General features: G+C 35.2%; 1 long non-coding RNA gene across 1 annotated transcript; it reads left to right on the plus strand.

The window, feature by feature from the left end:
* The first annotated feature begins 16899 nt into the window (after positions 1–16899).
* On the plus strand, positions 16900–35980 carry LOC123582268. Its single transcript, XR_006704295.1, has 3 exons — positions 16900–16947; positions 33316–33487; positions 35752–35980. It is a non-coding gene; the product is annotated as an uncharacterized LOC123582268 (long non-coding RNA).
* The last annotated feature ends 36109 nt before the right edge of the window (positions 35981–72089 follow it).

Below are 72089 nucleotides of genomic sequence, written 5' to 3' on the forward strand. Positions count from 1 at the left end.
TGGCCCCCACAACTGCCACATCCACAAACCGAGGAAGATTCAAATATACAGTAAGAATAACCACTTCGGAAGGACCCCCTATCTTCTTGATAAAAAGATTTATTTTTCATATGCTCAGTACTGATCAATATTGGAGACATAAGGTAAGCTTAACCCATGTTCCATGTTTATTACTTTCCAATACTGAATTCTATCTTGGAAAATTAATAGGGGGAACAACACGTAATAGACACCAATTATATTTAAAATATTAAATTTGTGATTATAGTGAACAACAGTTCATTTCTGCCCTCAGCTAGTTTAAAGAGGAAAACCCTAACCCAAATGCAGAACTCAATACCTACTCAGACTTTATAATTTAGTATATGGGAAATAGAGACAACGGACAAAATAAATAAAGTACATAATATACTAGGTAATAAGTGTAATGGGAAAATAAATTTCATCTAAGTGAAGCAGATAGATACAAGGTAAAATGGTTGTTAGGTGGGTACCTAAGAAAAACTTCAGTTACATGAAGACCTAAACGCTATGACAGAGTGAGCCATTTAGTGAGCAGGAGGGATAGTGGCCCAAGCAGAGGGAAAAGAAATGGTAGAGACCAGGGATGAATTTGTGTGATTTGAGTGTTTAAAGAATAGCAAAAAGAGGCAGTGAAAATCACTGCTTAAAGAAAACAAATAAAAACTTAAAAACATCAGAAATGTGCAGAAAGAGAAGAAGGGAGAAAGAAATAAAAGCAATAGATAAAGCGAGAATCTAGACAACTGCGTGGCAGTTTCAGGTAAAGGCTCTGTTAAGAAAAGAGACATTTAATATTGAATTATGTTATCTATATCAATGATATAGATCCACTTGTTGTTACCGTTATTATTAAACCGTAGCTTCATATACCTGGCACCTATGACCAATATTAGGGGATGGGATCAAGGAAGAAAAAGCTTCTCCTAAATGGGCAGATGTCCTAGTATAGGAAAAGGAGAAATATGGGACACACTGGAGAATGACAATTTAAGAAAAGACAGAAATCACAAATAGAGTTAACCATTTATTTATATTCACATATAAGTCCTTGAAAATACAGAAATCTTTGGCACATAGGAGATGAAGATTTAACCCCTATGAATCTATGAATCCTAATGCAAAGAATGATAACAGTATGCATTTAGGTTACACAAGCCATCAACATACTATTCTGAGTATGTTATAAAAAATAGTCTATCAAATATCATTGCCACCTAACTTGAATTTTCTATTCTATCACTTTATATTCTCTTTTTGTCTTTTTTTTTTTTTTTTTTCGCTTGATATCTTCCCTTTAGACATCTGGAATTCTTTTTTGTTTGAAAACAGTGAAGGATAAAATGTACTCACACATCTTAGACTGAGGGAACTGTAATTCAGAGTTGTGAACAGACACTTTGGATTTTCAGGAACCATATTCTACAGGCCCTTCTGAAAGTGCATGTTTTTATTTATTTTTTTTTTAATTTTTTTTTCAACGTTTATTTATTTTTGGGACAGAGAGAGACAGAGCATGAACGGGGGAGGGGCAGAGAGAGAGGGAGACACAGAATCGGAAACAGGCTCCAGGCTCTGAGCCATCAGCCCAGAGCCTGACGCGGGGCTCGAACTCCCGGACCGCGAGATCGTGACCTGGCTGAAGTCGGACGCTCAACCGACTGCACCACCCAGGCGCCCCTGAAAGTGCATGTTTTTATACACAAGCATATACTGATATCAGTGGAAATACATAAACTCTCATCAGTCTCAGCTATTGTGAAGGTCAGTCAAGTGTCAATCACTAGGTTTTTTATCAGTTATATGTTTGGAAAATATTTTTCCTAGTCTATGGCTTTTTCTTTCGTTTTCTTAACAATTTCTTTTGCAGAGCAGATACTTTTAATTTTCATGTCCAATTTGCCATTTGCTGCATGTAGATTGTGGTTTTCACCAACAAATGTCATAAATATATATTATTTTTGGAAACACATGATCAGGATGAAGTATTCCCTTCCTGTTCCTAAATTGCTGTTTTAAAAATCACATATCGATATTGAATGCTGCCAAATATTTTATATCTCTATCAAACATTATTATATAAATTTTCTTTGGTGTTTTAATGTGATGCATCTCATTGATTAATTTTTGAATGTTGAATGTGTCTTATACATCCAACATAAGTCTCACTTGTTCTTGGATGAGCTACCTTTTAAATATTGGTAAATTTGCATTGCTTTATGTTACTGAAGATTATTGCATCCTATATTCATGAAGTATATTGGTCTTTAGCTTAGATTTTCATTTTGTTTATTTTGTCTTTCACCGACACCAATAGTAATCCTAGCTTCATCAAATATTGGGAAGTATTCTCTCCTCCTCTGTTTTCTAAAGACTTTATGTAGAATTGATATCATTTCTGTACTAAACAGCTTCCAAGTCTGACTTCCAATGATCCCTACATCCTGTTATTCATGGACTTTATTATCCTGTCCCCTTGATATGGGCTAGACCTGGTGACTTGCCTCTAATAAACAGAACATGGCAAAGTTGATAGGATGTCACTTTTGAGATTAGGTTATAATAGACTATAGCTTAGTCTTGCTAGCTTTTTTTTTTTTTTTTTTTTCATGTCCTCTCTCTTGCTTGCTCTCAGGAATCAAGATGCCATGTTGTTAGATGATTTATAAAGCAGTCCAAAGGGCAAAGAATCTGGGGAGTCCTCCAGGCAAGTGCTCATGAGGAACTGAGGCCTCAATCCAACAGTGTACAGAAACTAAATCCTGCCAATAACAACATGTGTGAGCAAGAGCACAGAAACTTCCAGCCAAGCCATAATTGACTGTGGAAATGTGAGAGACCCAGAACCAGAGGAGCTGGCAAAGCCACAACTTCTCAAGTGAGCACTGGAAGTTTGCATTTTTCATGAAATTTATTTGTCAAATTTATTGGCATAAAATTGTACTTAAGGTATCCTAATTTCCATTTTTCCTAAATATCATTTTAATCTTTAGGATTTGTATTAATGTCTTCTCTCTCATTTCTGATTTTGGTAATAGGTGTCTATCTTGCTCTGACTAGCTGGAAGTCCATCAATTTTATTGATCATTTCAAAGAACCAACTTCCATTTATTTCCTGAAATGTTTTTCTGGTTTCATTGTCATTATCACCTTCTCTAATCATTATTATCCCCTTCCTTCCACTTGCTTTGTATGTAATTTTAATTTCTTTCAATAGTTTCTTAAGATAGAGGTATAGTCATTATTTTAAGACCTTTTCTCTCCTCTCTTATGAGGACTTGATACTATTTATTTTTCTGTGAGAATAGTTTTAGTTGCATCCTACAAGTTTTGGTTTGTTGTGTTTTCATTTGTATTTAATTCAAAATATTTGGAATTTTCATTTTAACTTTCTTTTGACTATATGTTTTTTTGTAATTTTAATTTCCCAACATTTGGGAAATTTTAAGGTATATTTTATAATTGATTTCTAGGTTAATTCTGCTTTAATCTGAGAATGTACTTTGAATGATTGTAATCCTTTAAATTTGTTAAGGTGGGTTTTTTGTTTTTGTTTTTGTTTTTGGAGAGAGGGGAAGAGTGGGGACTATTTGGGAAATATCCCATGTGCATTTGAAAAGAATGTGTATTGTGTTGTTTGCATGGATTGTAAATAATCAGGTCAGATTGGTTGATAATGTTCCGATCTTCTCTACACATAATAATTTTGTTTACTTTTTATTTTTTAAAATTTTTTCCGCATATTTTAAAAAATTGATTACTAAAAAAGTCTGAAACTTCAAATGTGTTTATCTTCTTAACTATTCTTAGTGTTTTTTCCTCAGCATTAGATGTCCAGTTGCCTGGACCCAGTACATCTACTTACCCTTTCCCACATGTAGTGTTTTTTGTTTGTTTTGTTTGCTCATGTTTCTCTGTTCTTTTCCCCCAGTTGCAATGGATCTTCATCTGTCATTGGGATCTCAGTCTTTACTCTCACCAAGGGGATTAAGCTTTTTTTTGTCCTTAGGGCATCAAGTTCTGGACAGTTTTTTGTTGCTCCAATCATAGTGGCTTCTACCCCACCCAGGTCTAATACTATTTCTCTGGCCCTAATCCTCAGATGCACATAATGGGATCTGTGAAGAGCCTACAAGTTGGAACAAATTTGTCTCATTTCTGTAACTCCCAGGAATTCTATACTCTCACATTAACTTAAATTGTCACCAGCTAGACCCCAAGACCTGGTCTTTACTGAATATCTATTTGTATTCACTAACCCTTATCCTAAAGTTTCCCTTAAGCTCTTCTTTCCATCTTTCTTCTTAACTCAGAAAATGAGACCTGAAACCACTTCCAAGGAGATGGCAACTACCATCACAAAATCTACCCAACCACAACCTGCCCAAACCACCCAAACAGGTTGAGCTAAATCTGACTCTTTCCTGAGCAGATGGACCAGGGAATGACCTCTGGAATGACCTGTAATTACCTTTACCTCATTATAATATTAACATATCTGCCCCAGGAGGGGATTTGGCCCCACTTACATAACATACAATGTGACCTTATGCTCACCTCTACAAAGGATGACAAGGCTTTGCTATCTAAATATTTATCCTGAACCTAAACAAAAGGAACCCATTCGCCCTCTCTAGGAAAGTCATGGTTTTGGAAGCCATTCCCTGAGATATCTCCTTATTTGCTGCAAATAAAAGTTTTCTTTATGTAACAACTCAACCTGTATGGTGTCTGACTCAGCAAGGAACGAACTCATGTTGGTTCACCTACATCATTATCTTAGCAATTGTTTAAAATTTTAGCTGAAATCTTACCTATGCTGCTCTGTGCCCTAGGTTATCTACAATTTGCAAGTCATATCTCTTTGGCGGTGCCTTTTTCCATGGGTTTCTGGCTAGTTGTTTACACTGCAACCTTCACCTTCTGATGGTTACAAGAAGAGTTATGGATTTACACTTTATCTTTTTCTTGTTGGTAGGTTGGGAGATAAACTTTTCATCTTCTGCATCATAAGTGGAAGCAGAAAGTGGAAGAAAATCACCTTCACAAGAGATAGCATTAAGAGGTGGAAATTCAACAACTTTGTTGAAAGATTTAATAATAAATGGAAGGAAGTAATGGAGCTAGAATTTCTTTATATACTTTAAATCATAACAAACATGAAATACCCTACACACAAGCTAAGTCCTTAAAAAAGCAAATTTCGTGTATACTACATTGCTTATGCAAATTAATTTATTCTACATTACTCATCAGATTAGGTATTTTGAAGTTTGTCAGAGACTGTGCTCCTAGGTAATTCACTACTGGGTGTTTTTACATTTATCAACTATCTGACTTGTGGGAGTTCTTTATAATATCAAAGGATTCACCTGAAGCAAGTAGCTACCTGACTTGTTTTGTAATATTGCACGTTTCTCACTCATTTTGATGCAAAGTTTTAAACATACCTCAATCCTTCTAAGTTAATGAGCTCCAAACAGCTGCATTCATAATAAATCTACTCCTCCTCGGTATTGGTATTGTGCCTTTGAAAGATGCACCTACATTAAATTCCTTTAAATTATGATTCAGTCAGATGATATTATAACCACAGAGTTTATACACACAATTAATAAGGTAAAACCCAAACAATAACTCATACTAGGTTAGTTCTAGGCAGCATCATGAGATTTCTTTTTTTGTAACCTCATTTCACCTTTTTACTCCTCTAATGTCAGTTCAGTACTTGAAATCTATCCTTCAAATGTATAAGATATTCTCCAACTATGCTCCTTTGTTTAAAAGTTCCCTCAATTTCTTAAAATATTTTTGTTTTTCTCTACCTCATTTTCTCAGGCTTTCTCCTCTTTGGTTTTTAATTTCTATTTATCGCCAGAATGGATGAATTATAACAAAAGTAGTCTTGACAATCAAGCTATTTAAAAGGAAATCAGTTAATGGAATGTATTTCAAAACTGACAAATTCTCTCACCTTTGCTTCTTACTCCCATTCTGTTCTAGAAATGGGTTTCTTTCAAAAGCAAAGCTCAATAGACTTATGAATACATTTGGTATGAGAAAGAATGAATAGAATAATATGCATTCACTTTAGAAAAATTCTAGCAATGGAACTTGTATTAAGAACCCATAATTATGAGCCCCCAAAAAAACCCCAAAAAACAAAAAACAAAAAACCCCCAGCAAAGTCTTAAGTTTGAGTCTTAGAGAATGTACCTATAATATTCTATAAAGTTGTTTTTTGTGTGAGTCTCAGCACACTATTTTTTATCTTTTTAAAAATTTTAATGCCAGTATGGTTAACATAGAGAATTTTATTAGTTTCATTTTTTTCTAAATCTTTTTAAAAAAATTAATGCCAGTATAATTAACATAGAGCATTTTATTAGTTTCAGGTGTACAATATCCTGATTCAACAATTCTATATATTGCTCACTGCTCATCAAGGTAAGTGTACTCTTAAAAAAAAAAATAATGTTTATGTATTTTTGAGAGAGAGAGGAGAGAGAGAGGGAGACACAGAATCCCAAGCAGGCTCCAGACTCCATGCTCCAAGCTATCAGCACAGAGCCCAACGTGAGAATTGCCACATCATGACCTGAGCAGAAGTCAGAGGCTTAACTGACTGAGCCACCCAGGTGCCCCAAGGTAAGTGTACCTTGATGACCTTCACCTGTTTCACCCATTTCCCTACCCACCTCCCTTGTGGCAACCACCAGTTTGTTCTCTGTAAGAGTATGCCTTTTTTAAAATTATTTTCTTCATTTGTTTTTTTTCTTAAATTCCACAAAACAATGATATCATATGGTATTTGTCTTTCTCTGACTTATTAATGTAGCATTATATTCTATAGTTCCATCCATGTTGTTGCAAATGGCAAGATTTCATTCTTTTTTTACAGCTGAGTAATATTCCAATTGTATATATGTATGTTGTGTATATATATATATATAATAATCAAGTTATATATATGCATATATATATAATCCAATTATATATGTATATAATAATCCAATTATATATGTATATAATAATCCAGTTATATATATATGCATATATATGTATATATATATATCACTAATATTCCAATTATATATGTGTGTTATAATATTCCAATTGTATGTGTGGGCATATATCTTTTAGAATTAGTTTCTTTGTATTCTTTGGGTAAATATTCAGTAATGGAATTAGTATAACATATGGTAATACTGTTTTTTTTAATTTTTTTTATTTTTTATGTTTTTAAATTTACATCCAAATTAGTTAGCACATAGTACAACAATGATTTCAGGAGTAGATTCCTTAATGCCTCTTACCCATTTAGCCCATCCCCCCTCCCATAACCCCTCCAGTAACCCTCAATTTGTTCTCCCTGTTTATGAGTCTCATGTTTTGTCCCCCTCCCTGTTTTTATATTATTTTTATTTCCCTTATGTTCATTTGTTTGGTCTCTTAAAGTGCTCATATGAGTTGTCATGATTTTTGTCCTTCTCTAATTTCCCGTAGCATAATACCCTCCAGTTCCATCTATTTTTAATTTTTAGAGGAACCTCCATAATGTTTTACAATGGCTGCATCAGTTTGCATTCCTACCAATACAGAAAGTGGTTTCCTTTTTCTCCACATGCTCACCAAAAATTGTTGTTTCTTGTGTTATTGATTTAAGCCATTGTGACAGGTGTGAAGCGGTATCTCATTATACTTTTGATTTTCATTTCTGTGATAATGAGTGATGTTGAATATCTTTTCATGTATCTGTTGGCCATCTATATTTCTTCCTTGGACAAATCTCTGTTCATGTCTTCTGTGCATTTTTTAATTGGATTCTTTGTTTTTGTTTTTTTGCTTTTTTTTTGGTGTTGAGTTGTATTGCTTTTTTTTAATATGAAATTTATTGTCCAATTGGTTTCCATACAATACCCAGTACTCATCCCAACAGATGCCCTTCTCAATGCCCATCACCCACTTTCCCCTCCCTCCCACCCCCCATCAACCCTCAGTTTATTCTCAGTTTTTAAGAGTCTCTTATGATTTGGCTCCCTCCCTCTCTAACTTGTTTTTTGCTTCCCCTCACCCATGGTCTTCTGTTAAGTTTCTCAGGATCCACATAAGAGTGAAAACAATGGTAACTGTCTTTCTCTGTATGACTTATTTCACTTAGCATAACACTCTCCAGTTCCATCCATGTTGCTACAAAAGGCCATATTTCATTCTTTCTCATTGCCAAGTAGTATTCCATTGTGTATATAAACCACAATTTCTTTATCCATTCATCAGTTGATGGACATTTAGGCTCTTTCCATAATTTGGCTACTGTTGAAAGTGCTGCTATAAAAATTGGGGTACAAGTGCCCCTATGCATCAGCACTCCTGTATCCCTTGGGTAAATTCCTAGCAGTGCTATTGCTGGGTCATAAGGTAGATCTATTTTTAATTTTTTGAGGAACCTCCATACAGTTTTCCAGAGTGGCTGCACCAGTTTGCATTCCCACCAGTAGTGCATTCCCACCAACAGTTCCCGTTTCTCCACATCCTCTCCAGCATCTATAGTCTCCTGATTTGTTCATTTTCGCCACTCTGACTGTTGCACCAGTCGCCACTCTGACTGGTTCATTTCGCCACTCTGACATTTTCGCCACATCTCAATGTGGTTTTGATTTGTATTTTCCTGATGAGGAGTGACGTTGAGCATCTTTTCATGTGCCTGTTGGCCATCTGGATGTCTTCTTTAGAGAAGTGTCTGTTCATGTCTTCTGCCCATTTCTTCACTGGATTATTTGTGGCATTTGGTGAGTTCTTTATAGATTTTGGATACTAGCCCTTTGTCCGATATGCCATTTGCAAATATCTTTTCCCATTCTGTTGGTTTCCTTTTAGTTTTGTTGATTGTTTCCTTTGCAGTGCAGAAGCTTTTTATCTTCATGAGGTCCCAATAGTTCATTTTTACTTTTAATGCCCTTGACTTTGGAGATGTGTCAAGTAAGAAATTGCTGAGGCTGAGGTCAGAGAGGTCTTTTCCTGCTTTCTCCTCTAGAGTTTTGATGGTTTCCTGTCTCACATTCAGGTCCTTTATCCATTTTGAGTTTGTTTTTGTGAATGTTGTAAGAAAGTGGTCTAGTTTCAATCTTCTGCATGTTGCTCTCCAATTTTCCCAGCACCATTTTTTAAAGAGACTGTTTTTTTCCATTGGATATTCTTTCCTGTTTTGTCAAAGATTAGTTGGCCATACTTTCGTGGGTCCAATCCTGGAGTCTCTATTCAATTCCATTGGTCTATGTGTCTGTTTTTGTCCCCATACCATGCTGTCTTGATGACTACAGCTTTGTAGTAGAGGCTAAAGTCTGGGATTGTGATGCCTCCTGCTTTGGTCTTCTTCTTTAATATTACTCTGGCTATTCAGGGTCTTTTGTGGTGACATACAAATCTTAGGATTGCTTGTTCTAGCTTTGAGAAGAATGCTGGTGCAATTTTGATTGGGATTGCATTGAATTTGTAGATTGCTTTGGGTAGTATTGACATGTTAACAATATTTATTCTTCCAATCCATGAGCACAGAATGTTTTTCCATTTCTTTGTATATTCTTCAATTTCCTTCATAAGTTTTCTATAGTTTTTAGCATTCAGATCTTTTACATTTTTGGTTAGGTTTATTTCTAGGTATTTTGGTGTTGAGTTGTATTGGTTCTTTATATATTTTGGATACTAACCCTTTATTGGATATGTCATTTCCAAATATCTTCTCCCATACAGTAAGTTGCCTGTTAGTTTAGATTTGTTTTTGTTTTTTGTATTTTTTTGTTTTTTGCAATGCTGAAACTTTATTTATTTTATTGTAGTCCCAATAGTTTATTTTGCTATTTTTTATGTTTGTTTTTTTATGAAAGACAGAGAGTGTGAGCGGGGCAGGGGCAGAGAGAGAGGAGGACACAGAATCCAAAACAGCTCCAAACTCTGAATGGTCAGCTCAGAGCCCAATGCAGCTATCTGGGAAATAAATAGCCTGACTGATCGCTTAATAAAATAAGTTGAATAAATATTTTTTTAACCCCAGATTCCATGTTTGTATTTTTTCTCTGTTCAGCCATCACAGAATGTGTTGAAGTAAAAAAAAAAAAAAAAAAAAAAAAAAAAAAAAAAAAAAAAAACTTGGTGACTTTTTACTCAAGTATGATAAGTAAAATACTTGATTTCATATGGGCTATATGATATTCCTAAACTTTATACATTTCTATATGAATTAAGTCAATATATTTTACTTGAGATTTTACAATGTCAGGCACTATGTTAAATGTCCTGCAAACTTTCCTAATTTTATTGGGTGCTCACATTTCCCTCCATTTTTCTGAATATTTTTAATTCAGTAAACTCTATACCAAATGTTGGGCTCACACAACCCCAAGATCAAGAGTTGCATGCTCTATTGACTTAGCCAACCAGGTGTCCCTCTCTCCCTCTTTACTCAGGAAAACAGGATATGGATCTGTATCAAGAACAAAATGGGGAGCGCCTGAAAAGCTCAGTTGATTAAGTGTCTGACTCTTGATTTTGTTCAGGTCATTATCTCATGGTTCATGAATTTGAGCTCCATGTCTGGCTCTGCTGTGATAGCTGGGAGCTTGCTTGGGATTCTCTCTCTTCCTCTCTTTGCGTCTCCATTTTCGTTCTCTCTCTCTCTCTCTCTCTCTCTCTCTCAAAATAAGTAAATATATTTAAAAAAGAACAAAATGGAAACTTCAGAATAAGGAAGCTACTTCCCAGTGGGATAATTAAACTGGAAAAAGTTCAGTTCTTCCATATAATCTCTTCTTTGTTATATTTCATTCAGTCGGTGTGGAAAGACTCTAGGGCTGTATAAAAACAGGAAATTTTGCCTTTCTGATGGGTAGAAACAAAATTGAGGCAGGATCTACACAGAGAAAAGTATATGGTGGATGCTCTTCAAATCTGCTTATGACCATAATGATAATACTAGTCATTAACATTTATTTTTTGTAGCACAGTGTTAACACTTCATGTATTGCTTCATTTAATTCTCATATATATCTTGTAACTACTTTTATAGATCACTAAAGGAAAAACTGAGGCTGAGTATAGGACTCAAATCCACTTTTTAAAATTAAATGTAATTAAAGGTATCCATGAATTTACACATTACCCCATCTAGTATTCTTGTGAAGAAGACCAGTTATGAATATGAAGCTGAAGGCCTTTAAAGCAAGGATTTATCTGTAATAGGAGGTTGGTGAATGTGGTGGTTTAAAATACATCCACTAATCTTTTTAAAAAAATTTTTTTTTCAACATTTATTTATTTTTGGGACAGAGAGAGACAGAGCATGAACGGGGGAGGGGCAGAGAGAGAGGGAGACACAGAATCGGAAACAGGCTCCAGGCTCTGAGCCATCAGCCCAGAGCCCGACGCGGGGCTCGAACTCACGGACCGCGAGATCGTGACCTGGCTGAAGTCGGACGCTTAACCGACTGCGCCACCCAGGCGCCCCGACATCCACTAATCTTTTGACACGCCTATGACAATTAATTTTATGTGTCCACTTGACTGGGCTAAATGATAAGAGAAAGCTTGTAAAACATTTCTGGATATGTCTGTGAGGGGGTTTCTGGAAGAGATTAGCATTTGAATCTGCATACTGAGTAAAGATCATCCTGGCTCTTTCAGGTGGATGTCATCCAATCTGTTGAAAGCCTGAACAGAACAAAGATGGCAGATGAAGGGTGAATTGCTCTCTGCTTGAGCCAGGACATCCATTTTCTGCCCTCAGATATTGACACTCCTGGCTCTTGGACCTTTAAAGGACCTGGAGTGAATTATACCACCAGCTTTCCTAGTTCTTCAGCTTGAAGACAACAGATCATGGGACTTCTGAGTCTCCATACTTACGTGAGTCAATTCTTATCATAAACCTCTCTCTCTACTATACATATGCACACACACACACACGAGAGAGAGAGAGAGAGAGAGAGAGAGAGAGACACTCCTATTCGTATTGTTTCTCTGAAAAATTCTAATACAATTCCCTACAAAGTTAGAGCCAAATCCACCACTAATCTACTTCATTTAAGTATGTGAGCTGGACTGAATGACAGACTTCTAATGCAAGCAATATGGTGTCTCTGGCATTAGATAATAAGTCACCATTGCTTCCTCCTTCTTTTATATCATTCATTTTGGGGAAAGCAGGCTGCCATGTCATGAAGACACTCTTGCAGTCCTGTTGGCAGAGCTACATAATTAAGACCTGAGGCATTCTGCCAAGGCCCTGTAAATGAACCACCTTGGAAACTTCTGATGGCCACATTCCAGACACCTGTTTATTTCAGCCTTCTTAGAGACCTAGAATGCAAATCATGAATTACTGGTCCAAAGAAAACATGGTAAGATAATAAATATTCCTGTTTAAGTTGCTATGTTTTAGAATGATTTGTTATGCAGCAATAATTAGCCTAGCCAGTACTGTGGGGGTTATCAATCTTGAACCCATCTTTAAAAAATTACAAGCAGAAGAAGCTTTTAAAATATAATAAATAATGATCAAACTTTCCCTTTTAAGAGTTCATGGTATAAAAGAGCATAAATAAAACACTAGATATAATCCAATGTGACAGGTTGTCTTCTAGGAAAATGTAAGGCACAGTAGTAAAACATAGCCATGTGCAAGATAGTTACCTAGGAAGATTAGGAAAGGTTTCTTCAGAAAAGTAAAATGAGAACTGAGATTTAAATCAACTATTTAACTTCTCTGAGCAAGTTATTAGACTATGAAATAAAATGATGTGTTTAACATTTAAATAAGTCCCACAATTGATGGACCTTCTCAAGATCTGTGAGATGAAGAAGATTTATATCTGCTTCATAGAAAAAAAAAATATGAGAGCTGGTTCTATTAAATGCCTGAAATGAAATTTAAAGTAGAAATTGTCAGAGGCAAACATTTGTTTCCACTAAATGAAACTCAAGTGAAATTTAGCATACCTCATAAGAAAAGCTGGTTAATGTGCAATAAATCTGCATTTTAATAATTCTTGTGTAAATAACATTCCTCTTGGGGCAATCATTCTAAATTAACTTTTTTTTTGTCTTGAGTTACATATAAAATAATATTTCTCTCAAAAATATTTCAAGTTAGCCTGTCAATTTGCCTATCTAAAATTATATTAAAGATACTGAGTCCCATTTGGACTAGGATTTTTAGTATTCATGAATGTAAGTCTTCTCTACTTTTGAGTGGAACAATTCCTATGATTGGACATTAGTAATAATGTGACTAGAAGTAGTCTAATGTTAAAGTGTTCTTTACTCAATTTCATAGAATTTTTCTGACTTATGGATTCAAAAGTAATTATATCTGCCCAGAATACTGTAATTTCTATATAGGGTATACTTTATTTATGTGTTTATGTATTTATTTATTTATCTATTTATTTATTAGAGAATGAGTGAGTGGGAGCAGGGGAGGGTTAGAGGGAGAGGGAGGCAGAGAATCTCACGTAGGCTCCTCAGTACCAGCATGGAGCCTGTCGAGGGCTCGATTTCACCAACCGTGACATCATGACTTGAGTCAAAATCAAAAGTCAGACACCCAACCAACTGAGCCACCCAGGCACCCCCATAGGGTATCATTTTAAAGTTGAGCAAAATGAACAGACTAAACATCAAACACTCTCTCTCTCTCTTATGGACATACCTAGGATGCGATCCTGATTCTGCCTGGATTCACTGTAGCCAGTAGCTGATAAGAAAATTGATCCAAACAAAACATTATTTTTACCAAAAATAACAATAGGAAGGAATAACAGAGTATATCAAATTCTCTGAGGACTGGAATAACCCACACCATTTAGAAGGTATCTGTGGAACCCATATGGTCTTGTTTTTGTTTATTTACTTGATTTAGAGGAAAAACTGTGGGGTTTAGTCATGACCAAGTTTTACTTTTACTAAATTTGTGAACTAGTTTAAGACACTTCTCAGTCTCCATTTCTTCATAAATGAAAAGAATAACAATTTATCATAATTTCGTCATATTATTGAGTTGAATTACATGAAGGTGTGAGTAGAATGTCAGGCACTATACAAATGTTAATTTTTATTCCTCTAGTCTGTGAGGCTTTTGGGTTCATGTCTGATGACAAACATATTTATTCCCAGCACTTATGAGAATGACTGCCAAACAGGACTGTGACCTTAAATCTGATTAAAAGCAAGCAACAGTTTCATTTTTAAACCCTTTCATGTAAGTGCATGAATTTAACTTTTCAACTCATGGTACTAAGAGATAAATTATTTCTTATATAAATTGTGGATGTAAATTCAACACTAGAAAATTTCAGATGGTATGTTTTATAGTTATAATTTTCTCATCCAGTTCCCTTGAGAAGTACTATTCTGTATTTTTTTTCTTACAGTTTATTTATTTTTAGAGGGAGAGAGCCCATGTGGGGTAGGGACAGAAAGAAGGAGACAGAACCCCAAGCAGACTCCACTCTGTCGATGCAGAACGCAACACAGAGCTTTAACTCATGAACCATGAGATCATGACCTGAGCCGAAACCAAGAATTGGATGGTTAACCAATTGAGCCACCCAGGTACTCCACACCATATATTCTGAGATTGTTAAAAATAAACTATAAAAGTAAGCAGCATGACTATAAAGCTAGCATAGTATGTAACAACATGGAGGTGTAAATTAATCTACCTGTAGACCAGTAAAGGAAAAAGATTATACAGAGATTAGGGTAGACACAATAGGTCAAGCCAGCAATAAGTACAAGGTAGTTAGGAGCAGTACCATTGTTGGTACATGGGACATAGCAACAAGAATTCTAGGATTAGCAATACATGTAAATACAAATAAGCATGCATTAGTACTTATTGGGAGGACCTATTAACAAGACCTGGAATAAAGTATATATTATAAGCCAAAACATTCTAGAAATTTAAGGTATAATTAAAGCTATCACTAATCACTTCATTTAATGAAGTCCCAATTTTCAAGAACCACTTTAGATATTTTGAATGAAAAGCATCTGAACCTACTTTTCCTAACTTATTGATTTATTGTGAAGATTCTGATGTCTAAAAGGATAAAAGATTTAAAACAAAGAAAAGCATTTGAATAATAGTGTCATTTGGTATATTTTACATCAGTATCTCTTTACAATGTCTGTATATTGTTGTTTATATTTATAGAAGGATCTTTGATGGGGTTCTTCCCAACCCTATGTTTTACAGTATAAATGATATTTTCTATATAGAACACAGACAACAAAAGTAAACAAACTTTAGAAGATCAGGGTTACACAAAAGTTATTTTAATAAATCCTGAAAATTGCATATTTAAGACCTATCACAATTTCTGAGATATATACCATGATGTTTTCATGATATACCATGAAATATATACCATCATATATCATGATATTTAACTTTAAATCTAGTGATTTTTTTTAAAACTAATGGTCTTAATAATAAATAAGACAGCATAAGCATATCTTTTCAACATATGTCCTCATTTAGGGTGCATTATGGGCATTATTTACACTATGCTGTGGCAAATATTTGTCACATAGTCTTATGATAGAGTAGGCAGTATTGTCTCCTAATACTCATATATTTGCTTCATGACAAAAGACAACCCTAGTATGGGGTGACTTCAAGGATATGTCTGGTTAGTGTCTTTTAACTATATGCCCAAATAATCATTTGGACCCCATGAGCTACTAGATTTCAAGAGTGAAGAAAGTTTTGCAATACATGTTAGATATTCTCGAAAGAAAAGTCACAGTGTTCAATTTTTCTTGCAAAAAAACAGAAATATTGCTTTATTGTGTGGTGATAATAGAATGAGTACAAAATAACTAAATGTCTCTAAATGTCATAAAATGTACATTCATTATAGACAAAATTAGAAACTACCAAATGACAGAGGTGTTTTAGCTACTCAGTAAAGTTTATACAGCAATGAACATCAACACCTATAGACAGGGGTAAAGAGGGCCAAAAGATACAAAATTCAATAATAAGTCATGGAAATATAATATATAGCATAGTTACTATAGTTAATTCTATAATGCATACTTGAAAGTTGCTAAGATACTAAATCTTAAAAGTTCGGATCACAAGACAAAACAATTCTATAACAATGTGTAGTATGTTTGGCATCTAGATTTATTGCAGTGATGGTTTCACAATACATACAAATTCAAATCATGAATGAACAAAGCAGACATGACGGAGTACATAGTATATGATTTTTTTTCACTTAATATTTTAAGTACAAAAAATAAGCAATTTATGCTGTTATATTTCAGGATAGTGGTTATACTTGGTGGGGGAAAGGTGGAAGGAAGGGGGTTTCAGAGATGCTGGTAATGTTCATTTCTTGACCTGCCAGTTACATGGTAGTGTTCAGTATGGAAACAAAATGAACTGTAACTTATAGTTGTGAGACAATTCTTTGTGAATCCTTTGCATTTCTCCACGTTGTGTGAGGAGAGACACTGGCTACCTTTTTTTTTTTTTTTCCAGTCTTTTCAGAGATGGTAATACAGAAATGGCTTTGAAAGGACAGAAATAGCTCCCTTCAGGGTAGAGAGATACCTTTCCTGATTAGTTTAATAAAGGTAATGCTTCCATCTAGAAAAAAGTTTTAATAGGTTTGCTTGCAGCCTTTTACAAAAGGTTGGGATTCTCAAAGTTCAGAGTTCCTCTCCGCTAACACAACCCATTGCATGTGCAGATGTCACTGGGTCTTGTTGCATAGTCTTGGAGAAAATGAGGCTAACAAAATATTGTAAATGACCATATTTTAGCTACTACTACTGCTGTCAACGATAAAATGACCTTTGTTTCTTCCTCAGGGGCCTCACAAAAACCTTGGCATGCTAACTTGCTAGCTTGAGCATATGGTAAGATCTCAGACCCTCCACATTATTTTTTAAATTTTAATTCCCTTATATTTAACATGCATCATTATAATAGTTTCAGATGTATAATAGAGTGACACAACAATCCCAGATATTAGTGTTCGTCCAGATAAGTGTACTCTTTAATCCCTATCACCTATTTTACCCATTCCCTAACCAACCTTCCATCTGGTAATCATTAGTTGGTTCTCTATAGTTGAGCCTTTTTGGCTCAACCAAACCTCTTTTGGTTTGTCTTTTTTTTTTTTTTCCATTTGGTCATTTGTTTTGTTTCTTAAATTACAGAAAATAATGATATCATATGGTATTTGTCTTTCTCACTTAGCATTGTACTCTCTAGATCCATCCACATTGTTGTAAATGGCAAGATTTCATTCTTATTATGGCTGAATCATATTCCATTGTGTGTATGTGTGTGTGAGCATATAACGTGTATATATCTTTTTTAAGGAGTGTTTTCATATTCTTTGGTAAGTACCCAGTAGTGCGATCACTGGATCATATGTGGGTAGTTCTATTTTAGTTTTTTGAGGAACCTCCATAGTGTTTTCTACAGTGGCTACACTAGTTTTCATTCCCATCAACAGTGCGTGAGGTTTCCTTTTTCTCTGCATATTCACTGACACTTGTTTCTCAGCCATTCTGACAGGTCTGAGGTGATACCTTATTGTGATTTTGATTTGCATTTCCTCAGTGATGGTGAGCATCTTTTCATGTGTTTGTTGGCCATCTGCATGTCTTCTTTGGAGAAATGTCTGTTCATATCCTCTGCCCATTTTTAATTGGATTTTTATTTTTTTGGTTGTTGAGTTGTATCAGTTCTTTATATATTTTAGATACTATCCCTTTATCGGATATGTCTTTTATAAATACATTTTCCCATTCAGTATGTTGACTTCTAGTTTGTTGATTATTTCCTTTGCTATGCAGAAGCCTTTTATTTGATGTAGTACCAATAGTTTACTTTTGCTTTTATTTCCCTTGCCTCAGTAGACATATCTAGAAAAATGTTCTTATAAACTCTTCACATTTCTTGACATTAAAATAGCCACATAAGATATGTAGTAAATGTCGCATATTTTAGATAAAAAGTTCTTGACACATGATAATGTATACTTTTATACTTTAATAGAAATTTAAAAATTACCTGGATCAGTCTTGATTCTTTATAACTAACCAACCACAACAGGAAGCAAATGTAGAAACTAAAGATTTCTTCTAGAATACATACACCTGCAGAATTAAAACACACAGAAACACTTGTCAGCATTCATGGGATACAGAAAGTAACTCTAATACATTAGTTATTCTTCTTGAGAAGAGAGTATTACTAAAGAGCATGGGTGTGTTAAATCTCTTTTTAATTTTATAAAATTTTGGTTAAATTTCCATTTAAAAAATTGCCCTGGAATATTTATTATTCAGTTTCTGTGTCACATATCATTCTATGTTTTCCTTCAAATCAATAATATTTAAATACTATTCCAAAAATTTTTAAATTATAGCTTTATTTTTCACTTTTTTTAAAAGTTTACTTATTTATTTTTGAGAGAGAGAGAATCCCAAGCAGGGTCTGCTCTGTCAACACAGAGCCAGACACAGGGCTCCATCCAATGATTTCTTGCTCCAACTGTGAGATCGTGACATGAGCCAAAATCAAGAGTAGGAAACTTAACTGACTGAGCCACTCAGGTGTTATTTTTTCACTTTTTTGAAAGTGAATCCAAGATGGGTATGAAATTCAATATTTGCCAAGTGTACTATTTGTGTGTTTATGGTAGAATCTATTGGTAGAAGAGTGACATGATGGTTGGAAAATGAGCAGGAAGCCTTATTTGGGCAGTTTAAGTTTCTGGAGCAAGTGAACATAGATCATAATGAATTATAAGCCTATTGTGAAACAAAGTGCAGATAATAGTAGCTCTCAGCATAGTGAATAGGAAACTGTTTTTTTCCAAAATTATTTAATAGTATTGTAGCGAAGGGGCCTGAACCTTGACCTCACTAACATGCCCTTCCTTTATAGTCACAAAGTTATCTTGAAAGGCAAAATTTCTTAAGCAGATAGGCTTAAGAAAATACAAATCCAAAAAAAAAAATAATTAAACAGAAATACGTTTTTGGTATTGAAGGACAAACATTTCTAGATCTGATAATTCCTTGTCATTTTAATGTGTGAATATTATGTAATTTCCATCTTCTAAACATAGGAAAAAGAGTATTTTTTAAAAATGTGATTTTACTGACAATAAATCATTAAAACTGAAATTATGACTAGGAAATGATAGCCAAGAACACTAGAAAAATAATATATACTTAGCCCTCCTTCTTCCATAGTGTTCAGTTTTCTCTAAGAAGTGTCAATGATTCAATTCACTGTAATGATATTTAGAGCAACAAGAAACAAAACCACAAAAATGGCCTAATAAAAAATAAGAATCTATGGATAGAAACATATACTATATGAAATATTTTGTACAAGACCCTATGGGATTCCCCTCAGCTATACAAGTAAGCTGGCTTTCATAACTGAAGCTGTTCTCCTGGGATTTTTGTGTTGCTTTTCAACTTTGATAGAATAGAAAAGAAAGGATGAGGATATTGAGCCCGATTGGTTAACCACTCTAGGGACAAGGGCTTGTGAGCTGCTCAGTAGGCTTTTCAAAATAAACAAAATGCAGTTTTTGAAATATAAGCAAGTAAACGACACTTATAACTTAAAGAGAAAATTGGTTTTGGGTGATGATATTTTTATGGTTCTTTGATCACTGCTCTCACCTCCCTATACCTCAAATTGGATAATTTTAGTTAATGAATAGACATAATTCTCATCCTATTACTATATTCAGATAGATGGTAATTTTATTACTTTGGTAATGTCTTTTGACTTTAACAATTACGCTGTGAATTTACTAATATCATAGTAACATAATTGCTTGAAATTGCTTTTCACTAAATCATATTAATAAAGAATTTCCCCCTGTAAAAATGTAGATTTGCATAAAACCACCAAAAATGTCCAATGGAAATGAAAAGTTCAATGAACCAGTTTCTGTGAAGACAGTGCAGTAGAAGGACCCAAAGCTCACCTCGTCCCACAAACAAAACTAGAGAACACTTACTTATATCAGTGTCAGTAACCCAGAAAACACTTCGAAGATTAGCAGAACAAACTCCACAACTAATGGTAAAGAAGAAGCCACATGGAAGAAAGTAGGAAGGTGAAGTTCTCATCTTGGAGCAAAACAAACAATGACTATCCACAGAGGGGAGAGAGCTGGTGGTGTGGAGAAGAGCTAAAAATAAGTTTTTACACTGAGCAGCCCATCTATAGGGAGGACGAATCACCAGAATATGTGCCTTTGAAAGTGAGAAGGGCCAAATTTCATGAGTTCTTACAACCAGAGGGACTTAAATCTTGGAATTCTAAAAATTGGTGGGCTTGGCTCTGGGAGAGCTGGGAAGGCTTTAGGAAGCGGGGGTCCACACCCTTAAAGAGACAGCATAACAAACAGCAAGTGCAGATACAGTGTAGAACAAGCTGTTTGAAAAACACTAGGGGCAGAGAGGGATCACATGGAGATCCCTCCAGGAATAAAGGAGCCGGCAATTGCCATTTCCCCACACCACACAAACACAGCATAAAGAACAGCCACCTGTGGTAAAGAGCATAGTACCCACACTCTTACACAATTTGTTTACCCTAAACCCCTTTCCTGTCCCTAGCTTCCACAAATCCACCCTTCCCAGTCATGCTCACCTTAGTCCCTAGTCCTACCTAGCACTACAGGCTCCCTCCGTGGAATAACAGTATAAACCCTGTTGATACCACTTCTCCTGAACTTAGTTGCAAACTCAATTCCAGCAGCAGTGGAGGCGTGTCTCATTTTGCAAGCGGACCACCACCACAAACCTTGTTAATGTACACCCCACCCCTGTTGGGGACCAAACACTGCCCACAATAGGCAATGATAGCCTGTACACACAACTGGACTGAAAAAAGATGCCAAGAGTCAAAACAGAGCATACCTAACACAAATAGGTGATGTTCCCTGAAGTGCCAAGGCCTAGGGGACAAGGGACATTGCACTGCACGGTACTCTAGGACTTCTTCTTTGTAAGGTTATTATCATTAAGTACAAAAGAAGTAGCTGAAGTAGCTTTGCTAACACAGAGAAACAAACACAGAGTTAGAAAAAATGAGGACACAGAGAAATATGTCCGAAATAAAAGTATCAAACCAAAGCAAAGAACTAAGAAAAACATAAATGATATGCCTGATAGAGAGTTTATAGTAATGATCATAAAGATACTCACTGGATGATCCTGGGAAGATGGCAGCGTAGGAGGACGCTGGGCTCACCACGCGTCCTGCTGATCACTTAGATTCCACCTACACCTGCCTAAATAACCCAGAAAACCGCCAGAAGACTAGCAGAATGTAGTCTCCGGAGCCAAGTGCAGACGAGAGGCCTATGGAAGAGGGTAGGAAGGGCGGAGAGGTGGTGCGCACTCCACGGACTGGCAGGAGGGAGCCAGGGCGGAGGGGGCCCGCTGGCCAAGCACAGCTCCCGAGTCTGGCTTGCAAAAGCGGAGGGGCCTGACGGAATGTGTTCACACAGCAAGCGGGACTTGACATCTGGAAGGTTATAAGTTAACAGCTCTGCTCGGAGACCGGGAGGGATGGAGGACAACTACAGGGAGAGCTGTTGAGACCTGGACGACAGAGCTCAGCTTGGCAGGAAACAAAGGCGCTCTCCCTCACCCATCCCCCAGCCAAAATCCCAAAGGGAACCAGTTCCTGCCAGGGAACTTATTTGCACCCCACAAACACCCAAAGCTGTGCTTCTGCAGATCCATCCCTCCGGCGGGTCTACTCCCTCCCGGTGCCACAGGGCCCCTCCCGAAGCAGATCTCCAAAGGAAAAGTGAGCTGAGCCTGCCCCTCCTGCCCCTGTGCACCTTGCTGATCCACCCCAGCTAATATGCCAGATCCCCAGCACCACAAGCCTGGCAGTGTGCAAGTAGCCCAGATGGGCCACACCAACCCACAGTCAATCCCACCCCTAGGAGAGGGGAAGAGAAGGCACACAGCAGTCTGACTGTGGCCCCAGCAGTGGGCTGGAGGCAGACATCAGGTCTGACTGTGGCCCCGCCCACCAACACAAGTTATTCAAGAAAGCACAGGGGAAGTGCCCAGCAGTCCCGCACCACACCAGGGACTATCCAAAATGACGAAACGCAAGAACTCCCCTAAAAAAAAATCCAGAAAATAACAACAGCTAACAAACTGATCAAAAACAATTTAAACAATATAACAGGAAGTGAATTTAGAATAATAGTCATAAAATTAATCGCTAGGCTTGAAAACAGTATAAAGGACAGCAGAGAATCTCTTGCTACAGAGACAAGGGACTAAGGAACAGCCAGGAGGAGCTAAAAAATGCTATCAATGAGCTGCAAAATAAAATGGAGACAACTATGGCTCGGATTGAAGAGGCAGAGGGGAGAATAGGTGAATTAGAAGATAAAATTATGGAAAAAGAAGAAGCTGAGAAAAAGCTGAGAAAAAAAATCCAGGAGTATGAGGGGAAAATTAGAGAACTAAGTGATGCACTAAAGAGAAATAATCTACGCATAATTGGTATTCCAGAGGAGGAAGAGAGAGAGAAAGGTGCTCAAGCTGTACGTGAAGAAATAATAGTTAGGAACTTCCCTGATCTGGGGAAGGAAAAAGGCATTGAAATCCAAGAGGCACAGAGAACTCCCTTCAGACGTAACTTGAATCGATCTTCTGCACGACATATCATAGTGAAACTGGCAAAATACAAGGATAAAGGAAAATTCTGGAAGCAGCTAGAGATAAACGTGCTCTAACATATAAAGAGAGACCTATAAGACTTGTGACTGATCTCTCTCCTGAAACTTGGCAGGCCAGAAAGGAATGGCAGGAGATCTTCAATGTGATGAACAGAAAAAATATGCAGCTGAGAATCCTTTATCCAGCAAGTCTGTCATTTATAAGAGAAGGAGACATAAAGGTCTTCCCACACAAACAAAAACTGAAGGAATTGTCACAAGAGATCCTAAGGGGGATCCTGTGAGACAAAGTACCAGAGACATCGCTACAAGCATGAAACCTACGGACATCACAATGACTCTAAACCCATATCTTTCTATAATAACACTGAATGTAAATGGACTAAATGCGCTAACCAAAAGACATAGGGTATCAGAATGGATAAAAAAAAAAACAAGACCCATCTATTTGCTGTCTACAAGAGACTCATTTTAGACCTGAGGACACCTTCAGATTGAGAGTGAAGGGATGGAGAACTATTTATCATGCCACTGGAAGTCAAAAGAAAGCTGGAGTAGCCATACTTAGACAAACTAGACTTTAAATTAAAAGCTCTAACAAGAGATGAAGAAGGGCATTATATAATAATCACAGGGTCTATCCATGAGGAAGAGCTAACAGTTATAAATATCTATGCACCGAATACAGGAGCCCCCAAATATATAAAACAATTACTCACAAACATAAGCAACCTTATTGATAAGAATGTGGTAATTGCAGGGGACTTTAACACTCCACTTACAGAAATGGATAGATCATCTAGACACATGGTCAATAAAGAAACAAGGGCCCTGAATGATACATTGGATCAGATGGACTTGACAGATATATTTAGAACTCTGCATCCCAAAGCAACAGAATATACTTTCTTCTCGAGTGCACATGGAACATACTCCAAGATAGATCACCTACTGGGTCACAAAACAGCCCTTCATAAGTATACAAGAATTGAGATCATACCATGCATACTTTCAGACCACAATGCTATGAAGCTTGAAATCAACCACAGGAAAAAGTCTGGAAAACCTCCAAAAGCATGGAGGTTAAAGAACACCCTACTAAAGAATGAATGGGTCAACCTGGCAATTAGAGAAGAAAGTAAAAAATATATGGAAACAAACGAAAATGAAAATACAACAATCCAAATACTTTGGGATGCAGTGAAGGCAGTCCTGAGAGGAAAATACATTGCAATGGAGGCCTATCTCAAGAAACAAGAAAAATCCCAAATACAAAATCTAACAGCACACCTAAAGGAACTAGAAGCAGAACAGCAAAGACACCCCAAACCCAGCAGAAGAAGAGAAATAATAAATTCAGAGCAGAAATAAACAATATAGGATCTACAAAAACTGTAGAGCAGATCAATGAAATCAAGAGTTGGTTTTTTGAAAAAATAAACAAAATGGATAAACCTCTAACCAGGCTTCTCAAAAAGAAAAGGGAGATGACCCAAATAGATAAAATCATGAATGAAAATGGAATTATTACAACCAATCCCTCAGAGATACAAGCAATTATCAGGGACTACTATGAAAAATTATATGACAACAAACTGGACAACCTGGAAGAAATGGACAAATTCCTAAACACCCACATGTTTCCAAAACTCAATCAGGAGGAAATAGAAAGTTTGAACAGACCATAATCAGCGAAGAAATTGAATCAGTCATCAAAAATCTCCCACCAAATAAGAGTCCAGGACCAGATGCCTTCCCAGGGGAGTTCTACCAGACGTTTAAAGCAGAGATAATACCTATCCTTCTCAAGCTATTCCAAAAAATAGAAAGGGAAGGAAAACTTCCAGACTCATTCTATTAAGCCAGTATTACGTTGATTCCTAAACCAGACAGAGACCCAGTAAAAAAAGAGAACTACAGGCCAATGTCCCTGATGAATATGGATGCAAAAATTCTCAATAAGATACTAGCAAATCGAATTCAACAGCATATAAAAAGAATTATTCACCATGATCAAGTGGGATTCATTCCTGGGATGCAGGGCTGGTTCAACATTCACAAATCAATCAATTTCATACATCACATTAATAAAAGATAAGAACCATATGATCCTGTCAATTGATGCAGAAAAGGCCTTTGACAAAATTCAGCATGCTTTCTTAATTAAAACCCTCGAGAAAGTCGGGATAGAAGGAACATACTTAAAGATCATAAAAGCCATTTATGAAAAGCCCACAGCTAACATCATCCTCAACGGGGAAAAACTGAGAGCTTTTTCCCTGAGATCAGGAACACGACAGGGATGTCCACTCTCACCACTGTTGTTTAACATAGTGTTGGAAGTTCTAGCATCAGCAATCAGACAACAAAAGGAAATCAAAGGCATCAAAATTGGCAAAGATGAAGTCAAGCTTTCACTTTTTGCAGATGACATGATATTATACATGGAAAATCCGATAGACTCCACCAAAAGTCTGCTAGAACTGATACCTGAAATCAGCAAAGTTGCAGGATACAAAATCAATGTACAGAAATCAGTTGCATTCTTATACACTAACAATGAAGCAACAGAAAGACAAATAAAGAAACTGATCCCATTCACAATTGCACCAAAAAGCATAAAATACCTAGGAATAAATCTAACCAAAGATGTAAAAGATCTGTATGCTGAAAACTATAGAAAGCTTATGAAGGTAATTGAAGAAGATATAAAGAAATGGAAAAACATTCCATGCTCATGGGTTGGAAGAATAAATATTGTTAACAGGTCAATACTACCCAAAGCTATCTACACATTCAATGAAATCCCAATCAAAATTGCACCAGCATTCTTCTCAAAACTAGAACAAGCAATCCTAAAATTCATATGGAACCACAAAAGGCCCCAAATAGCCAAAGTAATATTGAAGAATAAGACCAAAGCAGGAGGCATCACAATCCCAGACTTTATCCTCTACCACAAAGCTGTAATCATCAAGACAGTGAGACAGGAGACCATCAAAACCCTGAAGGAGAAAGCAGGAAAAGACCTCTCTGACCTCAGCCGTAGCAATTTCTTACTTGACACATCCCCAAACGCAAGGGCATTAAAAGCAAAAATGAACTACTGGGACCTCATGAAGATTAAAAAGCTTCTGCACAGCAAAGGAAACAACCAACCAAACTAAAAGGCAACCAACAGAATGGTAAAAAGATATTTGCAAATGACATATCGGATAAAGGGCTAGTGTCCAAAATCTATAAAGAGCTCACCAAACTCCACACCCGAGAAACAAATAACCCAGTGAAGAAATGGGCAGAAAACATGAATAGATTACTTCTCTAAAGAAGACATCCAGATGGCCAAAAGGCACATGAAAATATACTCAACGTCACTCCTCATCAGGAAAATACAAATCAAAACCACACTCAGATATCACCTCACACCAGTCAGAGTAACCAAAATGAACAAATCAGGAGACTAGAGATGCTGGAGACGATGTGGAGAAACGGGAACCCTCTTGCACTCTTGGTGGGAATGCAAATTGGTGCAGCCGCTCTGGAAAACAGTGTGAAGGTTCCTCAAAAAATTAAAAATAGACCTACCCTATGACCGAGCAATAGCACTGCTAGGAATTTACTCAAGGGATACAGGAGTACTGATGCATAGGGGCACTTGTACTCCAATGTTCATAGCAGCACTCTCAACAATAGCCAAATTATGGAAAGAGCCTAAATGTCCATCAACTGATGAATGGATAAAGAAATTGTGGTTTATATACACAATGGAGTACTACGTGGCAATGAGAAAGAATGAAATATGGCCCTTTGTAGCAACATGGATGGAACTGGAGAGTGTGATGCTAAGTGAAATAAGCCATACAGAGAAAGAGAGATACCATATGGTTTCACTCTTATGTGGATCCAGGGAAACTTAACAGAAACCCATGGGGGAGGGGAAGGAAAAAAAAAAGAGGTTAGAGTGGAAGAGAGCCAAAGCATAAGAGATTCTTAAAAACTGAGAACAAACTGAGGGTTGATGGGGGTGGGAGGGCGGGTGATGGGTATCGAGAAGGGCACCTTTTGAGATGAGCACTGAGTAGTTGTATGGAAACCAATTTGACAATAAACTTCATATATTGAAAAAAGAAAAGATACTCACTGGACTTGACAAAAGAGTGAAGGATATCAATGAGACCCTTATCACAGAGATAAAAAAGAACCAATCAAAGATTAAGAACACAATAAATAAAATTAAAAATACACTTGATGGAATAAATAGCAGGCCAGATGAACAAAGTAATGACCTGGAAGAGAGAGTAATGGAAAATAACCAAGCTAAGCAAAGGAGAGGAAAGAAAATTATGCAAATTGAGAATAGTCTTAGTGAAGAATGGGTTCAAACTTAAGGGACCATCAACTTAATGTGGACTCTTCTATGCCAAAGATATTATATGCAAACTTAATGGTAACCACAGATCAAAAACCAGTAATATGCAAAGATTAAAGAAAGAGTAATCCAAGTATATCACTAAAGAAAGCCAATAAAACATGAAAGAGAATGAGAAGGATCAAAGAAAATCTACAGAAGCAACTTCAAAATAAGTAACAAAATGGCAATAAATACATATCTATCAATAATTACTTTAAATGTAAATGGACTGAGGGCACCTGGGAGGCTCAGATGGTTAGGTGACTTGATTTTGGCTCAGGTCATGATCTCAGAGTTGTGAAATCAAGCCCCACATTGGGCTCTGAACCAACAGTGTAGAGCCTGTTTGGGATTCTCTCCCTCTCTCTCTTCTCCTTTCCCCAACCCCTGCTGTCATGCTCTCTCTCAAAACAAACAAACAAACAAACAAACAAACCACTTTAAATGTAAATGGACCAAATGCTCCATTGAGAATGCATAAAATGGCATAGTGGATTAAAAATACAAGACCAATCTATGTGCTGCCTACAAGAGACTCATTTCAGACCGAAAGACACCAATAGTTGAAAGTGAGAAGATAAACATGTATCAAATGGATCTCAAAAGTAAGCCAAGGTAGCAATGCTTATATTAGACAAAATAGACTTTAAAACAAAGACTGTAATAAGAGACAAAGAAGGACACTACATCATAACAAAGGGGACAAGCCAACAGAAGGATATAAAAGTTGTAAATATTTATTACGCAGCACAAGAACACTCAAACATAAAACTGTTAATAACAAACTAAAGGAAATAATCAATAGTAATACAGTAATAGTGGGGGACATTAACACTGTACTTATATCAACAGGTTATCCAAACAGGAAATCAACAAGAGTGGCTTTGAATGACACACTAGATCTGCTGGATTTAACACATTCAGAATATTCCATGCTAAAACAGCAGAATATACATTCTTTTCAAGTGCACATGGAACCTTCTCCCCTTCTCTTTAACACATCACATATTAGGCTACAAACTAAATCTCAACAAATTTAAAAAAAAAAGTCACACTATGCATCTTTTTTGACCATAACAAAACTCTATGAAACTAGAAATCAACCACAAGAAAAATCAAAAGAGCACAAATACATGGAGGTTAAATGACATGCTACTAAAAAAATGGGTGAACCAAGAAATCAAAGATGAAATAGACAACGACATGGAAACAAGTGAAAATGCACAATGGTCCAATATCTTTGGGATGCCGCAAAAGTTGTTCTAAGAGGGAAGTTGATAGCAATGCAGGCCTACCTCAAGAAGACAAGGTCAAACAATCTAACTTTACACCTAAAGGAACTAGAAAAAGAAGAACAAACAAAACCCAAACAGATAAAAAGAAGGAAAAAATAAACAGAGCAGGAATAAATTATATAGAAACTATAAAACAAGGGTACCTGGGTGGTTCAGTCAGGTAAGCATCTAACTTTCCCTCAGGTTGTGATCTCATGGTTTGTGGTTTTGAGCCCCACATCAAGTCTTGGGATTCTCTCTCTTTCCCTCTCTCTCTCTTCCCCTTCCCCACTTGCACACACACTGTCTCTCAATATAAATAAACTTAAATAAAAAGAAACTACAAAGCAAAGCAAAACAAACAAACAAAAAAAACAACACCAATACCAAAAACAGACCAAAAAAAAAAGCAAACAAACATTAGAACACATCAATGAAACTGGGAGCTGGTTCTTTGAAACGACCAAATTGATAAATTTCTTGCCAGACTCGAAAAATATTTAAAAAATAAAAAAGAGAGATCAAGTAAAATCACTAAAGAAAGAGGTTAAATAAACACCATAGAAATATAAATAATTGTAACAAAATATTATGAGAACCTATATGTCAACATAATGGACAACTAGAAGAAAAGGGCAAATTCCTAGAAATGTATAAACTATCAAAAGTAAAGCAGCAAGAAATATAAAACCTGAAAAGACAAATTGCCAGCAATGAAGTTGAATCAGTAATCAAAAAATTCTCAAAAAACAGAGAAGTCTAGAACCAGACAGATTCACAGGTAATTCCTATCAAACATTTAAAAAAGAGTTAATGTCTATTCTTCTCAGACTATTCCTAAAAATAGAGGAGTAAGAGAAACCTCCAAATTCACTCTATGAGGCCAGTATCACTCTGATACCAAAATCAGATCAAGACATAAGGGAAATATCTCAAATGAATATACATGTAAAAATCTTTAACAAAATACTAGCAAACCAAATCCAATTATACATTAAAAATAATTCACTTCAATCAAGTGGGATGTATTCTTGGGACATAAGGGTGTTTCAATATTTTTAAACACAAGGGTGTTTCAATATTATCAACCAACACAATATGTCACATCAATAAAAGAAAGGATAAAATCATATTATTTCAATAGATGCAAAAAAAGCATTTGACAAAGTACAACATCCATTCATGATAAAAACCTTCTGCAAAGTAGGTCTATAGTGAACATACCTCAACATAATAAAGTCCTTATGCTTAAAAAAAAAAAAAAAACACCCAACATGATACTCAATGGTGAAAAAAATAAGAGCTTTTCCCCTGAAGGTCAGGAATAAGACAAGGATGTCCACTCTTACCACTTTTATTCAACATGGTAATGGAAGTTCTAGGCATTGCAATTGAACAACATAAAGAAACACAAAGCATCCAAATTAGTAAGAAATAAGTAGAACTTTCACTATTTTCAGATGACGTGATACTATATGTGGAAAACCCTAAAGACTTCATCAAAAAACTACTAGAACTGAAATTTAATTTGGGAAAGTCACAGGATACAAAATCAATGTATAGAAATCTATTGCATTACCATATACTAATAATGAAGCAGCAGAAAGAGAAATTAATAAAACAATCCCATTTACATGAATACATTTGTATTTCACCAAATACAATAGGATATCTGGCAATAAACTTAACCAAAGACATGAAAGACCTGTACTTTGTAAAATGTAATAAATGTAATAAATGTAATAAATTGATGAAAGAAAGTAAAGATAACAAAAAGAAATAGACAACCCATGCTCATGGATTAGGAAAATGATTATTGTCAAAATGCCTATAGCAGCCAAAACAATCTACAGAATTATTTTCTTAAATTTTTAATTAGTAAGAGAGAGAGACAGAGAGCCAGCAGGGTGGCACCAAGAGAGAGGGAGACATAGAATCCTAAGCAGGCTCCAGGCTCTGAGGTGTCAGCACAGAGCCCAAGGCGGGGCTTGAACTCACAAACCAGGAGATTATGACCTGAGCTGAAGTTGGATGATTAACCAACTGAGCCTCCCAGGTGCCCGAACAATCTACAGATTTAATGCAATCCCTATCAAAATACTAATAGTATTTTTCAGAGAACGAGAACAAATAATCCTAAAACTTGTATGAAGCCAAAAAAAGACCTCAAATAGCCAAAACAATCTTGAAAAAGAAATATAAAACTGACAGTAGCACAATTCCAGAATCCAAGTTACATTACAAAACAGTAGCGATTAAAACAGTAGAGTACTGGCTTAAAAATAGACACATAGATGAATGGAATAATAGAGAACCCAGAAATAAAACCGCAACTATATGGTAAATTAATCTTCAACAAAGCAGGAATGAATATCCAATTGGAAAATGACAGTCTCTTCAACAAATACTCTTGAAAACTGGACAGCTACAGTCAAAAGAACAAAACTGGACCATTTTCTTTCACCACACACAAAAGTTAACTCAAAATGGATTAAAGACCTAAATGTTAGACTTGAAGCCATTAAAGATTCAACAAGAAAACATAAGTAGTAATTTCTCTGCCATCAGCCAGAGCAACATTTTTCTAGATATGTCTCCTGAGGCAAATAAAAGCAAAATAAACTTTTGGGGCTACACCAATATAAAAAGTTTCTGCATGGTTTAAGAACAATGAACAAAACTAAAAGGCAACCTAATGAGTGGGAGAAGATATTTGCAAATGATATATCTGATAAACAGTATCCAAAATAAACATAAATAACTGATACAACTCAACACCTAAAAAACAGTAATCATTGAAAATTGGCAGAAGACATGAACAGATATTTCTCAAAAGAATAGATAGCCAACAGACACATGAAAAGATGCTCAGTATCAGTCATCATCAGGGACATGCAAATCAAAACCACAATAAGATATCACTTCACATCTGTCAGAATGGCTAAAATCAAAAACACAAGAAACAACAAGTGTTGGTGAGGATGTAGAGAAAAATTAACCCTCATGCACTATAGGTGGGAATGAAAACTGGTTCAGCCACTATGGAAAATACTATGGAGGTTTCTCAAAAAATTAAAAATAGAGCTACTCTGGGGGCTCCTGGGTGGCTCAGTCAGTTAAACATCTGACTTCGGCTCACGTCATGATCTTATAGTTTGTGGGTTCAAGCCCTCCATCAGGTTCTGTGCTGACAGCTCAGAGCCTAGAGCCCACTTAGAATTCTGTCTCCTTCTCTCTCTGCCCTTCCCCTGCTCATGCTGTCTGTCTCTCTCTCTCTCTCAAAAATAAATAAACATTAAAAAAACAGGATTACTCTGAAGTCTAGTAATCACACTACTGGTTATTTGCCTAAAGAATACAAAAACATTAATTCAAAGGGAAATATGCAGCCCTATGTTTACTGCAGCATAATTAAAATAGTCAAACTATGGAAGCAGCCCAAGAGTCCATGGATTGATGAATGGTATATGTGTGTATGTATATAGATATGTATACACACACAATGGAATATTACTCAGCCTTAAAAATAATTAAATCTTACCATTTACAACAACATGGATAGAGGTGGAGAGTATTATGCTAAGTGAAATTAAGTCAATCAAAGAAAGACAAATACCATATGATCTCAGTCATATGTGGAATTTAAGAAACAAAACAAATGAGCAAAGGAAAAATATGACAGAGGAGACAAACCAAGAAACAGATTTTTAATTATAGACAGAAAAAAACTGATGGTTACCAGAGAGAAGGTAGATGTGGGATGGGTAAAAATAGGTGATGAGGACTGAAGTGTACACTTACCATAATGGAAAAAGAAAAAAATACACAAAACACGAAGGATTCTTAAGTCAAAAAAAAAATTCAACAAAGCAATATATGGACAAAGATAGTCAATGTAGGTATATAGGAACACTTTATGGCCCTATACATTGTATTTTTCATAATAATAGATTCTTGGAAAAGATGGTAAACTTATTCTTATTGAGCCAGTACAAGTGAAGCACAATAATTAAAATCCAAGGCCTATTGCTACATATATTTTCCCTGAGAATTACTCAATATGTATTTTTAAATTTATTTTTGCTAATAATTATTTTATAATATTAGCTCATATTCATAGTACTAAAACTTGTCCAAATTATTAGCAAGAATATTTTATCATAAATTTTATGTCTTCACGGCCATCTTTAGTTAACATGACAATGCTGATAGTACCAAAACATATCCATATAATTGAAAAACAGATTTTGAAATTAAATCTAACGATCCTGGCTGATTTTTATTTTCTATTACAGCCAGATGCCTATTGCTTTTCAGCCTTGTTCTAAATATATAAGTAGTAATTTCCCTCTTCTCTATGTTCTTTTGGTTTCCCAAAGCACCTAAATTCTTGTGCCTTACACAATGTTCCTATTGTGGAAAACTTACCTTTTCCTCCAACTGTTCACTGTCTAGGCTTTGAAACCTAGTCTTCCACTTCTAGGAATTAATAGTTAAGATCTTTGTTTAAGGGATTTTAAAAGAGAAGAACTTTTCTTTTGAATTTATACTTTTCTTTCTTTTTGAGTTTTAAATGAAAATCATGTAATGGTTTTATGAATAAAATTTAATAATACAGAAAATAAACATTTAAGATATCTATAATTTTAGATACTTCAGCATAGAATGTATAATATATGTTTTCCTAGTTAATTCAAGCTTTAAATCCAAGGTAATAAATTAGAGAAAATCTACAACACAGAGGTAGTCAACTGGCATTATTTCAGAAAGGTCAAACTTTAGAGGTAATGCTATAATCTACTCAGCTAGCCATATCTCTGTCAATTTGTGAAACTTTGCCCTATAGGTATGATAAATATCATATGGGACTTTTTACCAGTGAAATCATAGCTTGTAATCAGCACTGCATCTTGCTACTGGTGTGAGGGGATCCTTTGCCTTATGCCAACTAGAAGGCTGTCGAAATCAACCCACGGGATGTTGCCACATTTGCCCTGATAGAACTTTTCATACAAGAGGTAAGAATGCATAAAAGGAGACAGGGAGTTTAGTGCATGCGTTCTTGAACGACTAGTGACTGTTTTCTAATAACTTTTTCTGATACATATTTGTATTTATGGCATAATTTGGACTGGGCTTTGCTTTAATTACAATATTTGAGTCAGGTGAATGGATAGCTACTCATAAATTCAAATTTATTCTAGGTCAAAGGGTTACTTTTGAAGGGTTTTAAGCAAGAAGAGGCATTATACATTTAGTATTTTAGAGCAGGAGATACAATGAGGAGCTTAAACTGTGATGAGTTAGAAAAACAGACAGGAAGGCAAACATCAAAGTAAGTAAACAGATTTTGTCTGTATTACTTTCCCTTTTTTCTTCTATCAAAATTCCCCTAGCAGTCATCACAAAATAATATCTCAAAGGTATTATATTTATTGCTGGTGGAGATATTAATAGAAAAGATCTTAAGCCCTTCATTGCTGACGTTGGGTTATACAGCAATCAAGCTCTAGAGAAAGACATGACTGTGCACAAAGTTCAACAAAATGTCATTTAGACAATAAACATTATCAAACAATAAATGGCATGATATAGGATACAGTGAATGCTCAAACGGAGGGTTGGATTCCATCCTGTTGAGTTGTGAAGGAAGACAGAATAAGCTGAAGCTTGGCAGCAGGGAATATTTGAATAATGAGCAATTCAGCTATTTGGATGTTAGAGCCAATAATTAATTTACTAAAATGATTAAGATTCATTAAACATCACCTTTTCCTTAAACCCTTTAACTAAATATTCCATATAAGTACGTAGCAAATATTAATGTTTTAGTTTGTTTGGCTTCATGATGGATATGGCTCAAACCAGAAGCTGTCAAGCCAATTGTGTTAATTTTGATGGAACAACCCTATCAATAAGGTTCAACAAACATTTGTGTTATCATGACCAGCCATGTGTACGTAGATGACACTAGTTTGGTTTTGTTGTTGTCATTTGTTTTTTGATTATTTTTACATGGAACACACAAGAAGAATAACCTTATTGCAGTGCAAACTTTTCAGAAATACAGGCCTGGCTCTGGACAATATACCCTAGGGTGTGAACACAAACTGGCATAAATTCTCGCATGGATGGGATATTCAGGATAGTCTGTTAAAATCAACAAATCTCCCCTACCTGGAAAGGCAAGACATAACACTAGTGATATGTCTGAATAGGAGCCACAAACACACAGGCTTTTGAACTTCCAAGAGTCACTGTTCCCTGCCTATGCCCTGAACTCTAGAGCATATTTTAAAATTTATTTTAGTCTATTTCAAAATTTCTGGTGTTCTATTACTTCCAAAGTGTTGGCAGCATTTATACTATATTGTAACTTCATTTTTAGTAAATATTTAGGGCATTTTTACTTAATTTCCTCTCAAAGCAGTCAGAGCCCAAAAAGGGTAACTGTTAAATGCAGCATTTTTTCCTCAAATAGTAGATTAGAAATCATCTACATTCATGGAAATCTTCAGTATAAATCATAGAATTGCTGACAATTATCTGAATTATAAAGCACATTTAATTTAAAACCATTTTTCTCCAAATGAAAATTATGTCCAAATAGCAAGTACCTTAAGAGAGAATTCTAAAATGGAAATACTGACATAAAGTTAACAAAAACAACTCCAGAAGTCAAGATTCTGATAGAAATAAATTGGATTTATGCTTGTGTTGTATATTGTCTATTCCTTGCAAAGGAACAGCTAGGGGAAGATCAGCAATACTTAAAATTCTGTTAAGCTTAATGGATATGCAGGTTTGAATTTCCAGTTGTGAGTTACATGAAAATCTGCAAAGAAAGCAATATATACAGCTAATTAATTACCACTATTAGTAATCAACCCCCATATGTTTATATTTTCTTGAACCCAGAAAAGATGCAAGTTAGTGTGTAATTTTGTAGAAAGTCCATGTAGTGAATAAAAATACTGTGTGCATAGGAACTTCTAATTGTATGTTTTATCTAAGACTTAAACCATTTTTATAAAGCAGAAATCAGTGGGTAGCCACAGCTGGTTAACAGGAGAAAGCACTTACTACTGCAGAGAACTCATTCATGAATGGCTTGAGCTGACTTGAAATGGAGAGGATCCTATCACAAGCAAAGCAGCCACTGGGAAGATCTAAATATGTTTTTGTTTTAAGATTACACTGATTTTGACATAAACATCCCACCTTTTTCTTTTTTTTCTTCCTTCCTTCCTTCCCTTGGATGTCATTTCTGTGAAATTTGAAGCTCTTAAAATCAAGAACTGAAGTCTGGAGAGTATCAAGGGAAGTACAAATGTGTAAAAATATTGAGTGCCAGATTTATCACTAATAATTTATTCTCTTAACACCTTGCAAAGTACACTTCCACTGTTATTTCCATTTTGAAGGTTAAAAAACAAATCTATAAACCCATTGACTTTTATAAACTTCTACGTAAGATATCTCAACCAAAATAAAGTTCCATGAGAATTTTGTTTGAGTTTTAACAACTCATTCTTCCATGCCCTCATTCCTCATACTCTCCATCCAATACTCGTCAAAACAACTAAGAATTATGGTTAAAATGACACCAAGAAAAAACAATTACTTCTTAGGAATTATTAGGGTAAAAGTTTAGTGAGTTAAGTTACTCTTAAATTCATTTACTTTTATTATTTTCAGGTAATATATGTCCACATATTTTTTTTAAAATAAAATAAAAACCTAAAATGATGGCCATTGCCATACCAATCCCATTCTAATTCTTGCTTCTTCAAGTCAACTCATTTTAAGTAGTATCATCTGCTTTTTGTTTACTTTCCTTTTGGTATTTAACTTCATGTTTTTAAATAACATAGCATGTTGCTTTGTAGTTTTTTTTATAGCTTTGGACTTTTATATATGGACTTATTTCTAATGGATGATTACAGTTTAGCTTACATTATAACCCTGAAATAAATATACCTCCACCAAACCAATATAGCTCAGATCTCATTCATCAACTCATTCCAGTTGATATAAGGGCATGGAAAAGTAAATCTTAGAATATTAGCAAAAGAAGATTTTGTAAAATAGTAACCAGTAAATAGGTAGTGGTTATAGATAGAGATGGATTTAAATGGAATCTACACTAATTACATAAACCACAGAAATCCTATAGTCCTGTCCAAGATTTCTGCAAATTTCTCAGTGCCACTTAATACTATAATTCTGTAGCCTTTTGTATTTACCTTCTACCAAATTGATTGCACTGAGAAACTATACCATAGTTTCATTTTCAAAATTAAAAAGAAAAAAAAACTGTCACTGAATATTGATAAGTGAAAAGCCCCTTTCTGCCTAATTTTTGAGATGCTTGTATTTTCATGATCAGAGCATTCTCCTTATGGTCATAGTCTCTCTCCCCCTATTATAGTACACATAAAACATCCTTCTCAACTTATGAAGGAGTATCTCCTAAAAAGCCATCATCAACTGAAAACATTGTAATTCCAAAATACATTTTCCACCTATCCTACCAAACATCACAGCTTATCGTAGCCTAGCTTGAACATGCTCAGAAATCTTATATTAGCCTATACTTGGGAAAAATAATTTAACACAGAAACTACTTTTAATGAACCATTGAGTATCTCATGTAATTTAAAGAATGCTGTGCTGAAAGTGAAAAACAGATGGCTATATGGGTATAGAATGGTTGTAAGTGTATTGGTTGTTTACCCTCGTGTTTGTATGGCTAAGTGTGAGCTGTGGCTCACTGCCACTGCCCAGAATCAGGAAAGACTATCCTGCTGCTTATCCCTAGCCCAAGGAAATATCGACATTTAAAATCTGAAATACAGTTTCCAATTGACTGTATATCACCTTCTGCTACCGTAAAGTAGAAGAATTGTGTCAGACCATCATAATTCAGGGACCATCTGTAGATCCTTCCCTTGCAATAATGCATTTGAATAAAGTCTCTACTTATCTAAGTCCCAATTTGTTTTTTTATCTGATTTTGAGTTTGAGAAACATTATGGATGTTTTATGGTGTTACAGAGACCATATCCTCCAACCTATGATTTTGAATCATGTCAATATTTTTTTCTTTCTTCTTCCTAGCCACACATCAATTTGCTCCTTAGAATTTGCTAAGAAGTTTTAGCATATGAGCCAAATGATTTCCAAGTATCTAGGGAATTTTATTTTTCCAAGTAAGTGCATATTTATATTTCATGAAAATATGAAAATATTCCATACAAGTATTTCATTTGTCAATTGAGAAGATACTCATTCTACAACTAGACATGGGATTCTGGGTAAATCTTATATATCTGAACATTCCTAGCTGGATAAATCTCAGTTCTTAACATTTTTTAACTCAGTTGTTATCAAAAACACAAGTTTAGAAAAAATTTTTGGGGGCTCCTTGGTGGTTCAGTTAGTTAAGTGTGCAACGTTTGGTTTCAGCTCAGATCACGATCTCATGGTTTTGTGAGGTTGAGCCCCACATTGGGCTCCACACTGTTAGTGCTTGGGATTCTCTGTCTCCTTGTCTCTCTGCCCCTCCCTGACTTGTGCTATCTCTGCCACTTTCAAAATAAATTTTTTAAAAAAAGAAAAACAAATGTGAGAGAGAGAACAAATGGGGGTGGGGCAGAAGGAGAGGGATGAGAGATTATTAAGTGGGTTCGATGCCCAGCCTGGAGCAGTATGTGGGGCTCAATCTCATGACTGTGAGATCATGGCTTGAGCCTAAATCAAGAGTCAGACGCTAAACAAACTGAGCCATCCAGGCACCCCAGTTTAGAAAATTTAATAGAGATTTCCTCAGAATAATACAGATGAGGAAAATTTGATTTAATTCTCCTTGGTAATTTTTTACATAAAAATGTTACATTAAATGTTATCTTCAGGGGAAGATGACAGAGTAGGAGGATCCTTGGCTCACTGTGTCCCACAGATACAACTAGGTAACGCCCACATCAATGTAAATAACTGAGAAAACAACCTGAAGACTGGTAAAAACAGACTCTCCTCAGCTAAATGTACAGAATAGGCCACATCAAAGAAGGCAGGAAGGGCAGAGACACAGTCAGGAACCAAAGTGACCCACAGAACTTTTCCAGGGAGGGAGGGATGCTGCTGTTGTGGAGGGAGAGGAGATAACCTCATAGCAAGCATCCAAAGCATGAAGGGACCTGTATTGAGAAGATGAATCCTCTTTTTTTAATTTTTTTTAATGTTTATTTTTGAGACAGAGAGAGACAGAGCATGAACGGGGGAGGGTCAGAGAGAGGGAGACACAGAATCTGAAGCAGGCTCCAGGCTCTGAGCTGTCAGCACAGAGCCCGACGCGGGGCTCGAACTCACGGACCGTGAGATCATGACCTGAGCCGAAGTCGGACGCTTAACCGACTGAGCCACTCAGGTACGCCGAGAAGATGAATCCTCTTAACACTAGGCTTTGAAAACCAGAGAGGCTTAACTTCACAATTTCTTATAATCAATGGGGCTTAACACTTGGAACCCTAAAAATCGGCAGGCTTGGCTCTGAGAGTGCCAGAGGACAATAAGAAACTGAGATCCCACTCTTAAAGAGACAGCATAACAAACAGCCCTGTTGAGATACAGAATAGATGAAGCAGTTTGAAAAACACTTGGGGTATAAGGAGATGAGATATGTTTACTAAACTCAGAGCATGTTCTGGAAGGGCAGGGATCTTTGGGAGACTTCTCCAAGAGCAGAAGAGCTGGTAGGTACCACTTCCCCTCTTCTGCACCACCCCCGCTTCCCTTCCTAGACACAGGAATACCTTCAGGAACCAGCACAGACCTTTCCACCTAGCTTGCTAAAGGCATGCCCATCCACATATTCTCCTATAGACCTGCCCCATTAAACACATCCTCAGAAGTTTTCTGAAGTGTATGCAAGCCTCCTTCCAGACAAGACCAGTGTAACCCCTTGCTAACACTGCATGCCCCACCCCTGAATTCTCCTGTGGAACCACCCCCTCCAACACACTTGCAGCAGCAGTCCATCCAGAGCAGTTACACAAGAGTTGCAGTTTGCAAGCAGCCCTGACAGAGGTCAGCAGGACCTCAAAGTGACTCCTGACCAGGGGAGAGGGGAAGAAAACCACATGTACCAGTTTGTGGTCCTAGCAATGGACTGGGGCAGACACCTATTCTGATTACTGGCCCCACCCACCAATGAAAGCTTCTTTGAGTATAATACAAGGAGAGTGCCCTGAAGTTCCATAAGACCACAGCTTGCAAATGCCTGGTGTGATCCAACTCAAGATCAAGGTGGACCCAGACTAGTCCATGAACAACCCAAGGACCAAACCTGCCCACAACAGGCAAAGAGGGCCATTGCAGATGACAGGAATGAAGGAAACCAGACTGAAGGAAGCTCAGCCACAATAGTAGGGCACACCCAACACACATAGATGTCTCTGAAGTGCCAGGTTCTAGTGAACAGGGGCTGTTACACTGCAGTGCACCACAGTACCTCTTACAAGGCCATGAGTTTCAAGAGCAGGAGACACAGCTAACTTTCCCAACATGTAGACAGGCACAGAGAGACAAAATGAGGAGACAGAGAAATATGTCCCAATGAAAGAACAAGACAAAATCACAGCATGAAAGCTAATGAAACATAGTTACTCACTAGACTTGAGAAAAGAATGGAGGGTCTCAGACCCTAAAATGATAAAGAGAAACATAAAAAAAATAACAAATCCTAGACGAGGAACTCAGTAACTGAAATTTAAAATACAGTAGAGGAAATAAATAATAGACTAGAGGAAGCAGAAGAATGGATTAGCAACCTGGAATACAGCGTAATGGAAAGCAATCAAGCTGAACAAGACAAAGAAAAAAGACTAATAAAATGAATAGATTTAGGGAACTCAGTGATAGCATCAAGCTTAATATTCACATTACAGGAACCATGAAAGAAGAAAGGGGGAAAGAAAACTTATCTGAAAAGGAATACTTGAAAACTTCCCAAATCTGCAGAAGGAAACAGACATCCAGGTCCAGGAGGCCCAGAGAGCTCCCAACAAATCAACCCGAGGAGGTCCATGCCAAGACACAATAAGTATAATGGTAAGAAATAGTGATAAAAAAAGGAATTTTAAAAGCAGCAAGAGAGGGCTGCCTGGGTGGCTTAGTTGGTTAAGCATCCAAATCTTAATTTCAGGCCGTGGTCTCATGGTCATCAGATCAAGCCCTGCATTGGGCTCCGTGCTGAGCATGGAGCCTGCTTGGGATTTTCTCTCTCCCTGCCCCACCCCACTCTCTCTCTCTGCCCTATTCTGCTCTTCTTCCGCTCACACTCCTTTTCTCAATATATATAAATACATGCACGCACACATATTTTAAAGCAGCAAGATAAAATAGTTACATACAAGGGAAACCCCATTAGCTATCACATTTTTCAGGCCAGAAGGGAGTGGTATGATATATTCAAAGTACTGGGGGGACCCAAAAACAAAAACAAAAAACCCTGCAGCCAAGAATACTGTATACAGAAATTCTATCATTCAGAATAGGACAGATAAAAAGTTTCCATACAAACAAAAATTAAAGGAGTTCATGATCACTATACCAGCCTTAAAAGGTCTGTTAATGGAAACTCTTTGAGCGGAAAGGAAAAACCTTAAGCAGGATTAAGAAATGTAAGAAGTAAAAGAGAGATAAAATTAGTATATCTGTAAAAATCAGTCAAGGGGTTCACAAAATAAAAGGATATAAATTAGGACATGATATACCTAAAATATATGTGGGGTAGTGAGGACTAAAACTTTAGTGCTTTTAGAATGAGTTCAAGCTTAAGCAACAATTAACTTAATGCAGACTGCTATATGCATAAAATGCTGTCAATAAACATAATGGTCAGCACAAATAAAAAACTGGTAATATATATCCAAAAATTAAGGGAAAGAAATCCAACTCTATCACTGAACAAACCAGCAAACCATGAGAGAAGGAGCAAGAGAGGAACAGAGAAGATCTACAAACACAACCATAAAACAAGTAACAAAATGGCAAGAAGTACATACCTATCAATACTTGGAATGTAAATAGAATAAATGCTCCAATCAAAAGACACAGAGTAACAGAATGAATTAAAAAAAAAGGAAAGACCCATTGATAGGCTGCCTATAAGATGTTCATTTCAGACCTAAAGACACATGAAGATTAAATGTGAAGAGGTAGAGGGGAGTTCAGTCGGTTAAGCATCTGACTTTGGCTCAGGTCATGATCTCGCAGTCCATGAGTTCAAGCCCCGCATCGGTCTCTGTGTGGACAGCCCAGAACCTGGAGCCTGCTTCAGATTCTGTGTCTCCCTCTCTCTCTGCCCCTCTCTCACTCACACTCTGTCTCTGTCTCTGTCTCTCTCTCTCTCTCTCAAAAATAAATAAACATTCCCACGTCAGGCTCTGGGCTGATGGCTCAGAGCCTGGAGCCTGTTTCCGATTCTGTGTCTCCCTCTCTCTCTGCCCCTCCCCCGTTCATGCTCTGTCTCTCTCTGTCCCAAAAATAAATAAACATTGAAAAAAAAAAAAAAAAAAAAAAAAGGGGCGCCTGGGTGGTGCAGTCGGTTAAGCGTCCGACTTCAGCCAGGTCACGATCTCGCGGTCCGGGAGTTCGAGCCCCGCGTCAGGCTCTGGGCTGATGGCTCAGAGCCTGGAGCCTGTTTCCGATTCTGTGTCTCCCTCTCTCTCTGCCCCTACCCCGTTCATGCTCTGTCTCTCTCTGTCCCAAAAATAAATAAACATTGAAAAAAAAATTTTTAAAAATAAATAAACATTAAAAAAATTAAACTGAAGAGGTAGAGAAGAACTTATCTTGCAAATATAAGTGAAATAAAGGCCAGGGTAGCAAAACTTATATTGGACAAAATAGACTTTAAAACAAAGATTGTACAAGAGACAACAAAGGACACTACATCATCATAAAGGTAACAATCCAAAAGGGAGATACATACCTATCCTTCTCAAGCTATTCCAAAAAATAGAAAGGGAAGGATAATTTCCAGACTCATTCTATGAAACCAGCATTACTTTGATTCCTAAACCAGATGGAGACCCAGTAAAAAAAGAACTACAGGCCAATATCCCTGATGAATATGGATGCAAAAATTCTCAGGAATATACTAGCAAATTGAATTCAACAGCATATAAAAAGAATTATTCACCATGATCAAGTGGGATTCACTCCTGGGATGCAGGGCTGGTTCAACATTCACAAATCAATCAATGTGATACATCACATTAATAAAAGGAAAGATAAGAACCATATAATCCTGTCAATCAATGCAGAAAAAGCATGTGACAAAATTCAGCATCCTTTCTTAATAAAAACCCTCGAGAAAGTCGGGATAGCAGGAACATACTTAAAGATCATAAAAGCCATTTATGAAAAGCCCACAGCTAATATCATCCTCAATGGGGAAAACCTGAGAGCTTTCCCCCTGAGATCAGGAACACGACAGGGATGTCCACTCTCACCGCTGTCGTTTAACATAGTGTTGGAAGTTCTAGCATCAGCAATCAGACAACAAAAGGAAATCAAAGGCATCAAAATTGGCAAAGATGAAGTTAAGCTTTCACTTTTTGCAGGTGACATGATATTATACATGGAAAACCCGACAGACTCCACCAAAAGTCTGCTAGAACTGATACATGAATTCAGCAAAGTTGCAGGATACAAAATCAATGTACAGAAATCAGTTGCATTCTTATACACTAACAATGAAGCAACAGAAAGACAAATAAACTGATCCCATTCACAATTGCACCAAGAAGCATAAAATATCTAGGAATAAACCTAACCAAAGATGTAAAAGATCTGTATGCTGAAAACTATAGAAAGCTGATGAAGGAACGTGAAGAAGATATAAAGAAATGGAAAAACATTCCGTGCTCATGGATTGGAAGAATAAATATTGTCAAAATGTCAATACTACCCAAAACTATCTACACATTCAATGCAATCCCAATCAAAATTGCACCAGCATTCTTCTCAAAGCTAGAACAAGCAATCCTAAAATTCTCTTGCTGGGAATGCACACTGGTGCAGCCGCTCTGGAAAACAGTGTGGAGGTTCCTCAAAAAATTAAAAATAGATCTACCCTATGACCCAGCAATAGCACTGCTAGGAATTTACCCAAGGGATACAGGAGTGTGATGCATAGGGGCACTTGTACCCCAATGTTTATAGCAGCACTTTCAACAATAGCCAAATTATGGAAAGAGCCTAAATGTCCATCAACTGACAAATGGATAAAGAAATTGTGGTTTATATACACAATGGACTACTACTTAGCAATGAGAAAGAATGAAATATGGCCTTTCGTAGCAACATAGATGGACCTGGAGAGTGTTATGCTAACTGAAATAAGTCACAGAGAGAAAGACAGATACCATATGTTTTCACTCTTATCTGGATCCTGAGAAACTTAACAGAAGTCCATGGGGGAGGGGAAGAAAAAAAAAGAGGTTAGAGTGGGAGAGAGCCAAAGCATAAGAGACTCTTAAAAACTGAGAACAAACTGAGGGTTGATGGGGGTGGGATGGAGGGAAGGGTGGGTGATGGGTATTGAGGAGGGCACCTTTTGGTATGAGCACTGGGTGTTGTATGGAAACCAATTTGACAATAAATTTCATATTAAAAAAAGAAATAAATGAAATTAAAAAAACAAAAGGAAGATAAAAAATTGTAAATATTTATGGACCCAACATAGTAACACTCAAATGCATAGTAGTTATTAACAAACATAAAATAACTGACAGTAATACAATTACACCAATGGATAGATCATCCAAACAAAATCAATAAGGAAACACTGGTTTTGAATGATGCACTAGACCAGATGGTATTAACAGACATATTCAGAACATTCCATCCTAAAATAGCAGAATACACATTATTTTCAAGTGCACATGGAACATTCTCTAAAATAGATCTCATATTGGGCTAGAACACAAGCCTCAACAAATTGAGAAATATAAAAGTCATACCATACATCCTATGGTATAACACTATAACAACACTATAAAACTAGAAGTCAACCACAAGAAAAATCCGGAAAGACTTTCACAAATGCACGGAGGTTAAGAAATCAAAGGGGAAATTCAAAAATACATGGAGACAAATGAAAATAAAAACACAATGATCCAAAATCTTCAGGAAGGGGCAAAGGCTGTTTTAAGATGGAGGTGTATAGCAACAAAGGCCTACCTCAAAAGAAAAATTTCAAATAACAACCTAACCTTAAACCTAAGGGAACTAGAAAAAGAAGTATATATAAAATGTCCCAAACCCATAAAAAGACATAAATACAATTTGGAGCTCAAATAAACAAAATACATACTCAAACAAACAAATAATAGAGGAGATCAATGAAACCAGGAGCTGATTCCTAAAAAGATCAACAAAACTGATAAACTTTTAGCCCAAGACAGAGACAGACGGGGGTGGCGGGGGAGGGGGAGGGGAGATTCAAAGAAACATAGTAAAAAAATTATAGAGGAGAATAAAACATCAACACAGAAATAAAAAGTATTATAAGAGAGTATTATGAAAAATTATAAGACAACAAATTGGACAAACTAAAAGAAATGGATAGATTCCTAGAAACATATGTCCCAAAATGGACTCATAAAGAAATAGAAAATTTGAACAGACCAATTACCCGCAATGGAATTGAATCAGTAATGAAAAAAAACTCCCCCCAAAACAAAAGTCTAAGACTAGATGGCTTCACAGTTAAATTCTTCCTAACATAGAAGATTTAATAACTGTTCTTATTAAACTTTTCCCCAAAAATAGAAGAGAAAGGAAAGCTTCCAGATTCATTCCATGAGGTCAGCATTACCCTGATGCCAAAAAAAGACAAAAATACTACCAAAAAGAACAAACAAAAGTACGACCAAAAAACCAAAAACCTATAGTCCAATATCTCCGATGAACATATATGCAAAAAATCTTCAAGAAAATAGTAGTAAGCCAAACCCAACAATATATTTAAAAAAATTATTCACCATGGTCAAGTTGAATTTATTCCGGGGATGTAAGTATGGTTCAATATTCACAAATCCATCAGGGTGATATATCACATCAACAAGAGAAAGAATAAAAATTATATTATCATTTCAATAGATGCATACAAAGCATTTAACAAAGGACAACATTCAGTGATGGTAAAAATCCTTAACCAAGTATGTTTAGAGGGAACATGCCTCAACATATAAAAAGGCTATACATGAAAAACCCTCAGGTGACATCATACTCAATGTGGAAAAACTGATAGCTTTTCCACTTGTCAGGAACAAGACAAGGATATCCATTCTCACCATTTTTATTCAACATAGTACTGGAAGGCCTAGCCACAGCCATCAGACAACTAAAAGTATCAAAAGGCATCCAAATTGGTAAGGAAGGAAGAAGTAAAACTGTTACTATTTGCAGATATCATGATACTGTATACACAAAACCCCAAACCCTCCACCACAAAACACAGGATTACTAAATGGATTCAGTAAAGTCACAAGATACAAAATCAATATACAGAAAAATGCTGGGTTTCTATACACTAAAAATGAAGTAGCAGAAAGAAAAATTAACAAATCAATCCCATTTACAATTGTACCAAAAATAATAAAAAAACCTAGGTAAACTTAGCCAAGGAGGGGAAAAGTTATACTCTGAAAAGTATAAAACACTCATGAAATTCAAGATGACACAAATGGAAAGATAAGTCATCCTCATGGATTGGGAGTATAAATATTGTTAAAATGTCCATAGCACCCAAAGCAATCTGCAGATTTAATGACATCCCTATCAAAATACAAATAGCATTTTTCACAGAACTAGAAGAAACGAGTCTAAAATTTGTATGAAACCACAAAAAAAATGAATATCCAAAGAAATTTTGAAAAAAAAGAATAAATATGAAGTATCACAATTCCAGATTGTACTGTAGTACTATACCATAAAGCTATAGTTCTGTTCTATTCTATTCTATTCTATTAAGCTGTAGTAATCAAAACAGTATGGTATTGGTATAAAAACAAACACAGATCAATGGAATGGAATAGAGAGCTCAGACATAAGCCCATGCTTATATGGTCAATGAATCTTTAACAAAGGAGGCAAGAATATACAATGGGAAAAAAGACAGCCTTTCTTTTTAAGATTTATTTATTTTTGAGAGAGAATGAGAATGAGTGGGGAAGGGGCAGAGAGGGAGAGAGAGAATCCACTTAGGGCTAGATCTCATATGACCTGAGCCGAAAATCAAGAGTTGGACACTAAAATAACTGAGCCACCCAGGCACCCCAAAAGGCAGCCTTTTTAACAAATAATGTTGCAAAAACTAGACAGCTACACACGAAAGAAACTGCACCACTTTCTTATACCGTGCGTAAAAATAAACTCAAATGGAATAAATATTTAAGTGTGAGACCTGAAACCATAAAAATCCCAAAAGAAAGAACAGGTGTAATTTCTCTGTTACTGCTCATGCCAACATTTTTCTGGATCTGTCTCCTGAGGCAAAGGAAACAAAAGCAAAAGTAAAATATTGGGACTACATCAGAATAAAAAGCGTCTACATAGCTAAAGAAACAATCAACAGAATAAAATGACACCCTATTGAATGGGAGAAGATATTTGGAAATGACATATCTAGTAAAGGGTTAGCATCCTCAATATATAAAAGTCTTCTACAACTCAAACTGACAAAACAAAGAGTCTAATTAAAAAATAAGCAGAAGACATAGACAATACTCCAAAGAAGACATACATACAGATGGCAAACAGACGCATGAAAAGATGCTCAATATCACTCATTATCAGGGAAATGCAAATCAAAATCACAATGAGATACTACCTGACACCTGTTAGAATAGAATGGCTGAAATAAAAAATACGGTGCACCTAGGTGGCTCAGTCAGCTGGGTATCTGACTTCAGCTCTGGTCTTGATCTCACAGTTCATGAGTTTGAGCCCGGCATAGAGCTCTCTGCTATCAATGGAGAGCCTGCTTTGTGGTGCTTCTGTATCCCTCTCTGTCTCTCCCTCCCTCTTTCTCTCTCTCTTTCAAATATAAACAAACATTAAAAAAGAATACAAGAAGCAACATTTGTTGACAAGAATGTGGAGTAAAAGTAAACTTCATGCACTGTTGGTGGGAATGCAAACTGGGGCAGCCACTGTGTAAAACATCATAAGGGTTCCTCAAAAATTAAAAAATGGGATTACCAGATGGCCTGGTAATTCCACTGCTGGGTATTTACCCAAAGAATACAAAGACACTATTTCAAAAAGTCCTGTGTTTATTGCGGCATTATTTACAATAGCCATATCATAGAAGCAACCTAAGTGTTCATCCACAGATGAGTAGATAAAGAAAAGGTGATATATATGCAGTGGAATATTGGCAAGCCATAAAAAAGAATTAAATCTTGCCATTTGCAACAATATGGATGGACTTGAGGGTAAAATGCTGAGTTAAATGAAATAAAAAAATACATACCATATGATTTCACTCATATGTGGAATTTTAGAAACAAAACGAACAAAGACATAAAGAGATAAAAAAAAAAAAAAAACCTGACTTTTAACTACAGAGTACTAATGGTTGTCCAATGGGAGGTGGATGGGGGGATGGGTAAAATAGATGAAGGGGTCTAAGAGTGCAATTATCATGATGAGCACGGAGTAATTTATAGAACTGTTGAATCACTATTGTACACCTGAAACTAACATAACATTGTATATTCATTATACTGGAATTTTTAAAAAAAAGCTAGAGATTTTATGTATATAATGCTATATATCAACAACAATAAAAGAAACATAAATAAATATTGTTTCTTATGACTTGCAAAAATTACTCCAAAATTGTATTGCTGCCCCTATTTCAATACTAATACATTTTTTAAATTTTTAATAGTTATTGATCACTTATATTCTTTGACCTATTTACAAAGGATTTTACATTAACTCATCATGTTTTCTATTTCAAATAAACATGCTTTACACATTATAAGACTATTAGTAGAAAAAAATTCTTGGAATACAAATAATGAAAAGGTATCTATGGACAATTTCAATCTGTGCTGCATTCAACGAAACGTTGTGTTAAATTTATTGATTTAGATTTAGCTTCCAGAAAAATAGAAAGATCTTACATAGGTAATTGTCACTAACAGTAAGTGAAATTATAAAGAAAGTAATACTATTTTCTGTCACCTTTAATTATATTGGATGTACAGAATTAAAAAAAAAATTGTTACTTCAAGTCATTGTTTGCTTCATTACCAAAGCTATATTATATAGACATGTATTAAACTTGGAGCAGTGCATGCACACACACACACACACACACACACACACACCTCACTTCTGTCTTAGGTTCCCATTCTCAGAGTTCCAAGTCAGTCCCAAGACCTGTATAACCTAAAAGTTCTTATTCTGGAAGGTACTCCCTGCTGACGCTATCAATTCCAGACTGCAACTGGTAGCTATTTTTTGCGAGTGGTTTCACAGGCTCAGGGAAGACCTCCATATTATACACCTAACTAGTTAGCACAAATGAGGACTAATCTACACTTGGCAGCAAGGTGGGAAACCTCAAGACTTTCAAGGAATGCCAAATGCTAGAGACAGTCTGGGCCTCATCAAACTCTACTGGCTCCAACTGGCTCTTTGTGCCAGGATGATTTGGCTATGGATTTTGGTGGGGCTTGGCTGCCCAGCAAGGTCTGAATGACAGCTGCCAATCTGAAAGTGTCCTAAAATTGTGCATAACTTATGGATAATTTATGCTACTGTTGCTGCCACTGTTCCTCGGGCTGTTACACCTTACAATATAGCCCTCACCTTGCACCATACAGACTCTGCAGGCACTCCAGTCTACAGTCTTTGTGCAGGGGCAGGAGACCCTGACTGCCTCTATCCTGGCCGCAGCACCTCCCCAACCCAGGAGCAAAAAAAAAAAAAAAAAAGGAGGGGGAATGTTTGTTCCCACTCATCCAAATCATGCCTTCAAACTTGGCTGTAAACATTATAGGAATGGTGCTGGAGATAGACATCTCCAAGTTGCAGCACATACTGGTGTCTCCTGAATCTTTCAACTCCAAGATGGGCAAAACTGGCAGTTCTACAGGTTCATCATGACAACAAAGAGGCTGTTCAGAAGATGGACAAGGAAAAACTATCTCTCAGACAAGAAAAAAACAATTTATTAATTAAAAATTATTTTTAACATTAATTGATTTTTGAGAGAGAGAGGCAGAACATGAGTCGGGGGGGGAGGGGGGAGAGAGAGAGAGACAGAGAGAGAGAGAGAGAGAGAGAGAGACAGAATTTGAAGCAGGCTCCAGGCTCTGAGCTGTCTGTTAGCACAGAGCCCAATGCAGGGCTTGAACTCAAGAACTGCAAGACCATGACCTGAGCTAAAGTCAGACGCTCAACTGACTGAGCCACCCAGGCACCCCAAGGAAAAAACAATTTAAAGCCAAATACCTCTTATAAAATTCAGCTCAAGGTCTGAAGACTTCCCAGATTATCCTGTGAAACTCAATACCAGGAATCACTGATTGCAAATTTAATAGGACATTTTTTTTTTAAATTTTTTTTTTCAACGTTTATTTATTTTTGGGACAGAGGGAGACAGAGCATGAACGGGGGAGGGGCAGAGAGAGAGGGAGACACAGAATCGGAAACAGGCTCCAGGCTCTGAGCCATCAGCCCAGAGCCTGACGCGGGGCTCAAACTCACGGACCGCGAGATCGTGACCTGGCTGAAGTCGGACGCCTAACCGACTGCGCCACCCAGGCGCCCCATAATAGGACATTTTTTAAATCTAAAGGTCAATTATGAAGTGCCTAAAATTTTTCTTCTTTTTTTTCTTTTCTTTCCTTTCCTTTCCCTTTTCTTTCTTGCCTTCTTGCTTTAGAATTTTTCAATTAAAAATAATATATTTTCTGGTTTCTGCTATGGTCCAGGGTTATTTTTCTTCCTCTTGTGGGTTTTGATATTTTTCCCATAAATTTGTTGTATTTGATATACCTAAGTTTTAAGTTTCCCAATAAAGAAAATACATCTCCATTAAAAAAAAAAAAGTTCTCATTCTAGTTCTAAGTATACACTTAAAGACCATCACTGGGAGAATTACCTTAGACTTCCTCATACTATCCTCCCTTTATAATACTTTATACAATATATTTACTTCTCTGTGTCTAATCTAGTTTTTCTTTGTCTTCAAAATTAGCACCTCTTTTTACAGATGGTCTACTTTGCTTTATCCATACAATGAGGTATGAAGGCTACAGAGCCTGGCTGGCTAAGATTTAAGAAAAGAATGTTTGCAGTCTGGGAAATGGCTGGTTGAGAGGCAGCAAAGCAGACCAAGAAAACCACGTCTCCTTTGAAATATCAAGGCTGAAAACAGACAGACCTTGCCTATGAATCAACATGGTTTCCCATTCTGTAAATGCTTAATGTAAAGTAGAAAAACCATCCCCTCCTTCTGACATTTACACTGCCCCCTCATGTTTGGCCTGCCTGCCTGCACATCACTATTCTGATTGTACTGTTCCCTGGATAATTTATGAGTATGCTTTCTTCCTGCTTTTGAAACTACACACTTTACCCTGCACCCTTTGAAATATACTGATAAGATTCTCAATAAAAACAAACTGGAGAAGAGCTTTGCTTGGTGACATCACCACTTGAGCCCTTTGCCCCCTTGCTCTCTCCTTTCTGATTCAGCAGTCCAGAATAATCTGTCATTCGCCATCCCAGGGTTTGCTGGCCAAACCCAGCAATGAGGTTATAATAAGTTTTTAATTCCAGAACTACAATTATTATTATTTTTCTTCTTTCAAATAAGCCTATACATTTTTCATACCATCCTGGTCTTGTCTCATACTTTACTTTCCTCTATGATTTTACTGATCCTTGCTATGAAATATCCTTTTTTATTGCTACTATGCTATATTTTTTTTACTGAACTACATATTGTCTTAGTCTATTCCTCAAGATGATTTATTTTTACATGTGATTTATAATGATTCTTATGCTGAACATATTTTCAGTGAGTGTTCTCCATGAGATACTATGCACCCTGGAATCTGAATATGTTTTTATAATATTATAAGTTTTCTCTTTCTGAGCCTTATGGTTTTACTCATGCCAAGTAAGTTTTAATGTTGACTTTTTAGTTGTTTCCAACCACCTCATTCATTGTAGGGCAACTTCACACTTGTTTCCCATGCAATCCTATAAGTATTATTTATTATAGGTTATTATTATCTTACAGTCCAGGATAGGTAGCCAATCTTCTTGTTGTCTTCTAGTATAAGAAATAAAGTTATCTAATTTCTTGATCTCAAACAATAGACAATTTCATGGCTCCTGGCATCATTTATCTAGCTTAATCTAGCTCCCTACAAGCAAAATAGTATTTTCCTTATATCCATCCTGTGACAGTGCCTAAACTGTAACTTCCAGACTTCAGGAATTATACCAAGTTCCGTTTCATTAATGATCTAAAGTTTGACCCTGTTCATCACCATGATGATGATATTCTCCTTTACTTGTGTCACCTAGAGTTCATTCTTTCTTAGTGACATTTTCCTATTTTTTTAAAATCCATTCCAATGGAAAGAAGAGTGACTAAATGAGAAAGAAAGAACAATGGGCAGAGGGGCCATTAAGATAGGCTTTGATATCTTAAAGTTCTCAAATATTTAGCCTCAAACTAAACTCTCAACCCTATTTCTTCCAAACAAGCTGACCATTACCTCTGCCCTAATTATCTCCTGTTTCTTTTATCCTACTATACTTTTAACACACATATCCTTGTGAATCATTATTCCCTCCAAACTCCAACCAGCTCAAATATCCATTAATTTGGTAGTTCTTCCTTGAAAACTTAACTAAAATTGAACCTTGTTGTCTATGTGTTGCACTTCCCCTCATCATTCTCCATAAAGTTATTCATTTATATTCATTAATATTACATATGTATCTCCTTTTTTTGTTTATTTTTAGTCTTCCCTCATTAAAATGCCAGCTTCATGATGGCAGGGACTTTGAATTATATGTCACTGCTATGGCCCCAGAACACAGTGGAATCATGACTCTTTGTTAATATTTTATGATGATCATAAATGCATAGTTAGTAAAGTGTCATTAATTAAACATATACATCCTTTCTTAGAAGAGTACATAATTCTTTTTAAATTTGGACTGTGGAGATCACTCAGTTTTTATTGAAAATAATCTCCAGATCATTTATTTTTTTATTGGTTATTAATCTTCTTTTCTAGTATAAGAAAAATGATCAAAAAGTATCTTGCTTAAGTTAGAATTTCAAAGCCTATAATGAGTTCCTTTTACATTTTTATGGCAGCCAGCCAGTAGACAATCAGTGGAATCATAAAATATTTATTTTTAAGAACTCAAAAGGAATAAAAGAAAAAAAATCAATAGTCTTTGTTTCCAGCTCTCCAGAGGAAATCATTGTTCATATTTGCAATACCACATCCATTTTTATAGCCAAATAGAGGAAAATACTAGATAAAAAGGTATCTGATTCCCAGGATGTCCACAAATAAGTCGCCAAACAAGAACCAAAAATCCTCAATACCAAAGGACAACTTCAAAATTTTAAGAAGAAATGTATTGATAATAGGGCAAATTGTTATCAAAATACACCATATTTTAAAAACATCTTTTAAAATTCAAAATTGCCTTATTTTCACTATTTGTGTTGAATTCCATAGTTCCATTTCTATTCAAAAACAAAGCTATTATGCCATGATGCAAGGAATGAAGATTTGGTCTCATTTTCTTGAGCTTTTCCATGTCCTGCAGAGTCTGTTGATTGATATATATCTATTTATGTGTGCTCCAAACAATAAAAAAGCCACAATTCAAACAACATATAAGTAAATGATGCTTATATTTTTTTATTATAATTTTATTTGTTATAAAAGAAAATCAATATCCCTTATTCAAAAATAAGGATTAAGAATAACATAAATATACTTTTTTGGAATTCCCCCAAATTTGTTTCATTTGTATAGACATAATAATGTCAGTATTTTTCTGTTGGTGAACTAACTTACCGAGCTACATTCCATGACTTCAATGACACTAGAGGAACACATTAATAAGGGAAAGTTCTTTATCTAAATATAACAGGATTTATCATTAAAGCAGCCCTATTGGTCTATCCTAATTATTCCTCCAGAAATCTTACCAAAGAAGAAAGCCCATCATTGGTCAATCAAAATTTTTCAAAATATATTTAGATGTTGTGTTATTTCTTGATTTATACTTTGTCTCCAAACACAAAGAGGAAAACAGTATAGCAAAGATTACCATATACTCACATTAACCAGATTTTTCCCCAAATTATAAAGACATCCAGATATTTTAAAAATTGTAATGTTTAAATTTTAAGCTCAGCAGAATTTGGACAACTCAAAGAAAATAATGAATCTACCTAGAAATATTAGATTTCTAATCTATCAGAAAATAATAAATCTATCCATGTTGGAGATTGTTTCTCCTGCTATTCTTTTACCTGTGGTAACTCATTCTTCCCTTTCAGTGCTTATTACACATGAACATTTCCATTGATTAGAAATGGCTCACAACTCTTTGTCAATATGTGAACACTGTTATGCTTGATTCAAGGATCAAATACAAAGATATTCTAAAGGAAATAAGGTGGACTCTGATTAAGTAAATTCCTTAAAGGCAAACATAGGGCTAAAATCACAGCTGTCTTGTATTTTATTTTCTTCTATAAACACTGATTCTCAGAATGCAGTTGTGTGTGTGTGTGTGTGTGTGTGTGTGTGTGTGTGTGTGTGTGTTATAGCCCATAACTAAAGTTATTTTGTGTTTCAATGAAAAGTAAAATCACAGAAAATGATTTCTCTTTATTTCTGTATGCCAAGTGACCTTTACAAGTGAACTTTGCCCGCCCCCCCCCCAAATCCACAGAATTCTGAAGAATGAATAAACAGATGTGTATTTATTTTCATGTTGGATGAAATCCTTGATAAGGGACAGTATTATGAAAGAAAAAAATTAAAGAGCAAATATAAAATGGTTTTTACAAAGGTAATCTTATAATAGCTATAAATAACTATTACTATTCAAAGCAATAAAGTCTTAGTAGATATAACAAGACTTGGTATAGGTTAGAAATACTGGATGTTTGGATAAAAAATATTGAATATCTAAAAGACCTTGCATAACTGTCATTTACTCCACAGAACCTATTATTTTGTGATTAAAAGTTACATTTTCAAAAAATACTTTTAATTATAATTACATTCATATAGATGCTATAATTTGGAGCCCTAATACTGCCATCTTTTCTTTAGCTGCTACTATCTGTTACATCAGAATCATTCTTTTATATTTAAGACATAAGAGCTTTTATAACAAATAATTCCATTACACATAGTACTGTGGATAATTATTCATAGACTAGTATTTAGGAACAGTTACATGGTTATCATTAGAATCATCTGCTCATTCACATACAATGTCCTTGAAATGAACAGACCCAAAAAATAATAATACTTTTAAAATCCACTTATACAGAGATTAACTGTCTAATATGAATATAAATGTTATGGAGCCAATTCAAAAACTTGAGATACTAATTGTGTGGATATTTCATTTGAAAGCTGTGGTGCTTGAAGTACTTGGACATACTTTATTTCTTTAAATGAATCTATTGGAAGCCAAAATTCTACCTATATTATATGAAACAGTTAAGCATTCATAAATTTAACTACACATATTTTAGATAGCTACATGCATATAGATTTGATAAATGAATGTTGCAAAAGTAAAAAAAGATGGCAAAATAATTGCTTTTTAACAATAACAATCAGAAAATGCTATCAAATCAATGTAAAAAGTCAGTTTCAGTTCAAGATGGCGATGTAGGAAGATTTTGAATTTGAACTTAACTCCTCCATGGAACACACCAATTACACATATTAATAGAACAATTCTTTTTGAAGAACTGAGGGCTGACTGAATAGCTACTGAAGCACCAAAGACAGAATAGTAAGAAGACAGCAAGAGAGATGGTTTAAAGGAGTAACTAGCATATACAGCCACAGCTCCAACCAGCCAACTAAAGTCACCAAGCATACAAGATCTGCACAGGGGACACCATACAGACCACTCCTTCAACTTTAGGAAAAGAAACTCTTTCACCTAAGCCATAGAAACAAACACAGAAAGACAAGAAAAATGGGGAGGCAGAGGAATACATTTCAAAAGAAGGAAAAGGAAAAAAAAATCAAAAAAAGAACTAAATGAAACAGAGATGATAAACAATATGCCTGATAAAAAACTTAAAGTAATGATGATAAAGATAGTCAATGGGTTGGGGAAAAGAATAAAAGAACTCAATTATACCTTCATTAAGGGCTAAAAAATAATAAAAAGAATAAATAAGAACTAAATAATACAATAATTAAAATTAAACACATACACACACCATAGGGAATTAACAGTAGATTAGAGGATGCAGAAGAATGTACAGTGATTGATGAGATGGGATAGTGGAAAGAACACAAACTGAATGGAAATAAGATAAAACAAATTTTACAAACATAAGGATAGATTAAGAGATCCCATGGACAACCTCAGGTGAAAAACTCACATTATAGGGGTTGCAGAAAAAGGAGAGAAAGATGTAGAAAATTCATTTGAAGAAATAAGAAGTGAAAATTTCACAAACCTATGGAGTGAAATAGACATCCAAGTCCAAGAAGAGCAGAGACTTCCTAACAAGATGAACACAAGAAGGCCCATGCCACAGCACATAATAATGAAAGAGTTAAAGGTTAAAGATAAAAAGAGAATCTTAAAAGTAGCAAGAGAAAAACAAACAGTTACCTAGATGGGGAAAACCTATAAGGATATTAGCTGATTATTCAGCAGCAAATTTGCAAGCTGAGGAAGTGGTATGATATATTCATAGTACTGAAAGGGGGGAAAAACAGACAACTAAGACTACTCTAACCAACAAGTCTTTCATCCAGATTTGAAGGAGAAATAATGAGTTTCCCAGACAAACAAAAGATAAAGGCATTTGTCACCACTATAATAGCCTTACCTGAAATATTAAAGGAACTTCTTTAAGTGGAAAAGAAATAGCCAACATTAGACATAAGAAAAATGTGAATAAAAGGATGTAAAATGTGACAGCATATACATAAAATGTGGACAAGGGAATAAAATGTGAAGAGAAGGGGAAAAAAGAAAAATAGAGACTTTTGTCTTTTTCTCTTAAGAATGTGTTTGAACTTAAATGACCATCAAATTAATATGGACTGATACTTACTTGGGATATTATATAGGAACCTCATGGTAACCATAAACTCAAAACCTATAATACATAAAAAAGAAAAAGAAAATCAAGCAAAATACTATAGATACTCATTAATCACAAAGAAGGAGAGCAAAAGAAGAAAGGAACAAAGAAGGACCAGAAAACAAATTTTAAAAATGGAAATAAGCATATATTTATCAGTAATTACTTTAAATGTAAAAGGCTTAAATGCTCCAATCAAAAGACATAGAGTGGCAGAATGAAACAACAACAACAAAGTTTATTTATATGCTATCTACAATAGACTCATCTCAGACCTAAAGCTGCATACAGACTAAAAATGAAGGGGTGGAAAAGCCAGGGTAGCAATACTTAAACAAAATAGACTTTAAAACACGGACTACAAAAAGGGCATTACATAATGATAAAAATATCAATCCAACAAGAGGCTATAACAGTTGTAAATATCTATGCACCCAACACTGGAGCCACCCACACACATAAAGCAAATATGAATGAACATAAATACAGAAATTGATAGTAATATAACAAGAGTGGGGACTTTAACACTCCACTTACATTAATGGGTAGATCATGCAGACAGAAAATCAGTAAGGAAAAAATATCTTTAAATGACACATTAGGCCAGGACATAACAGGTAAATGTACAACATTCAATCCCAAACAATAGAATACACATTCTTGTCAGGTGAACATAGAATAGAATAGATCACATACTAGGTTATAACACAAGCCTCAGTAAATTGAAGAGGAGTGAAAACATACCATGCATCTTTTCTGACCACAGTGCAAAACTAGAAATAAGTCACACACACACACACACACACACACACACACAGGAAATTACACAAACACATGGAGACTAAAGAATATGATATTATCTAGCCAATGAGTCAATGAAGCAATCGAAGAAGAAATTAAAAAAAAATACATGGAGACAAATAAAAATGAAAACCCAGCTGTCCAAGATACTTGGGACACAGTGAAGTATCAGTGTGAAAGCAGTTCTAAGAGGGAAGTATACACAAATACAGGCCTGTCTGAATAAATAAACAAATAAAAACCTCAAATAAACAATCAAACCTTATGCCTAACTGAACTAGAAAAGAAGATAAAAAAGCAAGGTGAATAGAAGAAAGGAAATAATAATGATCACAGAAGAAATAAATTCTTAAAAAAAGAAAAAGAAAACATCAATGAAACCAAAACCTGTTTCTTTGAAAAAATAAACAAAATTGACAAGCTCTTACCCATACTCATCAAGAAAAAATGACAAGGGACCCAAATAAATAAAATCACAAATGAGAGAGAAGTAATAAATGACACCACAGATATACATGTAATTAGAGAATACTAATGAAAAATTTTATGCCAACAAACTGAAGCAGGAAGAAATAGAGCACCAGGTGTTCACCAATTACAAGTAACAAAATTGAAACAGGAACAAACCACTACCAAAATATAAAATTCCAGGAGTAGATGGATTCACAAGTAAATTCTACCAGAAATTTAATGAGTGAATATCTACTTTCCTCAAACTATTCCAAAAAATAGAAGAAGAAAACCTTCCAATATATTCTATGAATTCAGCATTACCCTAATACCAAAACTAGATAAAGACAGTACAAAAAGAAAACTTCATACCAATATCCCTGATGAACATTGATGCAAAAATCCTCAACAGAATAATAGCAAACTGAATTCACCAATAAATTAACAAGATAATTCAACACGTTCAGGAAAGATTTACTCATGGGATGCAAGTATGGTTCAATATCTGCATACCAATTAATGTCATACACCAAATCAACAAAGGATAAAAAATCATATGATCATCTCAAGAAATGCAGAGCAACCATTTGATAAGATTCAACATCCATTCATGATAAAACTCTCAATGAATGGGGTTAGAGGGAACATATCTAAACATAATAAATGCATTAAATGAAAAAAAACACAGCTAAGATCATCCTCAATGGTCAAAACCTGAGAGCTTTCCCTCTAAGGTCAGGAATAAGACAAAGATGTCCACTCTTGCCACTTTCATTCAACACAGTACCAAAAGTCCTAGCCATAGCCATCAAACAAGAAAAATCAATAAGGTGTGAGATCCAAAACTACCAAAATCCTAAAAGAGAACATAGGTAGCAATTTCTCTGACAATGGCCGTTAGTACATTTTTCTCAGTATGTCTTCTGAGGCAAGGGAAACCACAAGCAAAAATAAACTCTTGGGCTACATCAAAATAAAAACTTCTGCACAACAAAGGAAACCATCAACAAAACTAAAGAACAACCTACTTAATGGGAAAAGATACTGCAAATAACATATCCAATAAAAGATTTATATCCAAAATATATAAATTCTTATACAACTCAACACCTGAAGAAAAGAATCCAATTCAAACATGGGCAGAAGACATAAACAGACATTTCTCCAAAGAAAATCTACAGATGGCCAGAAGGCTCATAAAAAGATTCTCTATGTCACCCATCATCAGAGAAACTATGAGATATCACCTCATACTTATCAGAATGGCTAAAATCAGGGGCACTCGTCTGACTCAGTCAATTAAGTGTGCTACTCTTGATTTTGGCTCAGGTCATGATCTCACGGTTCGTGAGTTGCAGGCCTGAATCAGGCACTGCACTGACAGCATGTAGCCTGCTTGGGATTCTCTCCATCTCTCTCTGCACCTCTCCCTCTAGCTCTGTCTCTCTCTCTCTCTCTCTGAAAATACTTAAAAAAAAAAAAAGAGTGGCTTGGGGCGCCTGGGTGGCTCAGTCGGTTAAGCGGCCGACTTCGGCTCAGGTCATGATCTCGCGGTCCGTGAGTTCAGGCCCCGCGTCAGGCTCTGTGCTGACAGCTCGGAGCCTGGAGCCTGTTTCAGATTCTGTGTCTCCCTCTCTCTGACCCTCCCCTGTTCATGCTCTGTCTCTCTCTGTCTCAAAAATAAATAAATGTTAAAAAAAAATTATAAAAAAAAAAAGAGTGGCTAAAATCAAAAACATAAAAAACAACAGTTGTTGGTGGAGATGTGAGAAAAAGGAACCCTCTTATAGTGTTAGTGGGAATGCAAACTGGTGTAGCCACTGTGGAAAACACTGTAAGTTCCTCAAAAAACTAAAAACAAAATTATAATATGGTCCATTAATTCCACCACTGGGTATTTACCACCCCCCAAAAAACCCCCACTAATTTGAAAGGGTATATGCCCCCCTATGTTTACTGCAGGACTATGTACAATAGCCAAATTATGAAAGCACCCCAAGTGTCCATCAAGAGATGAATATACAAGGAATAAGTGGTACACACACACACACACACACACACACACACACACACACACACACTGAAATGTTAGCCATAAAAAAGAACGAAATCTTTTCATTTGCAACAACATGGATACATCTACAGAGTATAATGTTAAGTGAAGTAACTCAGATAAAGACAAGTACCAGATTATTTCACTCATCTATGAAATGTAAGAAACAAAAGAGAGACAAACCATAAAGCAGACCCTTAAGTAAAGTGAACAAACTGAGGTTTACCAGAGGGGATTTGTGGGAAATGGGTAAAACAGGTGGAGAGGGTTAAGAGTACACTTATCCTGATGAGCACTAAGTAATGTATAGAATTGTTGAATCACTACAGTGTATACCTGAAACTAAAATAACACTATATTGTGGGGAATAAGCTTAGGAATCCCCTGGGTTTACACCAATGGCTTAACAAAGCATAAAGAAATACAAAGTCATAAAATGCTCACACCCGAGATTAGGTAAACCAGATTGGCACTCCAAGAATATGGGGGTACAAATACACCCCAAGAATAGGGAGGCACAAAGGTGCTAGTAATATGGAGTGCAAAGGAACTCCAAAATAGAGAGGGGGTGCAGAGCCCCCAGAATAGAGAGGGAGAGGCAAAGGCCAAAAATACGTACAACACTAAGATGCCCAATATATAGGTATATGAAATAAACAAGATTAGATATCCACGGTGGAAGCACCCCAATTTAGTACCATAGCAGAAAAGCTGCTTTCACAGGAAGATAGGGCCAGGTTAGTAAATTGGTGAAGTGGACTATGGACCACTGCGCTGCAGGCAAAGCAGCCCAGAGTGAAGATGGTTAACAACAAAAAAAAAAGGTGCCTTATTAACCTTGAGGTTATTCCCCCTATCTGTCTCATCCCCAGGCTAGCAAAAATAAACAGGCAAGGCACCTCCTGTCTGCTATTAACAGTCATCTACCCATCTGCCTGGCACCTGGATTTTGTTTTATATTGACCCAAACCCCAAACACTATATATCTTCAAAACCCCCCTTTTCCCTCACATCCACAAGTTAATGTTCACAGTTACTTTGTCTCTTTGTACATGCCCATCATGTTTGTAATCCTTCTGATCTGAATACTTATGGGGTAAGGACCCTTATTCAGGGCTCTTGTCTTTTCCCAGACATTAGCCATCTTTCACTTTAATCCTGCATCCGCTCTTTTGCTGGTCAAAAGAGAACTTTAGACTTAGGGTCTATGACACTATATATTAACTATACTGGAATTAAAATTTTTAAAAATATACTAAATTAAAAAAAGAAAAATAAGAGGCATCCATATTGGTAAAGAAGAATTTAAAATGATACTATTTGTAGATGATATGCTACATATAGAAAATCCTAAAGATTCCACCAAAAAATTATTATAAGTAATAAATTCAATATAGTGGCAGGATACCAAATTAATAATCAGAAATTTGTAGAATTTCTATGCACTAACAATGAGGTCTCAGAAAGAGGAATAAAAAAAAAAACACAATTTATAACTGCAACAAGAAGAATAAAATACATAGGAATAAACTTAAAGAGGTGAAAGACCTTTACTCTGAAAAAACTATAAAACACTGATGAAAGAAATTGAAGATGACACAATGAAATGGAAATAAATTCCATGCTCATGGATTGGAAGAATTAATATCATCAAAATGTCCATATTACTCAAAACAATCTACAGATTCAACACAATCCCTACAAGATACCAACACCATTTTCACAAAATGAGAACAAGTAATATTAAAATTTTTATAGAACCACAGAAGACACTGAATATCCAAAGAAATCCCAGGAAAGAACAAAGCAGCAGATATCACAATTTGAGATCTCAAGATATACTCTAAAGCTACAGTAATCAAACAGTATGATACTGACACAAAAAATAAACACATAGATCAATGGAACAGAAGAGAGAGCCAAGAAATAAGCTCACATTAATATGGTCAATTAATCTATGACAAAGGAGGTGCACATATACAATGGGGAAAAGACTATTCTTTCAATAAATGGTGCTGGGAAAACTGTACAGCTACATGTGAAAGAATGAAATTGGACTACTTCCTACCACCATACACCAAAATAAACTCAAAATGGTTTAAGACCTAGATGTGAAACCTGAAACCATAAACATCCTAGAAGAGACAACATTTTTCTAGATATGTCTCCTGAAGCAAGGGAAACAATAGCAAAAATAAACTATTGGGAATACATAAAAATAAAAAAGCTCTTGCACAGCAAAGGAAACCATCAAGAAAACAGGGGCACCTGGGTGGCTCAGTCGGTTAAGCATCCAACTTGAGCTTAGGTCATGATCTTATGGTTTGTGAGTTTGAGCCCCATGTCGGGCTCTGTGCTGACAGCTCAGAGCCAGGAGCCTGCTTCAGATTCTGTGTCTCCCTCCCTCTCTCTCCCTGCTACTCTCCTGCTCACGTTCTGTCTCTGTCTGTCAGAAATAAACATTAAAAAAAACACAAAAAGACAACCTACTCAATGGGAGAAGATATGTGGAGAAAAAAGGAACTCTTGTGCACTTTTGTGGGAATGCAAACTGGTACACCTACTAGAGAAAACAGTATGGAAGGGGGCACCTGGGTGGCTCAGTCAGTTGAGTGTCAGACTTCAGCTCAGTTCATGATCTCATGGTTAATGAATTCAAGCCCCATACCGGGCTCACTGCTGTCAGCACAGAGCCCACTTCAGATCCTCTGTCTCCTTCTCTCTGCTCCTCCTCCACTTGTGCTCTCTCAAATATTAAAAATACTAAAAAAAATAAAAGAAACCAGTATGGAGTGTCATCAAAAAATTAAGATAAATCACATATCAAATAATTCCACTATTGGGTATTTACCCCAGGAAAATGAAAACACTAATTCAAAAAGATATATGCACCTCTATGTTTATTGCAGCATTACTTACAATAGCCAAGACATGGAAACAACTTAAGTGTCTATAAGTAGACAAATGAATAAAAAAATATGTGGTGTACACACACACACACACACACACACACACACACACACTCACACACCCAAGGGAATGCATACACTCACACATACACAATAAACTACTACACAGCCATAAAGAGATGAAATTGTGCACTTGAGACAATATAGTTAGTTCTAGGGGGTATTTTGCTACTGAAATAATTCAGACCAAGAAAGATAAAATACCATATGGTTCTCCTCATAAACAGAATCTAAAAAATGATTAAACAAACAAAAAGCAGAATCAGAACTATAAATACAGAGGGCAAACTGATGGTTGTCAGAGGTGAGGGATTAGGAATTTGGGCAACACGGGTGAAGGGAAGAAGGAGATACAGGCTTCCAGTTATAGAATAAGTAAGTTACAGGAATAAAAAGCAGATCATAAGGAATTCAGTCAATGATATTCTAATAGTGATGTAACGGGACCAATGATAGCTATACTTGTGAACATAGCATAAAGTATACAATTGTCAAATCACTAAGTTGTACACCTAAAACTAATGTGCCACTGTGTGTCAACAACACTCAAATTAAAAATAAAAGTCAGTATAAAAAGTCATTAACAATGATTCCATTAGCATTTATTGCATCTGGAAAAATCAATATTAATTTGTATAATAATACATTTGAAATATCTTAAGTTTTACTATTGGTTTGAAACAAGCAGTATGCGTTTGCAAAAACAGTATCTATCTATAAAGGAATGTTTGCATTTCTCTCTAAAGGAAAGTATCAACTCTAATTTTACTGTGAAATAAATGTTTGTCATAGGCATCGATACATCAAAAGTTAAAACTCAGCCAACTCTTCTTTTTCATTCTTTTTTCCTTTAATAATCCACAGATTCATTTATTGCTTTTGTAATCCAATCTAAAATACTATAGTAACTACACTAGTAAATTAATGAATAATCATCTGAGATTCTTATATAAAAAGGTAGTGATAAAAGCACTTTGATCAGTAATTTCATTGAGATAGAACACATTCAAATACGTTTAATAACATTTAAACTGTACAGTTTTTCAAGAACATAATGTATTTTTTTTCCCTCTGTTCACTATTGCTGTCTAATAGACTTAAAGAAAAGTTACTGGGCTTAAATTTTCAGTTTGTATCCAGTTTGGTTAATATTCCTGATATCAATGTCACTATCTCCCCAGATGTTGACAATGAAATGCTGGCAATAAAGTTGCATTTCTGTCTTTTAAACCATATTTATTAACTTTTCATTTTGGTTTAATTTTTAAAGTTTTTATTTAAATTCAAGTTAGCTACCATGCATTGTAATATTGGTTTCAAGTGTACAATATAGTGATTCAAAACTTTCATACAATTTCTGGTGCTCATCAAAGTACACCTCTTAATCCCCATTTCCCTTCAGTCGGCTGATTCTTCCACTATAACTGAATAAACTAGCCAGAATAAACTCCTGACCCAAAGAAGTCGATGTAGAAGATTTCTGATTCAAATCACTTTCTAAATGATACAGGATTATTTCATTCCTTAAATAGATACTCATATGTAACAACAGTTTTGGAATTTTGGAGTTTATGTGAAAGTAATTAGAAATTTGTATTGTAAGCTCTTTTCAATTATATGATCATTAACTACACAAATCAAGATGAATAAAACCGAAATCACCTTGGGGTCATTTTCCTAAACTTTTTACTTTACTGGATACATCTAACTTTTTTGCACATATATTTTTAATTTCCTAAGTTTGGCTTGAGAAATAAAACTCTGGGTAAATCTGAATAAAATTATTCCAAAATTTTAAGTTTTTATCTTATAAAAAACAGATACAGTCTATCAACGATGTACTCATATTTTTATCTTTGCCCATTACAAGAGTGAAAAATAACACTATGAGTAAACAGTGTTCATTTACAAAGATTATTTCCTTTAGAACTTTTCCTCTGGAATCACTGAACCTTACCTTTCTAAATTATTCTCAAAACTTTTGCATTCAAATGCATTAGATTTAATTTGTCTATTACAATTTTATCAACCATTTAGAATTTATCTATTCTCTAAGGTAATTTTTTACTTCTACCATCACCAGGAGAATTACGATAGTGTGAATATTGTCTCTTTCAATTTATGTTGCTGAGGATTCCAATGTCAGGTATGGAGAATTCAAATACAACTCCTTTATTCACGAGCCCAGTCAAAGATGGCCTTAAATTCAAGGCATCTAGTACTGTAAACATACATCTGTTGCCTTTTTATTTTGAAATTGAGCAACAGGATGTACTGTATATGTCTATATTCAGTTAAGGAAAATTCACAGCAAAGTAATTTTTATAGTCCATTATCATATTCCATAAGAAATTAGCAGTCTTCACATAAAAGAATTGAGCATATGAAACAGCTAATAACTGGTTTGGAAAAGTAAGTTTTGAGCCACTTCTCAAGTAAGCAGTAAAATTGTGTGTGTGTGTGTGTGTGTGTGTGTGTGTGTGTGTGTGTTCCATCAGAGTGAATGAAACAGAAAATTCAGATGTCACCAAAGAATCTTCAATATAAAGCACACACAAATGTCATGCCTTCCATTAGGTTTCCTTCCAAAAGGAGAAATGGATGTGTAGTTTACTTTCAGTAGGACAAAGGAACCTGAAGCTGTGTTTGCTTTAGTAATGCAACTCTCTTTCCTGCCTCTCTGCCCTACTTCCTCTCTTCTTCTCTCCTTCCCTCCCTCCCTTCCTTCTTCCTTCTTTCGTTCCCTCCTTCTTTCTTTCCTTCCTTCCTTCCTTCCTTCCTTCCTTCCTTCCTTCCTTCCTTCCTTCTTGGACCAAGTGCTTACCAAGTTTCTACCATTTACTAAATACTACGCTGTACAAAAAATAAAAAAGTCTGTCCTTAAAATACTTCCTATTCTATACTATGAGCTTTATAACTGAAATGGCAATAAGACCAGTATTATTTCCTAAATTAGTTCATGGGTTTTAAAATAATACTGTTAAATTTTAGCCTTGACTTTGTTAAAGTAAAACAGACATTAAATAACAGGGGCAGAATTTAAATACTTCTACCTGGACTTAATTATGTGAAATACTCTAAAGGTCTGTGTTTAAAAAAAGAGCTAACTAAACTATAATTGTTAAATTTCCAGATATCTTCAGGTTTCTATCATTATGATAAACAGTAATAAAATTGAATGTAGCATTCATGAAAATTTAGTCGGTTTTCCAAAAATATTTGCCTAGGTAATATCTGTATTATGAGACTATTTAATGACTATTTACATAATTTATATAAATAAATTTATATAAAGACTAATTAATGTATTTCAAAATCAAACATAAATATATGGAAATAATGTTAGATTAGAAAAACAGTAGTTGCAGATCATGCTGTATAAATTTTATTCCATTATAAAAAAAAAAAGAATATAAAAGACTACTTCTAGGAGCAATTCAGGGTAGTAGCATAAGAGAGACTACAAACTAAATCAGGTTCTGTTGTCCCATGAATAACCTGAGCAGGATTATGGAACAAAAATAAATATATAAATGCTATGATAAGTATAAAAAGTTTCTTTGTGTAAATACATCTCATTGATCTTAAAATCAATGGTGAAATAAATCATGGATGTGTTCTATAGCCACAACTTTGCTGGAGTACTAAAGCTTTTTTGGTTTAGTTTAGTTTTGTTTTTGGGTTTGTATGTCTGGTTTATTGATTAGGAATATCAACTTGTAGCAAATAGTGGAGTGACTGCTATAAATGGTTTTATCCTTGTCTCATTTTCCTCTTCCTGTTAACATCACTATGCTCTTTTTTAGATACTTTCTTAATCTTTAATTATTGCTCTATAATTGTCCCTGGGGGAAAACATCTGCTATTGCCTACTCATTTTTTTTTTCTCTGTTGCCTCAGATTCCCTGTGGACTATATTATATCTTGTTGACATTGCATTTTCTAGTTGCCTTTGATGGCTTTCTACCCCAAGGGTCCCACACAGATCATAATATTTAGCAGCCTCATTTCCTATGGCAATTATGACATTTTCCTTTCTATGGTACCATATTATTGGATTCATAAAATTATTTTAATGAATGAGAACTATCAAATCATTCTACTTTGGTATTTTTGTTCTTTTAATAATTTAAAATAATGAAATGCCTCATATGGCTTCTAGTAATATTTAGTGGCATCCTGATTTTTCAATGTCTTTTATAATTTCAATTATTTAAATTAATTTATATTATTAAATGTAAGGATAATCATAAGTTTCTTTTCTTGAATTCCTTTTGAAAATATAAATTATTCTTTCTAAAATAAAAATTTGTATGTCTACTAAAATCTTTATTTACTAAAATTCAAATCGAATATCTATGATAACTACTCCTTGTGCATATTTCATAGTAACATAAAATTGGAATTAAGGTTATTTTACGTTTGTAAGATAAAACTTTATTTTATAATAAAATGTGATTTGTTTAAACAATTATATTAATTATAAATATATTATGAAATATAATGTTATAAAATAATCATCTACATCAGATTGTAATGTTAATTATCACTATAATTTTCTCAAAAATTATTTTGAGTTAACCAGGGATTTAAAAGTATGACTGAATTATTTTAATACTATCCATTATTTATTTATTCCTTTATGTTTCTATAGAGACAATTTCTTCTTTTTAATATACGTTATTTATTTATTTTTGTTTATTTATTATTGAGAGAGACAGAGTGTGAGTGGGGGAGGGGCAGAGAGAGAGGGAGACAGAATCTGAAGACGACTCTGGGCTGTCAGCATACAGCCCCACACAGGGTTCGAACTCACCTACTGTGAGACCATGGCCCCAGCCGAAATCAGACACCTAACCGACTGAGCCACCCAGTAACCCCTATATATTTATTGTTTAGAGAGAATGTGTATGCACATGCACAGGGGAGGGATAGAGAGGGGATGCATAGAGAATCCAAAGTGGGCTCTGTTTTGACAGCAGAGAGCCTGGTGTGGATCTTAAACTCACAAACCATGAGATCATAACCCGAGCAGAAGTCGGATACGTGACCAACTGAGTCACCCTGGTGCCCCTTACAGAGAATATTTCTATATGTATATTTTATATCTAGGTCAGAAGTATAATTATTGAAGTTTAAAAGGTAAGAACTGAGTGATATAAATTATTTATATTACTAATTAATCTATGTAATTTTTGTCCTCATCTTCTATCAAGCAATTTTACCTGTCTGATCTTTTCTAATAAAAATCTCTTTTAATTCACGGTATTTTGCCAATCTTAGCCCACTTTATACACATTTTCCCTTTAAATCTCAGTCTAATCAACATTTGTACAGAAATACTTCCTTGTTAAGACCCTGTCAGTCCCTCATGTTATAGGTTATTATAACCCACCATTATAACAACACTTTTTTACAGATGTAATTTCACATCTATTGTGTGATTTTTTTTAATGTTTATTTTTGACTGAAAGAGAGAGACAGAGTTCAAGCAGGGGAGGGGCAGAGAGAGAGAGAGACAGAGACAGAGACAGAATCCGAAGCAGGTTCCAGGCTGTGAGCTGTCAGCACAGAGCCCAATGCGGGGCTCAAACGCACGAACCGTGACATCATCACCTGAAGTTAGACACTTAACCAACTGAGCCACCCAGGCGCCCCTGTGTGATTTTTCAGTAACATATATTATCCCCCAGACACAAAACTATAAGCTTCTTATGTAAAATAATCTACTATTCATTCGTTCATCAATTTCTCTTTATTATGATGTATTTCCTGTGCCTAAAACATAGCAGCTGTTCAATAAGTACTTGATAAAAGTACATGAGATAAGATAAAGAATGGCATTATCATTGTTTCACAAGTTAAAAATGTTAGTGATTGTTTTGTGTTTGTGCTTGGTCCTTTGCATTCTCATATATTTTTTGAATCAGCCTGTCAATTCTTTCAAAAAAGTCTGTTGGGATTTCCATCTGGATTCTTTTAGTTCTCTGGGTCAATTTGCAGAGAATTGACATCCTAAAAATATCAAAACATATAGTCAAGAAATTGGTAAATTTGCCTTTATTTAAGTCTTTATTTTTTTTTCCAGCAGTATTCACAGTTTTTAGAATACAGTTCAGGAACATGTTTTAAATTTAATCCTAAATATTGTTATACTATTTTAAATGGCATTATAATGTTATATTCCAGTTATTATTATTGCATAAAAGTATAATAGATTTTTTTAAGATTTTATTTTTAAGTAATCTCTACATCTAATGTGGGGTTTAAACTCATAATCCTGAGATCAAAAGTCTCATGCCCTCCTGACTGAACTAGCCAGGCACCTCTAAAATTATAAATGATTTTTCCATATGGAACTTTGCTAAACTTATTAATCCTAACAGTGCCTTACTGTAGATTTTTTAGAGTTTTCCACATAAAAGTTCACATCTGATCTAGAAATCCCACTTCTGGGCATATATTAAAAATAACTGAAACCTGGGTCTTGAAGAGATATTTGCACATCCATGTTCAGTGTGACATTATTCACAATAATGAAAAGGTGAAAGTAAACTAAGTGCCAATCAATGAATGAATGGATAAACAAATGTTGTATATACATACAAGGAATATTATTCAGTCTTAAAAAAGAAGGGAATCCTATCATTTGTGACAACGTGGATGAACCTAGAAGACATTATACTAAGTGAAATAAGTCAAAAGTAGAAAGACAACTACTACAGGATATCAATTATCTGAGGAATCTAAAATAGTCAAACTCGTAGAAGAAGAGAATAGAATGATGTTTTTCAGGGGCTAGTCAAAGGGTATAAAGTTTCAGTTACACAAAATGAGTACATCCTAGAGATCTGCTATATAGCATAGAAACTAGAGTTAACAACACTGTATTGTATATTTAAGTTCACTTAAGTTTATTTAAATGTGCTAAGAGGGTAGATCTTAAGTGTTCCTAGAATACATATCATCATCATCATAGTAATAGTAATAATAAAGAGGGTGAGAAACTTTTGGTGGTGACAGATATGTTTATGGTATAGATTATAGTGGTGGTATCACAGATGCATACATGCTTTTTTTCGAAAATCTTCTAATTGTGTTCATTAATATGCACAAGTTTTTGTATTTCAATCATTCCTCAATAAATTGGTTTTAAAACCATACAAAGTAGTAGCTATCATTTTTAAAGACTCTTAATGTAACCTGAAGAAAAATAAAAAAAGGGTCATATTATTTGTGAGTTGTATTTCATACTTTCTAACATCTATATATTTTATTTCTTAATTTTGACTTATTGAAATAGATAAAACCTTCAGTACAGTATTGAATAAAAGAGGTGAGAGTGAATACTTTCTTAGATTTCCACTCATCTTTATGACTTCGTTCTATTATTTACTTTTCATTTAAGTTGATCTTATCTTTCACACTATTAGAGGTTCAGGAACCTTAGATCTTTGATGTTAAATGTTTCTTATTTTTTTGTTAGGTATTTAAAGCTGCAATTTAAAGAGTCAAATTATTTTATGATTTTTAAAATTATTTAACTTCTAAACTGAGTTCACTTGCATCTTTCTCTTTTCAATGTTCCTTGGAAAAACTCAGTGGTTTATTATGACAAATGGTTTTTAAAATATGCTCATCAAGTTAACAAAAAGTAGAAATCTTATTAGGTTTATTTTCCACAGTAGTATTTCTGCATTTTTAATATATATTAATTATTTTATTCCAAGGATTTCCTTTTTTAATTGCTAATTATGCATATTAATTTATCACTCATCAAGATTATACTTCCTTCTTGGTTATAACCACTTATTCTCAATTGGATTTCATAAATATTACCTGTTATCTTTAAATCATGTTCACAATTAATAGTATGTTTTTCTTCTATAATCAAATTGGGTAAAACTTTTAGAACACTTTGGGAATCATTTTGCTTTATTTCCAACTTTAATGCAGTAATTTCTCCATTTCCTACCTAAATTTTAGACAGTTAGGCTGTATCACAGTAAGGTAATGGTGATTGTTAAGAATGCTGTTACTCATTCCCATCTGAATAATGCAGCTAATGTGCTAATACTACATTTTCTTTTTATCTTCCCAAATTCTAATAGTATGAATGATTAGGATTTGTGTTGCCAACAAACAGGGTACTAACCTCCACTTTACTATTAGTTTGTTCTTGGTGAAATATTCTCTTTCTTGAACAACTTTCTTGAGTGTTATTGTGCACCGTTCCTAACAAAATGTAAAGAACTTAGAATAAAATCATTTAGTGTGTCCCTGTTGAACAAAGGTAAAGTTTCATTGATTTTTCTGTGAGATAAATATGCCTTATTGAATATGAATCAATTTTCACCTCTTATACTCCAGATTTCATCTGTAAAAACATTTCTTCAGGAAAGCCTTTCACAACTCTCAAGTTTAACTTCTATTTCACAGTGATTTGTTCTTATTGGACTTTAAACATGAGAGCGCACTGCAAACTAGCGAATTTAAAAGCACTTATGCAAATAATATTTATAGTATAAAGCTCAGGAGTGCAAAATCCAGGTTCTAATCTGTTCACCATTTATTACCAGTAACTAGGAGACTTTTTAAAAGTACTTTTTAACTGAAAGACAAATGAAGTAATTCAGTGTCATGCATTGCTCCTGAGAATCTTCCTATCTCTTCAAGCTTTACATGACTTGGATAATAAATGCTCAGTGGTTTAATATATCAATTCCTAAGCACATGGGCTTTGCTTTTAGAGACTGTATTTTACTACTACACTGAAGAAGAAAAGATTGGTGCTAATGACCTTGACAATTTCAAAGATTAATTCTTGGGCAGGTGTGATTATACACTTGGATTTCCAGTCTATACAAACCATTAGACCCTAACATTAGAAGAGAGTAGTGTGAGAA

This window comes from Leopardus geoffroyi, chromosome B3, assembly GCF_018350155.1.
Source record: "Leopardus geoffroyi isolate Oge1 chromosome B3, O.geoffroyi_Oge1_pat1.0, whole genome shotgun sequence".
Classification (NCBI taxonomy): domain Eukaryota; kingdom Metazoa; phylum Chordata; class Mammalia; order Carnivora; family Felidae; genus Leopardus; species Leopardus geoffroyi.